This window comes from Bubalus kerabau, chromosome 1 (genome assembly GCF_029407905.1).
Source record: "Bubalus kerabau isolate K-KA32 ecotype Philippines breed swamp buffalo chromosome 1, PCC_UOA_SB_1v2, whole genome shotgun sequence".
In the NCBI taxonomy this organism is placed as follows: Eukaryota; Metazoa; Chordata; class Mammalia; order Artiodactyla; family Bovidae; genus Bubalus; species Bubalus kerabau.
In genome coordinates this window covers 189,272,123-189,342,265 of record NC_073624.1, presented here as the reverse complement: position 1 = coordinate 189,342,265, position 70,143 = coordinate 189,272,123, and the positions used below count along the sequence as shown (strand labels likewise).

The 70,143-nt window shown below is 52.4% G+C and overlaps 2 protein-coding genes across 2 annotated transcripts; both read left to right on the top strand.

Moving 5' to 3' along the window:
* Positions 1-18,231: 18,231 nt before the first annotated feature.
* Positions 18,232-35,710, top strand: GNA11 (G protein subunit alpha 11). The gene is made up of 7 exons (XM_055547341.1): positions 18,232-18,404; positions 27,870-28,054; positions 30,207-30,361; positions 30,915-31,043; positions 32,384-32,513; positions 32,594-32,747; positions 33,480-35,710. Exons 1-7 carry the CDS (start codon positions 18,269-18,271, stop codon positions 33,668-33,670), a joined length of 1,080 nt encoding a protein of 359 aa, XP_055403316.1. The 5' UTR covers positions 18,232-18,268; the 3' UTR covers positions 33,671-35,710.
* A 9,526-nt stretch (positions 35,711-45,236) lies between these two features.
* On the top strand, positions 45,237-65,159 carry GNA15 (G protein subunit alpha 15). Its single transcript, XM_055566663.1, has 7 exons — positions 45,237-45,715; positions 53,916-54,100; positions 55,971-56,125; positions 56,939-57,067; positions 59,712-59,841; positions 61,449-61,602; positions 64,237-65,159. The coding sequence occupies exons 1-7, from the start codon at positions 45,571-45,573 to the stop codon at positions 64,461-64,463; spliced, it is 1,125 nt and encodes a 374-aa protein (XP_055422638.1). The 5' UTR covers positions 45,237-45,570; the 3' UTR covers positions 64,464-65,159.
* The last annotated feature ends 4,984 nt before the right edge of the window (positions 65,160-70,143 follow it).

Genomic DNA, 70,143 nt, shown 5'->3' with positions numbered 1-70,143 from the left:
CTGGGGCTTTTGAAGACCTTACTGTCAGAGTGGCTGCCATCCACACCCCTCAGCTCCTACCCATCCCCAGCTCCTTTCCCTCCCTGGGGTTCTCTGGCCACATCTGGGGCCAAGTTGGGGCGGGGATCTGCTCGTATATCCAACAGCCTGAGACCAGCCTCTCGGCCTGCTTACAAATGAGCACTGGGCCCCGAGGCCTCAGGGCAGAGCCAGGCGCTGGCTGGCCTTTGATGGATGGGGCTGCGGGGCCATTAATCAGAGGCGGGGGAGGAAACAGGTGGCCGCCGGGCAGGCACGGGGGACCTCCCTGTGATAGGCCTGGTGGAGCGGGGGCCTCAGCTGTCCAGCCTAGGCTTGAGACCCTGGCTGCAGTAACCTGGCTAGGTGACCCCGGGACAGTATAACTTTACTGCTCTGTGCCCTAGTCCCCCCTCCCCAAATGGAGCTGTTATTCATTCATTCCCTCGGTCAACATCGATCACACCTCCTGTGTGCCTAGCATGGTTGTGAGTGGAAGTTTACAGCGGTGATTAAGGAGGACGAAAATCCTTTCCCTTGCAGAGCAGACGGGCTTTAAAAACTTGACTCAGGTCCCGCCCCTCCTCTGCCCACAGCCCTCCAGGGCTCCCACCTCCCTTGGGATAAAAGCCAAGACCTCTCTCCAGCCCACAAGGCCCCACTTGACCTGCCCAGTCCCCTCTCGGCCCTCCCCTCCTCCCTCTCTCGTCCTTGCTCACTCTGCTCCAGACACTTGGGCCTCCTCCTCCTCCTCAGTGTTCCTCCAACATGCCAGGCACGGTTCTGCCCAGGGCCTTTACACGGACTGACTGCCCTATCTGAAAAGCTCATCCTCACATCCCACTTTGGCTAATTCCTTTGTCTCCTTCCAATCTTGACTTAAATGTCACCTTCTCAATGGGGCTGTGTTGTGACTTTCCTGTTTAATTCTGGTAGGGCTGGCAGAGGATGTGTAGGGAGACACTTTCTTCAGGCATAAAACTTAAGAAGGCACCAAATCTCAGTCAACAAGAGACGTACTATTTTAATGTGCTTAGTACAGTTTTTAAATTGTGGTAAAACACACATAAGATTAGGGCTTCCCGGGTGGCTCAGGGGTAAAGAATATGCCTGCAATGCAAGAGACCTGAGTTCAACCCCTGGGTTGGGAACATCCCCTGGAGAAGGGAATGGCAACCCACTTTGGTATTTTTGCCTTGCAAATCCCCTGGACAGAGGAGCCTGGAGGGCTACAGTCCACGGGGTGGCAAAGAGTCGGACCCGACTGTGCATGAGCCACCATATGAAGGTATTATTTTATTTCCCTTGGGTGTATACCCAGAAATGTAATTGCTGAATCAGAGGGTAAGCTTATGTTTAATTTTTGAGGAATCGCCAAACTATTTTCTACAGGGGCTGTACCATTTTACATTCCCAATTGCAATGTATAAGGATTCTAGTTTCTCCACATCTTTGCTAATAACTGTTATTGTCCTTTAAAATATATATAAATACATATTTTATACATATATATGTGTTTTATCCACCCATTCTAGGAGATGTGAAGTTATATCTCAATGTGGTTGTGATTTGCATAAGGCAATATTTGAACAAATCAAAAGTAAATGACAATATTTCCATGATGAACAAAATTTCAAAATTTTAAATAAAAACAGGATGCAGGGACTTCCCTGGTGGTCCAGTGACTAAGAGTCTACATTCCTAATGCAGGGGGCCTAGGCTCAATCCCTGGTCAGGGAATTAGAACCCACATGCCACCACTAAAGATCCCGTGTGCTGCAACCAAGACCTGGAGCAGACAAATAAATAAAATATTTTTAAAAATACAAACTGGATCCAGCTCTGCACTTGCCTATCACCCACTTTACTTGATTCCCTCTTCCCAGCCCTGTGGCAGCTGCTGCTTGTCCTTCATCCTTCTAATCCAGTAATGAGTTTAATGTTCCCTCACTCCTCCCCATGCAGCATGCAGGATCTTTGTTCCCCAACCAGGGATCAAACCCATGCCCCCTGCAATGGAAGCTCGGAGTCCTAGCCACTGGACTGCCAGGGAAGTCCTGAGGTCAATGCTTTCTTTACTGCATATGACTTACCACCATTTGATATATAATGTCTTTATGTATTTATTTGTTGGTTTTCTCCACCACTAGAATGTTAGTTTCAGAAGGGAGGGATTTTAAAAATGTAATTATTGTAGTTGATTCCCAACATTGTGTTAATTTCTGTTGTGCCTGCCTGTTAAGTCACTTGAGTCGAGTCCAACTCTTTGCGACCGTATGGACTGTAGCCCACCAGGCTCCTCTGTCCGTGGGATTCTCCAGGCAAAGATACTAGAGTGGGTTGTCATTTCCTTTTCCAGGGGATCTTTCCAGCTCAGAGATGGAACCTGTGTCTCCTCCATCTCCTGCCTTGGCAGGTGGGTTCTCTACCACTAACGCCACCTGGGAAGCTCCAATTTCTATTGTACAGAAAAGTAAATGTTATATATATATATATTTTTTTAATTCTTTTTCATTATGGTTTATCACAGGATGTGAATATAGTTCCCTGTGCTATGCAGTAGGACTTGTTGTTTATCCATCTTATATATGATAATTTGCATCTGCTTATACCAAACTTCCGATCTTTCTCTCAGAAAAAAGAAATTTTTGTCTGCCGCAGATATAGTTGTACCTCCAGCTCATAGAACAGTGACTGGCTCACTGTAAATACTGAAAATATGATGAAGGTGTGTGTTGTTAGGATCCACTGGGTTGTTGGAAAGATTAAATAAGAGGTCCCAGAAAGCATTTAGCACTCATGGCTGATATATGATGTCTGGGACTTAAGGTTTATGGCCTGATAGAATCCTCTGATTGACCAGGCTTGGGTCACATGATTACCATAATTCAATATTTATTGTGTGAATAGATGCTCTGATTGGCCAGATTTACTTCACATGACTTTACCAAATCCATTAAAAGAGGAAATGAGTGATTATTATTACGAATTACCGTTTTCCTTCTCCCACCTTTCTTTGTTTAACAAATATCTCCTATTTGCTGTGAGAAAAGGGTAGGGAATAAACTGACATTAATCAGGCCAACAACAACAAAAAAGATGACTTTATTCTTTATTATATAGCTCCCATGGAACTTGACAGGGAAGGCCTCTCTGAGGAACGGCTGTTCAAGCTGACAAAAAGGATTGAGTCCATGGGAAGATCTCGGGAAGGGCATTCTAGGCCGAGGGGGCAGCAAGTGCAAAGGCTCTGTGGTCAGACCGACCTTCCTTCCGTGTGTATGTGCTTTGCACTGTAATGTTCATGGGTGCGTGCGTGCTCACGTCCGACTCTTTGTTACCCCAGGGACTGCAACCCCGCCAGGCTCCTCTGTCCGTGAAATTCTCCAGGCAAGAGTACTGGAGTTGGCTGCCATTTCCTCCTTCAGATTCTTCAGCTGTCAACATCATTTCCCTCAGTTCTGAGTGCAAGTGACCAAAAAAGAACAAAAAATGAAATGGCTTATTTATTGATTTTATTTTTGGCTGCACTGGGTCTTCACTGTTGCACGTGGGCTTTCTCTAGTTGCAACGCGTTGTGGCTACTCTCTAGTTGCGGTATTTGGGCTTCTCAATGGGACGGCTTCTCTTGGCGTGGAGCACTGGCTCTAGAGTACTCGGGCTCAGAAGCTGTGGCACACGGGTTTAGTCACCTCGTGGCATGTGGGATCTTCCCAGACCAGGGATCGAACCCGTGTCCCCTGCATTTGCAGGCGGATTCTTAACCACTGGACCAGCAGGGAGGTCCCGCATGTAACTTTTGAAGGAGACAAATCCCTCACTCCTGTCTCCCGAGTACAGCCCTGCAGAGAGCATGTTCTGTCCACAACTCATAAAACCCGGGAAAGAAAAACAGACAACAGTACCGATGCTGTGGATGCCACAGGCCTCCTGAAGGCTGGAAACCTATCCAAGTCTTCGCACGTTCGTTTGTTTACTAGTAACCCATTTTGCAAATGGGGACAAGAGAGACTCAGTGAGAGTGCGGCCCATCTGGAGGTCACTCAGCCTGGCAGAGGCTGGGAACCCAGGCCTCTAGGCCTTGACACCGCACCCCCAGGGCCCAGCTTGACAATGAGTGTGTTTTGTTTCTGTGCTTTTCCTTCTCCCTGGAGCTTCTGGTTGCACCCTTGGGAGCCTGGCGTTGGCAGGTCCGGGAGCGGCTGTTGGGGTGTTTAAAGACCTTTAAAAGGTCTTTCGCAGCCTTTCCCTGGGGCTGGGTAGTAATTAGGTGCTGAGATTAGGGGCTGCCCCTGATGGGTGTGTCTCTGGGGACACCTGGGGACATTTGGGGATTATGGAGAGCAGGGAGGTGTGGCTGCCCACCTGGACTGCCCTTCAGAGGGCCCCACAGCCTCTCCTGAGACACCTAATGACTAAGTGCCAGCAGCTGCTTTGCAGCCGGTGGGCTGTGTGACTCTGGGCAACTCTCTATCCCTCTCTGGGCCTCTGCTTTCCCATCTATGTCATGGTTGAGGGTATAGTGCAGACCCCACAGGACCTGTACTGCTGTCCTCGCTCCCTGGTGCCTAGAGCCTTCTACCCTCCCCTTAACAAAATCAATGGCCCCTTCATTGGAAGAGGCCAGGGTCTACCAAGCTCTCAAATAACTCCAGTGCTGTTCTGAGCCCTTGAGGTGGGCAGGATGATCACTCCCACTTGACTGCTGAGGAAAGTGAGGCCCAAAGAATTTGAGAAACGGACCCAGGAGCACACAGCCTGTGAATGGAAGAGCCAGGATTTCAACCTCAGTCACCATCCTAGGCTTCTTTGGTGGCTCAGATGGTAAAGAATCTGCCTGCAATGCAAGAGACCCAGCTTCAATCCCTGGTTTGGGAAGACCCCCTGGAGAAGGGAATGGCAACCCACTCCAGTATTCTTGCCTGGGAAATCCCGTGGACAGAGGAGCCTGGTAGGCTATAGTCCATGGGGACGCAAAGAGTCAGACATGACTGAGTGACTAACACTTTCGCTTCACCATTCTAAGACTACCAGCAAATATTTCCTGACATGCTACTGAATATGGGCAACACTTTTAGTGTTTTGCATGAGTGCTGCGGAATAAATGGTGTCCGCCCACCCCCTGCCACATCACAGGCTTGCGATGAAGCCCTGACCCTCAGTGGGAGAGTATTTGGAGGTGGGGTCTCTGGGAGAGGGTTCAGGTTAGATGAGGTCTTGAAGGTGGGGCCCTCATGGTGGGATTAATGCCCTTCCAAGAAGAGGAGGAGGGGTGAATTCCCTGACAGTCCAGTGGTTAGGAGTCCGTGCTTTCATTCCTGAGGGCCCAGGTTCAATCTTTGGTTGGGGAACTAAGCCTCCCACAAACTGCTCCACCCTCCCCCCCAAAAAAGAGGAGACCAGAGCTCTCTCTCTCTCTGCTGTGAGAACACAGCAAGAGGTGTGTATCCAAGGAGAGAGCTATCACCAGACTCTGACCGTACTGTCACCTTGATCTTAGACTTCCAGTCTCCAGAATGGTGAGAAAATAAATTTCAATTGTTTAAATCACTCAGTCTATGCTATAGTACCCCAAGCAGACTAAGGCAATGAGTTACATAATTTAATCCCCAGAATAATCCCAGGAGGAAATGGTTATAGCCAAGGAGACCCAGAGGCTCAGAGAGAGCAAGACACACCTCTAAGGTCACACAGCCAGGAATCCACTGACACAGATGAGATTACAACTCTAGTCTGGCTAGCTTTCAGTCCCACATATGTCTCTCTAAACTTTCCTGTTGTTCAGTCAATAAGTCGTGTCTGACTCTTTGCAGCCCCATGGACTACAGTATATGCCAGGCTTCTGGTTCCACTGAGCGCTTGATAGATAATATTTTTTTTCTTTGGTATGCAGTGGGTTTTCCTTGTGGGACATGGGCTCCCTGTGTGGGTTTAGCTGCCTGGCGGCATGTGGGATCTTAGTTCCCCAACCAGGGATCAAACTCCATGTCCCTTTCATTGGAAGGTGGATTCTTTTTTTTTTTTTTGGAAGGTGGATTCTTAATCACTGGACCACTAGGGAGGTCCCAATAATTTCTTTTAAAAGTTCATAAATTCAAACACGTTCACCAGTTCACCAATGTGGAGACACACAACACGCACAGACACACATACTCACACACACTGGGACCCCATCTGCTCAGGGATGAGTGGATAAGTAGCTCCTTTCTCTACCAACTGGACTGCCCACCTTGGTCAGCACAGAGCTCCCATGCCTTTTTGCATTAAATGTAAATTAATTGAAAGGAAATTTTAAAATTGAGTCCCTCATTTGCACAGGCCACACCTCAGGTCCTCATCACTGGGGGCTGGTGGCCACCACACTGGGAAGTGCAGGTTGCTGTCATCAATCACCATGGTGGGACATTCTACGGAGAGCATTCAAAAGCAGGATGGAATGTTCAAAAGCAGTGGTTTTCATCTGGGGGTGATTCTGTCCCTAGGGGACACTGGGTGATGTCTGGAGACATTTGTGGTTGTCAAGAATTGAGGGGATCCTGGCATCAAGTGTGAGGGGAGCAGGGAGGCTGCTCCACACCCCACATGGCCCAGGACAGTCCCCAACAGGGAATGACCCAGACCCCGTGTCAGCAGTTCTGGAGGGACCCTGGGATAGGGCAATGAATCTCAAACAGGTCCCCAGACCGGCATCCCCTGGGAGCTTGGAGGAAAGGCAAAAATCTCCATCCCCATCCCCCAGCCAAGACTACTGCTCACACCCTACAATGCAGAGGACAGCTGCCATGGACCAGACCTGGTGTTGAGTGTTGTGCTCAGTCATGTCCGACTCTTTGCATCCCCGTGTACTATAGCCCACTAGGCTTCTCTGTCCATGGAGTTTTCCAGGCAAGAATACTGGAATGGGTTGCCATTTCCTACTCCAGAGGACCTTCCCCACCCGGGGATGGAAACAGCATCTCCTGCTATAAAGTGAAGTGAAGTCACTCAGTCGTGTCCGACCCTTTGCGACCCCATGGACTGTAGCCTGCCAGGCTCCTCCACCCATGGGATTTCCCAGGCAAGAATACTGGAGTGGGTCGCCATTTCCTTCTCCAAGGGATTTTCCTGACCCAGAGATCGAACCCAAGTCTCCCGCATTGCAGGCGGATTCTTTACCATCTGAGCCACCACAAGCCCCTAATCTTACACGGTTATATACTTTTACACTGAAATTGATGGAAATGAGGTGAAAGACGCCATGTCCCCAGTTGCCCTGGTCACATCTCAGGGGCTCAGTGGCCACAGCGACGAGCATGCCGGGCAACACTAAATTTGAATACTGCCATCCTGGACGGAAAGTGCTGGTGGGCAGCGTCGCGTGAGACCCTCCTAAAAGTCAGTCCAGGCTGCCAGCGCGCTCCAGCCCCTGACTCGGGAGCGGAGGCTGCTATTCCATGGCTGTCCACAGGGGGGCAGCGTGTCCCAGGACCCGCGCCCGGGGCGGAGGCAGAGTTGCGCGCTGGCAGCCATCGGCTTGCACATGCTTGGGGAGCGAACACCGTGAGCCAGGCTCTGTGCTGAACACGGCACTGCACACTGCACAACCTAGTCCAGGTTACCCCTCTGCGCTTGGAAACTGGTGCCGAGGCTATCCTGGGCACTATGGGGTGTGGAGTAGCACCCATGACCCCACCCAGGCAATGTCAGGAGCCCCCCAGTAGTAATGACCACAGATGTCCAGTTACTCCCCAGTGTCCCCTGGGGGGCAGAACTGCCCCGAGAGGATCCCCTGGACTAGGGGATTCCATGACCCCCCCAGGAGACTGGGTCCCATGGCCATCTGACCTCTGAGGTCCTAGGATGATGCACACATTTATTTTTATTATTATTTTATTATTTATTTTATTTTATTGGCTGTGCTGGGTTTTCACTGCCATGCTCCCTCTTCTCTCATTGCAGTGGCTTCTCTTGTTGCGGAGCTCAGGCTCTAGGATATATGGGCTTCAGTAGCTGCAGCACACAGGCTCAGTGGTTGTGGCCTGTGGGCTTAATTGCTCTGCTGTGTGGAATCTTCCTGGACTAGGGATCAAACCCAAGTCCTCTGCATTGGAAGGCAGATTCTTATCCACTGCACCACCAGGGACATCCAAGACACTGCTCACATTTAAATACACACCTTAGTAGGAGGGAGGGGAGGTGACTCACACATGCTGGGGGTCACCCTGGTTTACACCATCTGACCATTGGGAATTTATTCTGGTGTCTAAAGTGAGGGAGGGATCAAATTTATTTTTCCATCAAATAATTAACACAGAATCCCTTCCCCCCACCTAGGACACTTGGGTCTAGATAATTCTCTGTGGGGGACCACAGAATCACCCCCAGTTGTGACCATCAGAAATGTCCCTGACATTGCTGGCCATCTCTCAGTGGGGCAAAATTACCCCCCACTGGGAATCACCATTCCAGTGAATGGACTCAGCACACACATGAATACATTTTTTAAATATTTATTTGACTGCACCAGGTCTTAGCTGTGGCTCTCAGGATCTTGTTTTAATCTTTTTTTTTTTTTTAGTTGCAATGTGGGAACTCTTTGTTGCAGCATGTGGGATCTAGTTCCCAAACTGGGATCAAACTGGGGCCCCTGCACTGGGAGTACAGAGTCCTAGCCAGTGGACCACCAAGGATGTCCCACACACATCAATATTTAAATTATGAACTAAGAGTCTAGGGAGTTCTCTGGTAGCCTAATGGTCGGGATTTTAGGCTTTCAGTGTTGCAGCCCAGGTTCAATACCTGCTTGGGGAGCATCCCACAAGCTACATGGTACATCCAAAAAAAAAAAAAAAACAGTAAAATAAGGACATGAACAAAAAAAGATGCAGTCTATAAGGATTGGGGAAGGACTTCGAACTTCTTTTGACCATGACATCTTCACTCAGCAAAACTAAATTAATTAATTAGAAAATATTTATATACATGCTCAGGACAGATATTTTTAAAGTATTAAAGAAAATTATTTATTTGGCTGCACTGGGTCTTAGTTGTGGCATATCTAGTTCTCTGACCAGGAATCGAACCCTGGACCCCTGCACTGGGAGTTGGAGTCTTAGCTACTGGACCACCAGGGAAGTCCCAGGACACATATTTAAATACATACAGCACCCCAATAAAAGTTGTCCAAGATAATACTTCTTGCCCAGCACGATGCATTATACTTCTTATTCTGTATCACTGAAAATAAAAATGTGGGTCATGACCCACTAAATTGATTTCTTGACCTGCAGATGGCCAAAAACAATGATTAGAGTCCAAGCTGGGAAGGACACAAGTCAGGAACCCAGATCGTAAAGCCTGTGGACCTCAAGCAAGATATTCTTATGCTAGGATCACTGCACTGAAAATGGTCAATGGCTACTTTCACAACCTCAACACATCTGGCAGACACAACGTGGCTGGAGGGCAGGCATGAAGAGCTAGTAGCCCAGCTGCACATATATGAAGTTCAAGAGCAGGTCACACTAACTCAGTAAAGACATGGACAAAGGACTTGAGTAGGCTTTTCTACAAAGAAGATACACAAATGGCCAAGAAGCGCATGAAAAGGATGTTTAACATCATTAGTCATCAGGGAAATGCAAATCAAAACCACAAGGAGATACCACTTCACACCCATTAGGATGTCAATGAAAAAAAAAAGCAAAACTTTAAAAAAAAAATCATAAAACCTAGAAAGTAACCAATGTTGGCGAGGATGTGGAGAAATCAGAACCATCATGTTTGGCTGGTAGGAATGGAAAGTGATGCAGCTGCTGTGGAAAAGTCTGTGGAAAAGTCTGGTAGTTCTTCAAACTGTATCTCCCGCGTTGGCAGGCAGATTCTTTACCACTGAGCCATCTGGGAAGCCCTGGATATGACATTGGGTATGTGCCCACTGGTTGTGCCCACTGGTTGTGCCCACTCTCCTGGGATTCTAGGCTTTAAGAAGACGCATCAAAGAATTGTACCCCCTTCCTGTGTAAATGTGTTTAGACATGAAACTGCTAAGCACAGAGCCTGGCAGGAACAGAGTATTCAGAAATGGTTAGCTATTCCTCCCTCCCGGGCACAGGGCAGTCGGCCGGCTCACACTGCCCACGTGTCTGCTGTTATCTGCTCTCGCCCCTGCCTGCTGGGGAGCCTTGACGATTTTTATTACTGGACACAGATAAGGGGCAATAAGGGAATCGAGATGGGAAGAGTTCCAAATAAAACTCAGAACCGAAAGCCTCTGCAGCCGCTTGGGTCAAAGCTCCTTGTGCCATCAGGTTGGCTGGGGCAAGACTCTGGACCAACCTCACCCCCTGAACCTCAAGTTCCATCTCTGAAGTTAAGGGTGGGGACATTTCCTAAAGGCATGCCTCATGGCACTGATTGTTCCACGCTGATGGTTTTGTTGGTGTTTTTGTGTTTGAAGTTTTTTGTTTGTTTTGTTTATTTTGGCTGCGCTGGGTCCTCTAGTTCCTAACCAGGGATCAAACCCGCATCTTCTGCACTGGCAGGCAGATTCTTAACCACTGGACCACCAAGGGAGTCCCTAAAAAGGCAGTTTTGATTTTATTTATTTTGCAGCACCAAAGAGCATATGGGATCCCAGTGCCTTGAGCAGGGATTGAACCCGTGCCCCTGCAGTGGAAGTGTGCAGTCTTAACCACTGAACTGCCAGGGAAATCCCAAGTTTTGATTTTAATGTATATGGTGGTGGAAGCTTATTGAACAGTTGTTTGGGGTTGTGATCTAGACTCTAGATTCTAGAGTGAGGCAGGGTGAATGTAGGGTCCCTGCTTCTTATTCACAGAAGTTCTGTGCTACATCTGCTGCAAACGCTGAATTAGTGAACACTGCATCGCTTCTCCTGGGGATACGCAGGGTTAGGCTTCTGTGAGCCTCTGGTCACTGCACTTTTGTCAACTGATCAACACATAGCCTTCTGCCATGTGTGTTTCTGTTTAGAGACACCTTATTTAATAAAAGCTGTTGATTCATTAACACTGAGCTCACAGCACACAGGGCTGTAACTCACAGCTGAACGAAGCTCATCTGACACACATGTACTTGATCCGTGAGGCCTGTCGCCTCCCTCCTCCGCTTAGGAGACTAGACAACATTTCAGCTCTACCTCCATCCAGGTCCATCCCGCCTCATCGCTCACCTGGACCAGCACAGTTCAGTTCAGTCGCTCAGTCGTGTCTGACTCTTTGCGACCCTATGAATTGCAGCACACCAGGCCTCCCTGTCCATCACCAACTCCCGGAGTTCACCCAAACTCATGTTCATTGAGTCGGTGATGCCATCCAGCCATCTCATCCTCTGTCATCCCCTTCTCCTCTTGCCCCCAATCCCTCCCAGCATCAGGGTCTTTTCCAATGAGTCAGCTCTTCGCATGAGGTGGCCAAAGTATTGGAGTTTCAGCTTCAGCATCAGTCCTTCCAATGAACACCCAGGACTGATCTCCTTTAGGATGGACTGATTGGATCTCCTTGCAGTCCAAGGGACTCTCAAGAGTCTTCTCCAACATCACAATTCAAAAGCATCAATTCTTCTCTGCTCAGCTTTCTTCACCATCCAACTCTCACATCCATACATGACCACTGGAAAAACCATAGCCTTGACTAGACGGACCTTTGTTGGCAAAGTAATGTCTCTGCTTTTCAATATGCTATCTAGGTTGGTCATAACTTTTCTTCCAAGGAGTAAGCGTCTTTTAATTTCATGGCTGCAATCACCATCTGCATTTTTGGGGCCCCCAAAAATAAAGTCTGACACTGTTTCTACTGTTTCCCCAGCTATTTCCCATGAAATGATGAGACCAGATGCCATGATCTTCGTTTTCTGAATGTTGAGCTTTAAGCCAACTTTTTCACTCTCCTCTTTCACTTTCGTCAAGAGGCTTTTTAGTTCCTCTTCACTTTCTGCCATAAGGGTGGTGTCATCTGCATATCTAAGGTTATTGATATTTCTCCCGGCAATCTTGATTCCAGCTTGTGCTTCTTCCAGCCCAGCGTTTCTCATGATGTACTCCGCATATAAGTTAAATAAGTAGGGTGACAATATACAGCCTTGACGTCCTCCTTTTCCTATTTGGAACCAGTCTGTTGTTCCACGTCCAGTTCTAACTGTTGCTTCCTGACCTGCAGCACAGTCACCTGTATTTTGTACCCGACTCCCACCCTTGCCTCCAGTCGGTTCTCCTAGGAGCAGTCAGCAGAGGGCGCCCGTGAGTACCTAAGTCAGACCTCGCTCCTCCACTGCCCATAGTCCTCCAGGTTCCCACCTCCTCTTTGGTAAAAGCCCAGAGTCCTCCCCGAGTCCCACTGTGGTTCTGATTTTCATTTCCCTGGTGACTAATGATATTGAACTTTTTTTAAAAATTCACACAAACCAACAGTCCTTGAGTGTCTATTATGTGCAGAGCATCTTTTCATGTGCTTAGTGGTTACCCGAAAATTCATATCATCACCTTCGTTTTAACAGATGAAGAAATGGAAGCTCAGAGAGGGCTGGCCACTTCTTGAAAGACACATAGCCTGCAGGGGTGTGTGTGTGTGGAGGATGGAGACCAGACAGTCTGATTCTTATCTACTAGCTTAAAATGAGACTGCTGTGATCATCCGTGTACAAATCTTTGTATGCTTTTGTTTCGGTTTGGTAAATACCCAGGGGTGGAATGGCTAGACCCCCTGATAGGTGTATGATTTTAAGAACTTTTTGAGAACCCACCACACTGCTTTCAGCAGAGGTTGCCCCATTTTGCTCTCCCACCAGCCATTGTGGATGAGAATCCCAGTTGCCCTCTTCTCGTCAGCACTTACTATGCTCAGACTTTCCCATCTTAGCCACTCTGGTGGGTGGCATCTCACCGAGGTCTTCCTGGACTTTTTCTTAACATTCTCATTGACCACCTGCATGCATTTTGTTGCTGTTGTTAGAGTAAAAGCTAATATTTATGGAGCTGTGCAATAAACATGCATTGCTAGGCAGGACATGGAAGCAACCTAGATGTCCATCAACAGAGAAATGCATAGATATATACGCATGTACATATATGCAATGGAATGTTGTTGCTGTTGTTTAGTTGTTAAGTCACGTCTGACTCTTTGCAACCTCATGGACTGTAGCATGCTGGGCTTCCCTGTCCTTCACTACCTCCCAGAGTTCGCTCAAATTCATATCCTTTGAGTTGGTTGTGGGTTATTACTCATCCATAAAAAGGAACAAAATGGGGTCATTTGTAGGGACATAGATGGACCTAGAGACGGTCATACAGAATGAAGTTAGAAAAAACAGACACCATATATTAACACATATGTGTGGAATCTGAAAAAATTGGTATAGATGATCTTATCTACAAAGCAGAAATAGAGACACAGATGTAGAGAACACACCTATGGATATGGAGCAGGGAGAGGTGAGTTGGCTGGATTGGGAGGTTGGGACCGACACACGACTGATACTGTGAGCGTGCATGCGTGTGCTCTATTGATATGGTGAGCGTGCGTGTGTGTGCTCGGTCTCGCAGTTGTGTTGTACTCTCTGTGACACCATGGGCTATAGCACAGCAAGCTCCTCTGTCCATGAAATTTTCCAGGTAAGAACACTGGGGTGGGTTGCCATTTCCTCCTCCAGGGCATCTTCCTGACCCAGGGATCGAACCCGCGTTTCCTGCGTTGCAGGTGGATTCTTTACTGCTGAGCCACTGAGGAAGCCCTGATATTATGAGTATCTACTGTAAAACACAGGGTATTCTACCCAATGCTCTGTGTTGACCTAAATGGGAAGTAAATCCAAAAAGAGGGGATATATATGTTCATATAGCTGATTCGTTTTGCTGTACAGCAGAAACTAACACAATATTTTAAAGCAATTATACTCCAATAAAAAATAAAAAAGAGAAGAAAAAAACAACATTCATTGTGTGTTTGCTGTAGGCCAGGCCAGGTCAGACAGACACTGACTCCTCACTCTGACCTTTTTGGGTGGCAAGAAAAAGGAAAAAAGAACAAATAGAGACCCTCTGGGATTGCAGGTTGGGGTGTAAGGCAGGATAATGATGCAACTCCCTTCTGGTTCCTCTGATGCTGAGTGTCCATGAGACATGGGTGATGAACACCCTATTTTCAGCTGTGAGGACTGGAGAAGGGCAGGGACTTGTACAGGTACAGTGGAATCTGCCCCCAATTCCAGGGCTGTGCTCTAGCCTCTGATTCCCCCCCCACCCTGGCCCCCCCTCCTCTGATCCCTGCCCTGTGTGCCCCCAGCCTGGCCATAATCACCTTTGCTCCTGTTCTCAGCTCTGTGCCGAGAAATGGCCTTGCTCCCTGGCCCCTGGACCCCCTCATAAAATTGAACCCCTCGGGGCATGGCAGACCAACTTCCAATGATGGAGGAGCAGAAGAGGCAGTGGGGACAGGAGGATGGGGCCTCTGAGCCATCAAGGCTTGCAGCCCTGGACTTTGTCTCTCTGGGCCTCTGGGTGGAGCAGCCAGAGTTAGTAATTAGCCACCAGCTGGGCCCTGGGACCAGCTAACCATCCCTCCTCCGTGGGCCTCCCTTCCCCATCGTTTCCCCACCTGGTCCCCACCCAGGTCCAGCACAAGGAAGATGCTAAGTGAATGGCTGAGAATGACAAGCCACCCGCTGTGGATTCTGCTCCATTTCAGTATCCTTTAAGACATTTAAGCACTTATTAAGTACCTACTGTGTACTTTACAGGGCTTCCCAGGTGGCACAGTGGTAAAGAATCTGCCTGCCAGTGTAGGAGGTGCAGGAGACATGGGTTTGATCTCTGGGTTAGGAAGATCCCTTGGAGGAGGAAATGGCAACCTACTCCAGTATTCTTGCCTGGAGACTCCCATGGACAGAGGAGCCTGGCAGGCCACAGTCCATAGGGTGCCAAAGAGTTGGACACAACTGAGTGAATGAGCAAGCATACGTGTGTACTTTATGGCTACCACCTCCTTGGACACCTCTTATTTTGGCAGCTTTATGAAGGTGTAATTTACATGCCACGAACCACCTGTGTTTAAAATGTACATCTTGATGAGTTTTGTTATACGTCCACTCCCATATAACCATCGGCACAAGGGGGCATGGGTTCAATTCTTGGTCGGGGAACTAAGATTCCACACGCTGCATGGCACGGTCAAAAAAAAAAGAAAAGAACCCAACTATTCGTCCCTTCAATATTTACTGAGCACCTACTGTGTACCAGGTTTGGGTCTAGAAGCAGCAGTGATCAAAGCAGAGATGCCCTATAGTATGGTGGGAAGAGGAGAGGAAAGGAAGAGAAAAGATGATTTCACCTGGGAGAAGGGCTCTGGGGAGCCCAGCAGGGTGGTGCTGGGGTGGGGGTGTCATTGGAAAGTGTGATCAGGGAAGGCCTGGCCCAACTACCTTTCCTGGAGGAGGGGACAATGGATCCAAGGCGCCTGGAACCAAGTTTTTGTTCGGGTTCTCTGGTTGTTGGGTCTTTGTTCAAGTGGAGCTTTCCTCTCTTGTGGGGGCGGGGGGAGGCCCTGGGGGCCCCTACCCTGGCTGTGTGTCCAGCAGGGGTGCCCCCAAGATGAACATCTCAAAGAATCAACTTTTCCTCAGTCCCAATCAACTAATAAATGGAGACTTTGACCTTTGTCTCTCCCATTATCTCAAGACAGGCGAGCCCAGTGTGTCAAGGTACAGCTTGGAAGGTGTGTGATGGGATCTGGGTAGGGCCAGGTGGGGAGAGAGTTGGGGTTCTGACCAGGTCAGGGCTGGGACAGGTGTCCTCATCAAGGAACCATGCAGAAGGGCACCTCGGGTTCCTCATCTGTGAGATGGGTCTCCACTTCAGACGTCCCCCCCTCCCCTTTTCCATCATTCAAAACACATGGATCAAAAATGTCTAAGATTTTAAATTACATTATGATATGCAATGGGATGGCCCTCCAGGTTCCTGTGTCCATGGGATTTCCCAGGCAAGAATACTGGAGTGGGTAGCTGTTCCCTCCTCCAGGGGATCTTCCCAACCCAGGGATCAAACCTGGGTCTCCTGCATTGCAGGTGAATTCTTTACCATCTGAGCCTCCAGGGAAGCCCAAAGGGGTTACAGGGTGAAACCAAATAAGAACAAAGTTTACAAAAAGGCATATCCTACTATTCATATACGGCAGTGAAAATATGTCCCTTTTTGAAACTAACCTTAAAAACCTCTAGAAGGACTTTCCTGATGCTCAAGTTACTAAGGTTCTGAGCTCCCAATGCAGGGGGTTGTGATTTTGATCCCTGGTCAGGTCAGGTCCATAGACCCCACATGCTACAACTAAGAGTTTGCATGCCTCAACTAAAAAAAAAATAAACAAAAACAAAAAACGGAGAAGATCCTGCACACTGCAACTAAAAAGCCCACATGCTTCGATAAAGACTGGACATCTCACCTGCTGCAACTAAGACCCAGAGCAGCCAAACAAACAAAACCCTACGGGAGGGTCAGACACATTGGCACAGACACCTTAAAGGTAGCGTTTGAGAAGTAGTTGCAGTATAGCACCCAGTCTTGAGGGAGTTCATTTGCATTGATCAGTTAGTAGTCCTAACTGAATGCCAATTGTTTGCTGAATATTGTTAAGAAAAAAAGAAACTCTGTCAGATAAAAACCATGTGAGAGCTGCCAGTGTCTTTATTTATAGTATTTTTATGAATTTTTTTAATGAATTTTTTAAAAACAATTCCAAGAATGAATTTTTCTATCTGATGCTGTAACTATGTCTTTCCCATTTGCGTAATTTCCAGATCCCTGTTGCTGACAGCAATGTCATATTTATTTTGAATTTCATTATTTTATTTTTTGACTTATTCACATCCTTTTTTTCTTTCTAATTACCTATTAGCCTGATATATAGTAGATGTTCAATAAATGAGAATAAATAAGCAAAAAAAAACATGGATTGATCACCTACTGTGTGTTTAGACCCCGTCCTAGGTCTCTTTTCCGAAGATGCCAGATAGTAAATATTTTAGTGACGCTGCAAAAACTCAACTCTGCCCTGGTGCAGGGTGAGAGCGGCCAACCTCCGTAATGAATGGGTGTGGCAATGCACCCATAAAAATCAACCCTGCAGTACTTGGTTTACAGTAGGTGCTTCATTAATGCTTGCTCCCTGCCTGGAATACAGCAGGCAACTCACTAATTCCTGATATACAGCAAGTGTTGCATTAATGCATGGTGTGTGCCTAGCTTACAGTAGGCATCACACTGTTTTCCGCCTGGTAATCCTTAGACAGTTGCTGTTCAGTTGTGTCTGGCTTTTTACGACCCCATGGACTGCAGCTAGCTACACAGTAGACACTACGTGAAAAGCTGGTCCATGCCTGGTATACAGTAGGTACTGCATAAATGGCTGGTAAATGTCTGGTATACAGCGGGTATTCCATTAATGCTCGCTCCATACTTGGCATATTAGCAGGTTCTGTATTAATGTTAAGCCCAAGCCTGGTATACAGGAGGCGTTCCATTAATGCTTGTTCCAAGAACGGATGAGAGGAAGTTTTGTTTCCAGTCAGGCAATGCCAGGGCGCCCCGGGAGGCCCTGAGGGCTGGTATCCGAGAGTCTCACGTGGGGCCTGGGTCGCTCAGCTCTGCGACCGCAGCGACCGGTCGAAGCCCCTGCTCCTGGGCCAAGTGGGCCGCCGGTCGGAGCGGGGCCGAGCGGAGCCGAGCGCAGCCGAGCCGGCCACCCGAGTCGGCCCAGCCGAGTCCGCCACATTCCCAGAATCCCGGGCGGCCCCGCCCAGCTCCCGGCTGCGCGTCCCCCTTCCCACGTCGGCGCAACCTAACCCGCGGGCGCGCCCGCCTCGCCCCGCCCCTCCCCGCCCGCGTGACGCCCCGCCCAGCCCGACCGCTAGTCCCACCCCCGCGGCGGGCGCGCGGGCCGCCGCCCACTCCCATTGGCCGCAGCGGCCGCCCGTCGGCGCTGTCCGCTCGCGGGTTAGGTTGTGAGGCGCTGTCGCTCGGTCGCGGCGGCTGCGGTTGGCGGCGGCGGCGGCGGTAGTGGCGGTGGCGGCGCGGGTGGAGGGCGCCCGGGCGGGACCAGCGGCCGAAGGGGACCGGCGCTCGGAGGCGGCCGAGGCGGACCGCCGGCCCGGGGGCCGAGCGCCGAGGGCCGGGCGGGCGCGGCCGGGCGGCTCGGGACCAGGGCCGGGCCGGCCGGGGGGCGGCGGCGGGGGCGGCCGGCGAGCGGCCGGGGCCGGGACGATGACTCTGGAGTCCATGATGGCGTGTTGCCTGAGCGATGAGGTGAAGGAGTCCAAGCGGATCAACGCCGAGATCGAGAAGCAGCTGCGGCGGGACAAGCGCGACGCCCGGCGCGAGCTCAAGCTGCTGCTGCTCGGTGAGTGGGGCCGGGGCCTGCGGGGTCCCGGCCAGCGATGCGCGTGCCGGCGGGCGGGCGGGCTGGGCGGCCCTGCGTGCTGTCTAGGGCGGGGTCGACCCCCGGGGGGTCAGCGCCTACCCACCTGTGCTGTCCTCTGCAGGGCCAGGGTCTGGGGTCAGCCCCTACCTACCTGTGCTGTCCGCTGCGGGCCCAGGTCTGTGGTCAATGCCTGCCCACCTGTGCTTTTTTCTGCGGGCCCGGGTCTGGGGTCAGCGCCTGGCCACCTGTGCTGTCCGCTGCGATCCCGGATCTGGGGTCAGCGCCTACTCACCTGTGCTGTCTGCTATGGGCCGGGTCTGGGGTCAGTGCCTACCCACCTGTGCTTTCTGCTGCTGGTCCGGGCCTGGCGTCAGCGCCTACCCACCTGTGCAGGGCCCGAGTCTGGGGTCAGACCCTACTTACCTGTGCTGTCCGTCTCTGGGCCAGCCCATCCCTTCCACATGTGCTGTCTAGTTGAGCCCCTGACGTCAGAGGGGCCTGCCTCTGCCTCTCCTGTCCACATCAACGCCCTGGACCCTCTGGGTATGCCTGTGCCAGTGCTGCCCATGGCTGGTCCCCAGTCCCTGCAGGGCCAGCCCCTGCCTCAACTACCCAGCTGGGGTCCTTTGGGCCCTTTGGGATCAGTTTTGTCTTGGCTGTTCACCTCCGATCCCTGCAGGGACAGCTTCTGCTTCCAGGTCTGGCCCCCAGAACCCTCGAGGGTCTGCCCCTTCTCATGAGACCAGCCCCCTCCCTGCACTGGGCTGGCCCCTGTCCCTACCCCGCCAGGTGTGCCCCCTTGCTGACCCTAGCATCTGTTTGGGACCAGACCTTTGGGCTGTAATCCATCAGACGCACCCTTGCTTCCTGGGATCCCTTCTCGACTCTTCCCACCAGGTGGAGCCCTGTTCCCTGCACACAGGGCCTGTCCTCCACACACACACACCACCATCGTCCCCCTTCCCCTCAGGTGGGTCCCCACCTCCCTTCCCTCTGCCGGGAAGACCTGTGTCCCTTCCTTTCCCAGTGGAGTATAGCCCGTAGGGGAGAAGACAGCCTTTCCTCTCTTTTTGGGGCCGGGGTGGGTGGAGCCCCTGAAGGAACCTGGGCAGCTTTTCAGAACTGGCCAACTCCTTGACCCCTCTCCTTAGTCCTAGTGGGAGCCTAGGTCCTCCTCCCCATCCTGAGGGAGACCCCTCTCCCGGTCTCCGTCTCCCTGTGGCACACCTGTTGCAGGGACCTGGTCGGCCTGGTGGTTGACACAGTGTTGTCACCCCAAATAAGGGCTGTTGGAGGACTTACCTCTGCAGTCAAAGGTAAGAAGTGGCGCCTGCGAGGACAGCGTGGTGCAGGCTGGCTTTTGCCAGTAGAGCTAGACTTTATTCCGAGGTGTGTTTGGAAGTTACGGCACGTTAATGTTACCAGGCCGAGGGACTTACTTGGGGGCTGCGTGCGCTTCCGCCTGCCCTGAGTGCACCCAGGCTCTGAACTGACCCGGGGTTCCAGCATGTGGGTTGGCGGCCTATACTCCTGCACCCTCGCTGGACCTGGGCCGAGGAGTCTTGCAGCAGATCAGAGCGTGTCCAGGGTCAGGACGGGGCGTCTGCACCCGCCCAGGAAGCTGTTAAGTCCCAGGCACGGGGGCAGATAGGAGGATGAGCGCCTGCAGGTCCAAGGTGAAGGTTAATGACCCCAGGAGGGCGGCTGTAAATGTGGGGCAGAAGTCCAGGGAACATGCTGCGAGGGTGGGGTGGGGGGGTGGTGATGCTGAACAGCCGCCCCGCCCACTCGACACCAGAAGCACCCCAGGTCCTGACAACCACAGGCGTCCCTGGACGTTGGCCCCGGGTCCCCTGAGAGCAGGGTCACCCCCGTTTGTGTTATTGGAATCAGCTCTGCGCTGTGTCAGTACACAGAGCTCAGTGTGTGTGACAGGGCTGGTGGTGATAGGTGTAGGTTGTTTTGTCATGTGTCTGGATGCTTAAAAAGGGACTGTTCATATTTGTATGGTCCAAAGCCACATATGTGCTTGTACTCAACACAGTATGTCTGCGAATGTGGGTGATGATTCGATTTGGTTGGTCTTGTTACTCCTGGCCGCGTCCTTGTGGACAGTTGTCTGTGGTGGGGAACGGGCGACCCTGAGGTGTGGGGGGGCACTGCAGTGGGTAGACTGAGGTCCCCATGGCTCAGCATCACTCTCCCGCTTTGCAAGAGAGACCCCAGGCCCAGGTAGAAGCTCCTCGTGGGTGTCCCTGGCAGGCTGGCCAGCTTTCACTTCCTGGAACCCTTCTTGGGGCAAGTGCGGAGACCCACAGAGGAGACCCCTTAGGGCAGGTTTCTGCTCCTCAGAGCAGGTTTCCCTAGAGAGCTGAGGCCTGCCGCGGGAAGCGTCGCCCTGGGAGCTGAGCAACAGAGCGGCTCAGGGATTTCTAAATAAAGTAGGGCGGTCAGTTCCACAGGCTTCCTGTCCGGCCCGCGGCGGTGGAAAGGCCCGGAATCCGGCCCGGGGTGTGGTGGCCCCAGCGGGAAGGGTGTGCCTGCCCCGTTTTGAGGCACGAGTGGAACGTGGCCGTGGCTATTGGCAGTGGCCTTGTGTGTCCTCCATGGACCCCGGGAGCTGGATGCCCCTTGGGCCTCTGGGCCACTCCTTGCAGCCACCCCTCTCAACCCACCCCAGAGTGTGTCTTAGGGGCTTAAGAGCTAAGTAGGCGCCATCCCTGGAGGTGCGGGAGCCTGGACCCACTTTCAGGACGCCTCTCTGTGCCCTGTGTGCTGCGTGGGAGGGCGGGACTCTCCCTTCCCAGGGCCCCCAAGCTGTCTCCAGGCTTGTCCCTGGGCCCCGACTCCTGTACACAGATGCGTCCCAGCCTCCAGGAGCCTCGGCTGAGCTGCTGAGAGCCCCGAGGAAGTGCTCCGCTCAGATGTTTAACCACAGGAGGTTTCACTTTCTGATTTTTGTGGTGGAGCCCTGCTCCCTGCTGCTCCCCGTGGTCACTGCTGCTCTGGAGCTGGGGGCTGGGCATTTGGAAGCGGCTGCAGTGGGGACCCCTGGCAGGAGGGAGGGGAGCCCACTTATCCCTCCTCTGCCCAACAGGGTCTTGGGGGCAAAGTCCAGCCCTAGGTGGGCGGGTCTGGTCTGGGCTGAGCCTGGGTGCGCGGAGCCCAGGGCAGTGGCGTCTTTGGTCCCCGCAGGGCTCCTCTCCTATCAGGACAGGGAGCCATGGGCCTGTTGGCCTGGTGTCTGTGGTGGGACACCATGGTGTCCAGGGCGTCTCCGTGGGCTTTGGGGGTGCCCACGTGCAGGGGTATTTTTTTGGTGGAACTCCAGCTTCTCAGCACTGGGACCCCGGCCTCAGGCTTGCAGTTAGTGCCCCATGCCCCAGCCCCTCTGTCTCCTAGGTGGCCGTGGTCTCTCCTCTGCAGGGCACCTGGCCAGTTGCCGCCAAGGTGTCCCCATTGTTCCCCTCACGACATGCCCCCTCTAGGCGCTGCCACCCCTCAGCCAGCACAGAGCCCTGCAGGCCTCTGAGACGTTTGCTGGGTGACTCTGCTCAGTTGAACACAGTTCCTCCCGGCAGGTGGAATGGGGATGCCTGGGTGCCCCGGCTTGGGCGTCCTCACATCTCTTCTGTATGTGAAGCTTCCTGCTCAGAGGCCCGTTGCCACTGCCGGTGGCCCTCTGCTCCGGGGCATGGATAGACGGTGACTCAGGACAGCCCACAGTTCCCACCTGCCCGAGGCCTCCCGCGAGCGGGCGTGGAGGGCCTCCTGCCGTGCCTGTCTGCTGGGGGTTAAGGCGTGGTGCCGCGGGGCGCTTGGCGCACAGTGGTGCTGAGCCAGTGCTAGGCGCTGTCTCCCCCTACCTGAGGCTTTGCCCAGGTGCCCCTGGGAGGGGGTTTTGGTCCCCGGTGCCTCCTGAGCCTTGGTTTCTGTTCTGTGAAAGGACAGTGTCCCACTGATTGCAGGGCTATGGGGGGGTCAGGTGGAGTGATATGTCAGATGGGAAGCACCCTCTGCACCCATTTCCATTCACAGCGTTGCACTGGCCGGTGTCCCGCTGCTGCTGTGCAGGCCTCCCTGTCCCTCAGGGAGGTCTCTGGAGCTTGGCCCTCAGAGCCAGGCCCTGTTCTGATCCCAGCCCCCACCATGGAGGTTTGCTCATGGACCTTGATCAGGCCCAGAGCTGGAAGGTCAGAGCCCTCACGGAGGCCGGAGGCCGAGGAGGGGGAAGTTTGAATGGGAGGTGGGTCGTCCCATCTCTCCTGAGCCTCAGTGGGTAGGCGGGGTGGGGGGACTCACAGCAGGTCTCCTGACTCCTGAGAGTCAGGTTTCAGGGAGGGCTGCACTGGGACCCAGCATGTGGGGACGAGTAGGGCTGGCCCGGAGGGGTCTGGTGTCCTGCACCTGGAGCCACCTGGGCAGGACAAGGCCCTGCCGGCTTAGCAGCCACTGTGTGGAGGTCAGATAAAGGGGTGAGTCCCAAGGCCCATCCCACGTCCTCCCTCTGGCCATTGTCTGCCTCGAACCCACTGCTGTGGTGTCTTCAAGGCCCTGCGACTGTCCCCCTGGCGCTCCTGCACTCTCTCACTTCCCTGGGTGGCTGACACACGGGCCATGGCGAGACAGACTGACATGAAGCCGGAAGCTCTGAGCCTGTTGAGGTCTGACAGTTACCAGCTGTGTGACCTCAGTGAAGCTGCGGGACCTCTCTGTGCCTCAGCCTGCTCACCTGTCCAATGGGAGGTGGGGTGGTAGACCTACCAGTGAATGAATGAATGATGAATGAATGAATGAATAGGCCAGTGGGGACAAGGGGGTGCGTGCAGGCACTATCCTCGACTACATATATGAGGAGTCTGCGCTTTCTTTGTCCTGGCACGAGGTTGGAGTCCTTCTTTGATCTTAGACCTGTTGACACAGGATTTCTGGCTGTGTCTTCAGGAGCCCAGATATCCGGTGGTGTTCTCGCCAGGGCTCCTGGGCTCCTGGGCTTCCTGGCTTCACAGGGGTTAGGGACAGCCAGGCGGCAGCCCTGAACCCCAGCTTCTGACGCTGATGTTCTCTTGCTGGATGGTGGCCACCTGCTGCACACAAGAGGCCCCAGGGATGATGTCAGCCCAGCGCCTCCCTTCTGCCCTCCAAGCCCTGGCCCTGTCCCCAGCTTTCCCATATCAGAGTGGCGGCTGCGGGCTCAGACCCACTTCCTCCTAATCCGAGGTCTTAGATCTTGGCCGACCTGGCAGGCAGGCTGTGGCTTTCTCCCTCCCTCGTAAGACAGGCTGCTCTTCTTCCTCTTGTCCAGGCAGTCTCCACTGGGCAGCTGGTGATGCCGCTGAGTGCCCAGAGGGCGTCCTGCAGGCTCTGGGCCTACTGCGTCAGGCTGACCCTGCCAGGTCCCACAGCCAGGACCTCCCTCGCCTGGGCTGACCTGTTCTTGGGGTAGCCACTGGGGATGCAGAGGGCCCGGGGTTGGGGTGAGGGGGTGGGGGGCGTGTGACAGAGCCGAGACCGCGGGTGGGGCCAAGTTCTTTTGGTTCATTCAGGGAAAATTTGTGTGGTGCCTTCTGTGGGCCAAGCCTGGGCTGGGGTGCAGGGCTTCAGGCAGACCCTCGCCTTCAGGGAGCCAGCTTCAGCTGGTAGGATGTTGGGGGTGCTGGAGTGCTTCTTGGAAAACATGAATAGGGGTTTCTGTGCAGAGATTTGGGTCAGTGTTTGGACGGGGGAGGGCCCGATGGGTGGTCGAGTCCTCATGTAACGTTGGGCCTGTCCTGTTGGCGGGGGCCAGGGACCCACAGATGCAAGCCTGGGTTCTGAGCATGGCCAGGAGGGGAGGGCTGTGGCCGTGGGTGCCCTGTGCGTCCCCTGTGCAGGTGTAGGGCTGGAACGAGGCCAGCACAGGTTCTCCACGGTCTTGCTTGTGAGGCCTCGCTCTTCCCCCTGCAGGCAGCTGTTGAAGGGTTTTGAGCTGAAGGGCACAAGTGACCAGATCTTCTGGAGGGACTGACGAAGAGCTGGGGTGAGCTGGAGCTGCCTGGGACACCTGGGCATCAGCCACAGCAGACGGGTCCAGCTGTGAGGGCCAGGCGGGCCTTGCGCCCAGAGACTTCTCTGTGCAGATAGACGTTGGGTCGGGTGCACTGGGGCCTGGCTGTTGGCAGCATGTGGGCTGAGTTGGCCCAGGAGACGGGCATCTGGAGGGGACGCCCAGACCGTTTCCTCCCTCCCGCTCCCGGGCACAGTTGTGGCCAAGCGCAGGCCTGTGGGCTCCTGCCCGTCGTGCTGCTGCCTTGCTGCGGAGGTTCCACAGGGGCTGGCCCTGAGCACGGCCGACAAAACCCTTAACTGGTGAGGCTGTCCCTGGGGGCCTGGCCTCTGTGGCCACCACCTCCCCCCACCCCCTTGCCTTTCTCTGTTCTTCCTGGCAAAGTGACACTGCCACGTCCCACTCTGGGCCCGCCGTGTCCCTTTTACACCTGGTTAAATTGAGATGCTCCCTGAGCTGTGTAGGACTTGGAACAGGCATTGTGACATGATCGCCAGTCAAGGCCATCTCGCCCTGTCACCTCGCCAGTGCCTTTTGCTCCTGGCCTGGATCATGGCTCTGTCTTCACAGCGGCTTCTCTGCGCTGGCAGGGTTTGGGCCACGTGCCTTGTCCAGGACCCCCGTGTCTCCAGGGTTGATTATATTTCCAGCTTCCTTGGGGTCCATCTTCCGTTTCTCGGTTGGGGCGTGTCCCACTGGCGGTGTCTGGGTGGGCCCTCGGCCATCCCCGTTGTCCTCGGCCGCTCTCTGGCCTACATTCACGGCTCCTTAGTGGTCACTCCCTGCCCACGGTCCCTGGCTGTGGGTGCAGGCCATGTGCTGGTGTGTGTGACCCTTGGTGCTTGGCACTGCCCTTGAGGGGCGCTGTGGGGGCTGCTCACCCCTTTGGTGCCGGTTCTGAAGATGCTGGCTATGTCTGCCTCAGAGGCAGCTTTCTCTGGTCTCCTGGTGCCCTTGCACTCACGTGGCTCACTTGCCTGTCCTGCAGTTGAGGGGGCTCAACACAAGGGGCCGCCCTCTCCTCCTTGGCTGACCTGCGGCCTGCAGGGGCTTGGGCTTGAGTGGCCACCGTCTGGTGTTTCCAGTGAGAAACCCTTCCAGACGACCAGCAGGGCATGGATCTTTTTACAGTAGAATTTTATCAAAACCAGCGATCCTGCCCCCAGAGGACCTTGGGCCCTGTCAGGGAACATCCATGGTTGTTTCACTGAGGATAGGGGCATCAAGAGGGTGGGGACAAGGAGACTGCTCCACAGCCCATAGAACCTGCAATGAGCCCGATAGCAGCAGTGTTGGGAGGACCCTGGTCCAGAGGTGATCGCGCTGGACATGGTACTCCTGTGTGCCACCACCTCCTGCCCACCCCCACCCTACCCCGTGCAATGAGTGTTCGTGGATCTCTCAGGGAGGTGTGGGGTCATCCTCTCCTGCTCCAGAACTGGGGTGCCTTCATGGGAGTGGGCAACTGGCCCTGGTTGGTGCTGTGCAGAGATAGGAAGGGGAGGGGTGGCATAGGGGTAGTCACCACTTGGAGACAGAACCAGAGTTGGGTTTGTTTATTACAAACCCAAGGACTGAGGGCCTTTATGGATATCCTAGAAGGGGCGGCTGCATGAGGCTCCTGCTTTGTCCAGCTTGAGACTTGGGTCTCCCCAGGGGACCACCTGCAGTCAGATGCAGTTGGAGGGCCTACTGCTGCAGGACAACGTGGTCACTGCGGGGCACTCAGAACCTGTCTCTTCTCCAGAAACCCCCCTGAGCAAGGAGGCGGGCAGCAGATACCTGAGAGAGACCCCCGCAGGCATGGTGATAGGTCCCAGTGCAGGGGGGGCTCCTGCCCCCTGCCCATGGCACCGGTGGCCGTGAGCCCCACAGGGTGTGGAGAGCATGCAGCTCAGGCCCCCGAGTCGGGGTGGGGGGCACAGGCCACTCCGGGTGAGGAGGATGAGCCTGGGCAGGTGGGCTGGGGTGAGTCTGGGGGATTCTGAGTCCCCAAAAGGGGGCCCTGGGCCTTCGGTCCATGGGTGAGTGGGACCTGCATTTGTTATCAAGTAGGGATTGAGGCGGAGAAGGCAATGGCACCCCACTCCAATACTCTTGCCTGGAAAATCCCATGGACGGAGGAGCCTGGTGGGCTGCAGTCCATGGGGTCGCTAGGAGTCGGACACAACTGAGCGACTTCACTTTGACTTTTCACTTTCATGCATTGGAGGAGGAAATGGCAACCCACTTCAGTGTTCTTGCCTGGAGAATCCCAGGGATGGGGGAGCCTGGTGGGCTGCCGTCTGTGGGGTCGCACAGAGTCAGACACGACTGAAGCGACTGAGCAGCAGCAGCAGCAGCAGGGATTGAGGCGGTGCATCCTTAGGATGTAGAGTTCTCTCCTGCTGTGCAGTAAAGTCACCCTGTAACTTGGTAGCTGAAAACCATAGGCAGGTTCTGAGGAGAGGGTTCTGGCATGGCCCCTCACATGGCTCCTGTCTATGTGGGCCCCTGTGGAGCTATCCCCTAGCCCCTGAGAGTCCCAGAGAGACCAGGGAGCCCAGTGCCTTCTGGGACTGTCTCGCAGTGCCAGGCTGTCCTTGGTCTGGCTCTCTGGATTGGAAAGGGGGATCAGGCTCCGTTTCTGTGAGGGAGGTGTCACAGAGATTCCTGGACACATTGAAATGTAAAATTGGTGTGGCTATACTTGGGGGTGAATGAAAGTGGGGAGATGGTTTTGCCACTTAGAGGTGACAGGGCAGTGAGGGGCTGAAGCAAGAGAGGCTTGGGGAGCACTGGTGCCCGTGGGGCCAGGTGGGGCTGGCGCCGGCACGCTGTGCACTGGGTAAGGAAGGGGAGGACAAAGAGGCCCCCGGGGTCCCTCTCAGGGGGGTTGCAGCTGACTCTGATCCCCAGCTCTGAGGAGGTAGAGCCTCTGCGCTCCCCTCCCTGAGGTGCACAGATGTCAAACTCATGCCCCGAAGGAAAGCTGTTCTGGTTGGAAGTCATGGAAGAGGAGCAGCTAGGGGTTGGTGGGACGCTGCCACACAAGGGTGCTTGGGACCTGGGAGTGAACCTGCAGCCACCCGCAGTTAAGCAGGTGGTGGCATCTGGGAGACACTTCACTGTTGCAGCCTTTGGTTCCTTGGCTGCGGCCGGAGTTAATTCAGGCCCCAGTCTCTGCAGGTGCAGCTGCCGCTCCCCTCCTGTCCCTGCCCACATCATCGTCCTGACCTCCTAAGAGGCTCGGTTCCCTGGCTCCCCGCGTAGATGTGGGTGTGCAGGGGAGGACGCCTGATTCTAGGGACAGCAGCGGGCCGGGCCAGGCATGTCCCTGCCTCGCCCCCACGTGGGTGGGGCTCCTCATGGGCGGGCACAGGGAACACAGGGCTGGGGTCTCACTGGGCCGTTTGCAGGCACGGGCGAGAGCGGGAAGAGCACGTTCATCAAGCAGATGCGCATCATCCACGGGGCGGGCTACTCAGAGGAGGACAAGCGGGGCTTCACCAAACTGGTGTACCAGAACATCTTCACCGCCATGCAGGCCATGATCCGCGCCATGGAAACGCTGAAGATCCTCTACAAGTACGAGCAGAACAAGGTGAGGCCGGTGCTGCTGCGCATCCTGCAGCAGATCACAGCCTGTCCTGCAGGCCTTCCGCGTGCGGAGTTGGACCTTTGGGACCCTGGAGAGTGGCACTTTTTCTTACTTTCTTTTGTAACAGCTTTATTGAGAACATTTACGTATGAAGTCATCCACTTAAAGTGTGCATTTCACTCATTTTTAACATATTCACGGCATTGTGCAACCATTGTCTCTAATTCCAAAACATTCTTATCATACCAGAAAGAAACCGTGTCCCCATCAGCAGTCACCCATCACCCCCACCCCCTCCTTCCTCCTGCCCCAGCCCTTGACAACCAGGAACCCACCTCTGTGTCTGTGGATTGGCCTGTTCTGGACATTTCCCATCGGTGGAGTCACACCCTGTGTGTCGTTGTGTGTCTGCTTTTCTCACTGAGCGTCATGTTCTCGGGGTCTGTCCACATGGTAGCGAGTGTCAGGGCTTCTCTCTGTGGCTGAGTCATGCTCTGTGTGTGGATGGACCACAGTTGTTTATTCATCATCCGTCGAGGGACATGAGGTTGTCTCTACTTTCTGGCTCTTGAGGACACGCCACTGGGACATTCGTGTGCAAGTTTCTGTTGTGTGCGCGTCCTCGTGCTCCTGGGTGTGTCCACAGCAGTGGAGTGTGGAGTCCAGCATCCCTGTTGGTCTGCCCTCTGGAGCGGCTGCCCCCTGCTGGCCGAGCGGTGTTCTCCTAGTTGTGCATCACAGCGGTCTCTTGCTGGCCGCCTCCCTTGGCTTTCCTTTTGTAGATCTGTTTTCAGGGGCTCCTCATTCAACCCCAGGAGTTGCCCAGGCTGACAGTGGCACCAGAGTCCACATATGTCCCATAGGGTTTATTTACATTAATCCCTTCACTTTGAAGCTTCAGACAGCCAGTTCACCAGATGTTGGCATCTTCATGCCTTGACGCTCGCTGTTATCAGGGACCCTAGAAGCCCAGTGATGAGTTGGGGGCCTGGCCGGCCTGGCTGTGGGGCCAAGTGTGGGGGCCTGCTGGAGCCTCTCGCCCTCTGATTTGTAAGATCACTTCCACTCGAGGCCCCTCCAAGTCCACCTTTGGTCATGAAGTCCAGCAGAGTCTGGAACAGGGATCAGTGGATAGAGGCCTGTCTCTAAATGGCAGATTTCTCGGCACAGGCCACGCCTGCTCGCTTACCTGTCATTCATGGCAGGGACAGTGTGGCTGTAGGAACAGACCTCTGGTCCCTGATCTCCGTGCATCCACAGTCAGGCAGGTTTTCTGGGGCTGGAGTTGCTTCTCCAGGCTTAGGCTGAGAAGTGGGAGGGGCTGAAGGACATGGCTGTAGGGGAAACTGGAGGCTGGGTGCCACAACTGGGAGGGCAAGGGTTTGGGTTCCAGAGCCCAGGCTGGGGCCCCCTCACTCCATTTGGGATCCACCCCACTGTGTCTCCTCCCCAGTCACTCAGCTGAGTGTGACTGGACCACCCTGAGCACAGGGCTGAAGGGGAAGGGGGGGGTCTCCTGAGAGCCCTCTGCCCCATGTTGTGTGTGTGTGCACACCAGTGTGTACATGTGTGTGTGTGTGCGCACATGTGTGGCCCTCTGGGCAGCAGTTCTTGAGGAGCAGGTCTCTAAGCCCTGTACTCCAGGGTCTGTGTGGAGGCTCCATCCTGGAGGCGTGAGTCATTGGGCCGCTCCTATGAACCCAGCCTCCACTCCGTGGTAGGTGGCTCTGGCCCCCAGCCCTGTCCCAGCTGCACACAGAGTACCTAGCCCTTCAGAGACTCTGAGGGTTTCCAGAGCCATATGCCCGGAAACGGGGCGGATTCTTCCCGGGTCAGAGCAGTTGGTCAGAGCAGTTCTCTGTGCCTTGGTTTCCTCTCCTGTGACCTGGGAACACGGGAGCTCTGCGGTGTTTGTTCCTCCGTCCTGTTCAGAGCCTACTGTCCCCTCCTTTGGGGCACCTGGGCACTGAGGCATGTGGCATTCCTGCTTCTGGGAGCCGCTTTCTGTCCTGAGTTTTGCTTCGGGGATCCGGGCCTGGGGAACGGTCACTGCCTGTCACTTTGCTGTGATTTGTGTTCATGGGAAATGGAAGTCGATGGTTCTGAGTCGGCCACTGGCACCGTGTGTCCCCCCTGCCTACCTCTCCCCCTGCAGGCCAACGCACTCCTGATCCGGGAGGTGGATGTGGAAAAGGTGACGACCTTCGAGCACCGGTACGTGAGCGCCATCAAGACCCTGTGGAACGACCCCGGCATCCAAGAGTGCTATGACCGCCGGCGCGAGTACCAGCTCTCTGACTCCGCCAAGTAGTGAGTGGGGCCGGGGCGTGCTGAAGGCTGGGAAAGGGGATGTGGGGGTGTGGATGGGTGGGGGGTGTGAGTACCAGCTCTTGGACCTCACCAAGTAGTGAGTGGGGCTAGGGCAGTGCCTGGGGCCAGCGGAGGGGAGTGGACAAGGTGTTGGGTGACGCTGTCTGCACGCTGCTCTTCAGCTGGGACGTGGACGATTCACCCAGGGAGGAGGGCATCTGCGGGGGTTTCTGTTGTCTCTGCCCCTTTTCTGTGTAGCTAAAACTGTTCCAAAGGAGTAGGCCTGGTTTTGAAAAGCTACCCTACTCCAGCCTACAGTCTCTCTTGGAACTCCTGCTCCATCCCCAGCCCTGATAGCTGGCCCCTAGAGCCGACGGGGCTCATCCCATGCCTTCCCTGCAGCCTCATTTTGTCCCTGTCCGTTCTGTCCCAAGTACTTGGGCTGCTTCGGCCCCTCCCAGCCACTCAGGGGCCCAGGGCAATCGAGGGAGACCCCAGGGGTGGCGGGAGGCCCCTCGCAGCCTGCCTGAGCCCACCCCGCACTGTGTTGCAGCTACCTGACGGACGTGGACCGCATTGCCACCTCAGGCTACCTGCCCACCCAGCAGGACGTGCTGCGGGTGCGCGTGCCCACCACGGGCATCATCGAATACCCCTTTGACCTGGAGAACATCATCTTCAGGTGCCCGGGCCCCAGGGGGGCGCCAGTGAGGGGTTGTCATCTGGGGCTGTCCCCAGGTTTCCCAGGGAGCCAGGGCCTCGTGGCGTTCAGGGGCTGAACGGGGGCGGCCTGGGGAGCATGGCTTCAGACGGAGGAGGATGCGGGTGCCTGCAGGTGGGTGGGGGGTCTGGAGTCCGGGCCAGAGCAGGGGTGCTCTGGGCAGTGGAACGACCTGAAGGCCCCTCAGCAACCCTGTCCTACAGGCTGTGTGGCCAGAGTGGACTCAGGGCTGTCCCCAAGGACAGGCCCTGCCACTCCATGAGATCATAGCTTGTCCAGAGCTGCCAAGTGGCAAAGCCAAGTGTGTCTCCTGGGACATCCATAACAGATGACCACAGATGGGCAACTTAAACCATAGAAATGTGTCCTCTCCCAGCTCTGCAGACCAGCTGTCTGGGGTCAAGGTGGCAGCAGGGCTGGGCCCCCCGAGGGCGTGGGGAGTCATCTGTCCCGCCCCTCCTGGCGCTGGTGGTGCTGGCTGCCTGCGGCATTCCCTGGCTCATAGCCATATCGCTCTGTCTCCCTGTCGTTATCATGTGGCTGCTTCCCATGTCTGTGCCCATATTTCCCTCTTACGGTGACACCACCAGTGTCTGGGTTCAGGGCCCTGCTCTGGGGTGACTGTGTCCTAATGGTGATGCCTGCAGGGACCCCACTCCCAGATGAGGCTGTACAACTGCAACCAGGGCCCAGGCTCCGGGCGAGGGGAGTCTGCTCTGGCTGTGAGCCCTCCCTCCCTGCCATTGCCTCACAGGGTCCCCTCTGCTGGGCGAGCCCACCCCAGGTGGGGGCCCAGAGACAATGCTGCTGGCAGATGCTGCCCTGCACCTGGAAGTGCCAGCCAACTCGGTCAGGTTAACCTTGAGGTGCCCTCTGGCTAGAGACCCAACTCTGCCCCCTGGGACCCTACTGCTCAGGCGAAGGCTCCTGGGACAGAGAGAGAGCCTTGGGTCCCCCTGCCTGCCCCCTTCGCCCTTTTTCACCCATCAGAGCCCCTGATGATTCCCTCAGGCCCTCAGAAGTTGCAGGCATCACCCCACCCATGCCTGAGGGTACATTTTCTGGTGAGAGTTCAGCATTTTGGTCTCTTTCAGATTTTTGATAGAGTCTGGGATGGCAGAGGCCCGCAGGGCACAGACGGGTCTCTGCTGCCTGTGACAGATGACTGAGGGACGGGCTCCGATGCCATCAGGGGGTCCTCGTGGCTCTGGCCAATGCAGCCGTCCTGAGGGAGGCAGGGTTTGCTGCAGGGGCAGTGTCTTCTGCAACCCAGTACTGAACCTGTGTGCCTCGCTGTGCAGGATGGTGGATGTGGGGGGCCAGAGGTCCGAGCGGAGGAAGTGGATTCACTGCTTTGAGAACGTGACGTCCATCATGTTCCTTGTGGCCCTTAGTGAGTACGACCAAGTGCTGGTGGAGTCGGACAACGAGGTGAGGCCCGCGCTGAACCTGGGGATGTGGGCCACAGGCCTTTTGGGGGGCCTGATGCCAACCTACCACCCTCCCCGCAGAACCGCATGGAGGAGAGCAAGGCACTGTTCCGGACCATCGTCACCTACCCCTGGTTCCAGAACTCATCCGTCATCCTCTTCCTCAACAAGAAGGACCTGCTGGAGGACAAGATCCTCCACTCCCACCTGGTGGACTACTTCCCGGAGTTCGACGGTGAGGCGCCCTGCCAGCCATCTCTTACCCTCTCTGGGCCTCGGTGTCCTGGTCTCTGGCGCAGGGCGGGTGCTTCCAGAGGCTGTAGAGAGGCCGCAGCACAGTTAGTGTGGCTAAGCTTCGCGGGTGCCTCCTGGGACCCTAGAGGGTGGGAGACCTTGGTGTCCCCCAGGGGAGTGTCTGTGGGAGGGGGTGCCCTGCGGTCACTGCTCGCTGGTATGTCCCCTGCCTCCCCAGGCTTGGGCACTGGGAGGTGGGGGGCACTGGAGATGCAGGTGGACCCGGGACCATCCCCACCTCCCACCTGGGGATCCCTGGAGGTCTGGGGAGTGGTCAGAGCTCCGCCACTCCCACCTTGGCTGGTGGCAGGGAAGGAAGGAGCATCACAGATGTTCCAGGACATGTCCCCCAAGATGCTGCCTATGGAGCCAGGAGGCTGGGTGGGGCCAGAAGTGTGGGCTCTAGGCTGGGGTGGGTGGTGGGTGAGCACAGGAGGCTCTGGGGGGTGGGGGCCAGGAATGTAGCTGGAGGTGCGTTATTGACACATGCCCTAGCGTGGGGTGTGCTGTGGGCCGAAACCACAGAGGTGAGGCAGGAGTGAGGGAGGTAGGGAGAGGAGGTGGGTGATGAGTGAGGGGTTAGGTGAGGGGGGCTGACCCCAGGCCAGGACAGGGACCTCTTCCCAGAGCCTCCCCCACCCCGGCTCACCCCGCCCTGCCCCGCCCCTCCCAGGCCCCCAGCGGGACGCGCAGGCCGCCCGGGAGTTCATCCTGAAGATGTTCGTGGACCTAAACCCCGACAGCGACAAGATCATCTACTCGCATTTCACCTGCGCCACCGACACAGAGAACATCCGTTTCGTCTTCGCCGCTGTCAAGGACACCATCCTGCAGCTCAACCTGAAGGAGTACAACCTGGTGTGACCGGGACTCCCGCCAGCCGCCTGCCGGTCGCCAGTCACCCCACGAGTCGGGGTTTCATATTTTTAAACAAATGGTTTTTATTTCACAGTTATCAGGGGACGTACACCTCTCTTCCTACACACCTCGTGCACCTTCTCGTCTTTGTCAGTGGCAGAGGCCGCCTTTTTCTGGCCTTGACTTGTGGCTTGCTTTTTTCTAAAAAAAAAAAGAAAAAGAAAAAAAAAGAGAACCCACAGCAGACAGGCAGAGAGGAGACCCGGCACCAGCGGCGCTGGGTCGCAGGACATGGCCGGTTTCCCGTTGATCTCGGAGCCGCGGAGACGCAGTGGCTGGGCTTCTCTTTCTTCCCGTGTTAAGTTATTGACACCCTCACCACAGTCGCCCTGTTTCTGCACCGGACTCCAAGAAGTGGGGGTGGGTGGCGCCCCCCGCTGCCCGCCCTGGGAAGTGCCTAACCATTTTTTTTTCTTTTTTTTTTTGAGGAAACAAAACTGCAGCCCAGGGCCTCTGGCAGTCCTGCCTTTGGTGGGAGCCCGAGGGTGGGAGCCCAGGTGCGTCGGGTTCTCTGGTCAGGGTGGGGGTGGGGGGGCTCCCAGCACCTGTGCTCCCCCTGGGAGCCCTCCTGGGCTCCAGCGCCAATCCCAACACCGAGGGGCCCATAGGGACCCAGAGTCGCTCTTTATTTTGTTGTATTTTGTGGCCATTTCGGAAACAGTGGGGATGCGGTGGGGACTTTTTCAGAATCTTCTCAGGTCTGTCCCCGGGAAGCAGAAAGAGAGTGAGGGTCGCCCTGGCAGGTCCATGGCCATCAGGGCGGTGCCCACTGCCCTGCGTGTTGCCCAGAACCAAGACCTCGGGCTCGTGGCAGCCGGAGGTGGGCCCTCGGCCTGGTCACAGCCGCGGCCATGGCCAGGCACAGAGGCACCTCCCAGAGGGCCTGAGGCTCGGTTTCTGGGGAAGGCGTGGGCCAAGGGCTGCGGTGGTTGGTTTTGTGTGCTTGGCTTCTTGCACCAAGGTGCGGAGAGTGGCCCACTGGTGGGGCTCGCACCTGCCCAGCGCACCTGGGCCCTAAACCTGAGCACTCGGGCGGCCCTGGATCCCTGCAGAGAAATGATGGGAGAAGGCAAACCAGCTCCGCCCAGCCGGGTCCCGGCCCCACCCCCACCGCGGCAGCCCACCCCCACCCCACCCCTGCCCTCGTGATAGGCGGGGCCCGGGGTCGGGTGGGGGGCACACTTCCTGGCCTGTTTTCCCCTGGTGTCTTCACCGGAAGGGCCCTCTTTTGTGCCATGTGTCCACGTGTGGGATTTATACCCTAAGCCTGATGTGTACCGAGGGGGGAGGGGGGGACGGGGGGACAGGTGGTGCCGCTGGCGGTGGGCTCCCGCGGTCCCACATCACACAGGGAACTGGATCGGGCTCTTGAGGGGGAGGCGGGGTGGGCGACGTGCACCCAGAGTATTAACTTCCTGAGAGGTCAGCGTGCCAATATCCCAGGGCAGGCCCGGCCCCGCAGTGCCAAACCTCCCCATCCGGCCTGCTGGGACCCCACCAACTTGGCCCCACCTCCGCGCCGGGAGAATGGGGTGGCAGGTTTCAAGCCCTCCTCGCCCCCAGTATGAACTTCACCTCTGCGGCGCATCCCTGAGTGCCAGCCCCCACCCCCATATCACATCACCCAGCAGAACTGCCCTCCGAGTGCCAACGCCCCAGGGGCGTGAGGAGCCCTGCGGCCGGCGGGGGCGACTTCGCCTGCTTGTATATTAAACAATCCTGATTTCAGACAATTTAAATCTTAATCTATTTAAAAAAGAATATTATATAAAGATGCTGTTTTTAAACCTTTTGTCATTTGAGATGCATGTATCTTCTGTGCGGGCTGAGGGGTGGGTGGTCAGCTCAGTGCCGGCCATGTCCAGGCAGTGCGTCTGCATTGGGGCCCACACCCCTTAATCCAGAGAAAGCTGGTGGAAATTGACTTTTCATACCTTTCTCCTGAAATGAATTCTGTTTTAAATTGGAATAAATTTTGTTCCTAAACACGTGGCCCCACTCTGGCTTATTTTCTGTTGCTGGCTGGGGTGGGGTGGGGGGGAGGTGCAGCAGAGGAACCCTGAGGCCCCCAGGGTGTCACTGGATTCCCATGTGGCTGGAAGGGGTCTTGTCACCTTCAGGTTGGGGTCTCAGCTCGGGAACCACAGCCCGGCTGCCTGGGGTGTGCCTCCTTCCCTGGGCCCAGCTGGCCATTCACTGTCACGGATGCTCTTGGAAATATGTGCCCCTCCCCTAACCCAGTTGTGTAAACCAAGATGTTGGGCCAGTAATCTCCTTCCCATCTCTCAGTCTTTTTTGGTTTAAAAATTTTTTAAATACATATATTGTGGTAAATACACATATAACTTACCATCTTTACAATTTTTAAAATCAGATTTTATTTGTGTTCCAGTGGGTCATTAGCAATAAGTCATGAGATCAGGTCGTGCATGCATGCCTAGTGTGTTTGACTCTGCAACCCTATGGACTGTAGCCCACCAGGCTCCTCTGTCCATGGGATTTTCCGGGCAAGAATACTGGAGTGGGTTGCCATTTCCTCCTAGGGGATCTTCCCAACCCAAGGATTGAACCTGCATCTCCTGTATTGGCAGGCAGATTCTTTACTACCAAGCTACCTGGGAAGCCTCTCTTCACCATTTTTAAATGTGCAATTCAGTGACATTAATTTCATTCATAATGTTGTGCAACCAGCAGCACTAACGGTCTCCAAAACCTTTTCATCACTTCAAACAGAAACTCCGTCCTTGTTAAGCAATAACTCCCAACCTCTTCCCCAGCCCCCGGCCCCTGCCACCGTATTTTCTATGGAGTCTATAGGGATCTCCTGTGAGTGGAATCGGAGTTTGTCCTGTGTGTAGCTTCTCTCACTGCACATCGTGTCCTCCAGGTTCATCCATGGTGTAGCAGGTGTCAGAACCTCCTTCCTCTTTAAGGCTGAATCATTCCAATGGTGTGGATGGGCCACGCCATGTTTGTCCATCATCTGTCTGTCGGTGGACACTAGGCATATTCTGCCTCTGACTGCCATGAATCATGCCTCTGTGAACACCGGTGTGCAGGTGCCTCTTTGAGAGGGCTTTCCATCTTACTGGGTGTAAAGAGAAGTGGAACTGCTGGGTCACACCGTGATGCTACAGTCAACCATTTGAGGAACCACCAGACTGTCTCCACAGCAGCTACCTTATTTTCATGTTCCCACCAGCCATTCACCCGATTCCCACTTCTCCACATCGTCCTCCAGTTTTATTTACTCACTCATCAGCGGGATGGAAATGCCTAGAAGACCTGTGTATGCCAGGCATTGTCCTAGGCACTGCGTATACAGGGAGGAGAACAGTGTTTATCACCACGACTCACTCTGTGAACTAACAGCCAGGAAAAGAGGCATGGGGAGCAACAGGGGCCACTTCAGACAGGCTGTTCAGGAAAGGCCTTTCTGAGAAGGTGGCATATGAATAATATGCTGGGAGATGTGAAGGGATCTGTGCTTGTGCTTAGTTGCTCAGTGTGTCCAACTCTGCGAGTCCATGGACTGTAACCCGCCAGTGTCCTCTGTCCATGGGAATTCTCCAGGCAAGAATACTGGAGTGGGATGCATGTCCTTCTTCAGGGGAACTTCCTGACCCAGGAATCGAACCAGGGTCTCCTGTATCGCAGGCGGATTCTTTACCAGCGGAGCTACCTGGGAAGTCCCAGTGAAGGACTTTCCAGGCAAAGAGCACAGCCCAGTGCAAAGGCCCTGGGGCAGGACTGTGCCTGACTGCTGGAAGAACAGTGAGGAGGCCTGCTTGCAGCAGAGTAAGGAGGGAAAGAGAAGGAGAAAGGGAAGGCAGGGAGGGCACAGGCAGGTCGTGCAGGGGCTCGTGGGCCAAGGGAGGAACTGGGCTCTTACCCAGAGGGAGGTGGGACCCTGGAGGGCAGCGGGCAGAGGAGGGGAGGGGCCTGACTTAGTGCTCAGGTGCGCCCTCTGGTGGCTATTGCGCGGAGGAGAGACTGAGGGGATGAGGGCGGAACCCGGAACTTGGATGGAGGGGACCGCTCTAGACCAGGCAGGACATGATGGAGGCAGAGGAAAGGAGTGGGATTTGGGATGTGGGGGCGGGGAGGGGGCCCACAAACGCTGCCGGCGCACCTGGCTGTCATGCCTTCCTCCGCCGGCAGGTGCCGCTCGCCGGCTTTCCGCGCCTGCCAGCCCGCCACCTACGGGCTCCAACGCGCACCTGCGGGGAATGTCCTCTCCACATCCCCGTTCAAACAGGGAAACTGAGCAGCTGGGCCCTTGCCCTGACGGCAGGCGGTGCCCTCGGGCCTGGGCACTAGCAAAGTGAAAACGCAGGGTCCTTACAAAACCAGGAGGCTTTCAAGACGGAAAACCTTTGGACCACCCACCTACGCAGGTGGCCAGGGAGGGGTTCCGGGTGCTTTCTTCTTTTGGCCGCGGTGGATCCCGCTGCGGTGGACTTGGGTAAGAAGGACCTGGTGCAGACCCTGCTTTGGATACATCGCAGAAGTGGAATCAAATCTGTGATTCATCAGCTAATAAAGGAAGAAGGCGGGCCTTTGTAGCCCAGGCTTGGGATAACCCTGGTGGGGGTGTGTGTGGCCAACGCAATGGCCAGGGAGGGACCCCGCTGTGGTCTCTCATCATCTGAGGAGCGCCAGGTACTTTGAAGCTATGTAAACATCCTCATTAAACAAAAAGGACTTATTTTAAAGATGTTTTTAATAAAGAATCTTCATAGGATTTGTTACAATATTGCTTCTGTTTTTTGTTTTTTGGCCAGGAGGCACATGGGATCTTAGCTCCCTGGCCCAGGATCAAACCTGCACCCCCTCCACTGGAACGCAAAATCTTGACCACTGGACTTCTAAAGGACATTTTTAATATTGAACGAACAGCACTTGAAGGGAGTGGCTTGTTTCTAAAGAAAGGAGAGACTATGCATTTATAGCATTCAGTTCAGTTCAGTTCAGTCACTCAGTCGTGTCCGACTCTTTGAGACCCCATGAATTGCAGCACACCAGGCCTCCCTGTCCATCACCAACTCCCAGAGTTCGCTCAAACTCATGTCCATCGAGTCAGTGATGCCATCCAGCCATCTCATCCTCTGTCGTCCCCTTCTCCTCCTGCCCCCAATCCCTCCCAGCATCAGAGTCTTTTCCAATGAGTCAACTCTTCGCATGAGGTGGCCAAAGTACTGGAGTTGCAGCTTTAGCATCATTCCTTCCAAAAAACACCCAGGGCTGATCTCCTTTAGAATGGACTGCTTGGATCTCCTTGAAGTCCAAGGGACTCTCAAGAGTCTTCTCCAACACCACAGTTCAAAAGCATCAATTCTTCAGCGATCAGCTTTCTTCACAGTCCAACTCTCACATCCATACATGACTACTGGAAAAACTATAGCGTTAACTAGATGGACCTTTGTTGGCAAAGTAATGTCTCTGTTATTAGTACACAGTATTATTAGTATTATTGATTCCCATACATCTACAATTCTTCCATGATACTTAAAGCAAATGGAAACTCTTATTGGTCACTATGATGATTTGAATAAAGATAGCTTTATAAAGACCTAACAATGCTGAGATAAAGTATTCATTTGTCAGAGTACTCTATGGAAATAAAAAGTCACCTAGAAAAAAAAAGAAAGGCGAGACTTTTGGGTGGGATACATTTAGATCTAGAAAAACTCACCAGAGGGAGCGGGGGTGTACATTGGTGCATGCACTTTGGCGAGAGAAGTCATATTTGGGAATGTAAGCCAGGTGTAAGCTGGCAGGTCCACAATTGGGCATTTATTTACAGAGAGTCATACATAGGTCTTCAGAAAGGCACACCCCAATGGCCACAGCCACCCCTCTCATTACAGCCCCAAATGCCCATCGACACGAATAGATGACTAGCCCAGCATGGTGATGACAGTTAATAACACTGTATTGGGACTCCCCTGGGGGTCCAGTGGTTAGGACTCTGAGCTCCCAATGCAGGGAGCATGTGTTCGGTCCCTAGTCTGGGAACTAGATCCCGTGTGCCACACGGCAGGGTGGCCAAAAACCCACACAAAACTGTATTGTACTTTGAAAATGGCTGAGAGAGTCGGTCTTAAAAGTTCTCATCACGGGATTTCCCTGCTGGTCCAGTGGTTAAGACTCTGAGCTCCCAATGCAGGGGCCCAGGTTTGATCCCTGGTCAGGGAACTAGATCCCACATGCTGCAGCTAAGACCTGGTGCAGCCAAATAAATGAATAAATTTTTTTTTTTAAAGTTCTCATCACAAGAAAAATAACCACTCCATGTGCCAATGGATGCTAACTAGAGTTACTGTGGTAACCATTTCACAATATATACAAATGCAGAATAATTATGTTGTACAGCTGAAGTGCATATGTTATATATCAATTATAGCTCGCTTTAAAAAATATATATATATAGAAAATGCTGACTAAAAGGATATATACATGGATGATGGGATGTTCACCCAATGGTATAGTCTATAGAGGTGAGAATTAGTGAATTTCAACCACAGGTAATCATATGATTTATGACACAAACAAAGTGTTGAGTGATAGATAATTTGCAGAATGTTAAAAAATGACAGAAAAAGAACACAATTTTTAGAGTCGCTTAATACGATTGTAAATAAAGAAAGCAAAGAAGTATAGAGGGACATTACAAAAGGGAACCACAAGACAGTCAGCTCAGCAATAGGACATAGTAATCCTAAATGTGTCTGCATGAAACAGATGAAGCAAAATATGATATGGCTGAAAGGATAAGCAGAGAAAGTCACAGTTACACTTCAAAACTTCTGCAGTCATCTCTTGGTGATCGGCAAAATAAACAGACAAGATATTAGCAAGAATAGAGATCTAAACAATACCACCAACCAGACACAAAAATATGGTGAAATGATTTGGGACAAAGATACAAAGGCAGTTCAACAGAGAAAGGACAGTCTTTTCAGCAAATGGTGCTGGAAAAATGGGATATCCTATGCAGAAACAAACAAAACAAATAAAAAAAAAAACCCTCTACCTAAACAAAAAGGAACACAAGATGGATCATAGGTCTAAATGTGAAATGTAAAACAATAAAACTCTAGAAGAAAACAGAGAACTTCTTGGGACTCCCCTGGGGGTCCACTGGCTAAGACTCTGCGCTCCCAGTGCAGGGCGCCCAGGTTCAAGCCCTAGTCAGGGAATTGGATTCCATGTGCTACCACCAAGAGTTCACATGCCACAGCTAAAAACAGATTCAGCGTGCGCAGCTAAGGCCCACCACAGCCGAATACACAAATAAAGGAACACGTGTATACCTGTGGAGGAGTCATGTTGATATATGGCAAAACCAATACAATATTGTAAAGTTAAAAAATAAAATAAAATAAGTTAATAAAAAAAAAGAAATAATAGGGCCCCCAAGTTTCAGACACGACTGAGCGACTAAACACACACACACACAATAGAGAACTTCTCTGTGGCCTTAGGTCTGGCAAAGGGTTCTTCATGACAGCACTGAGAACATGACCTATGAAGGGGGGAAAAACTGATAAATTGAGCATCATCAAAATGAAGCACCAAGGACACAGCTAAGCGAATGAAAAGCCAAACCACAAGCTGAAAAAAAAATTTCAAACCCCATATCCCATAAAATGACTTGTATCCAGAATATATAAAGAATTCTCAAGACATAATAATAGGAAAAAAAGCCCACTAAAAGAAATGGCAAAATATTTGAACAGACGCTTCACCAAAAAAGATTCATGGATGGTACATAAATACATGCAAAGATGTTCAACATTGTTAGCTGATCAGGGAGACACAGATTAAAATCCACAATGAGGTACCATTACATGCATCTTTGCTGTTGTTCAGTTGCTCAGTCGTGTCCGACTCTTCGTGACCCTGTGGCCTTCAGCATGCCAGGCTTCCCTGTTCTTCACGGTCTCCTGGAGCTTCCTCAAACTCATGTTCATTGAATCGGTGATGCCATTCAACCATCTCATCCTCTGTCTTCCCCTTCTCCTCCTGCCTTCAATCTTTCCCAGCATCAAGGTCTTTTCTAATGAGTCGGCTCTTCACCTCAGGTGGCCAAAATATTGGAGCTTCAGTTTCAGCGTCAATACTTCCAATGAATACTCAGGATTGATTTCCTTTAGGATTGACTGGTTTGATCTCCTTGCAGTCCAAGGGACTCTCAAGAGTCTACTCCAACACCACACACAGCTCAAAAGCATCAATTCTTTGGCATTCAGCTTTCTTTATGGTCCAACTCTCACATCCATACGTGACTAGAGGAAAAACCATAGCTTTGACTATATGGACCTTTGTTGGCAAAGTAATGTCTCTGCTTTTTAATATGCTGTGAGGTTGGTCATAGCTTTTCTTCCAAGGAGCAAGAGTCTTTTAATTTTGTGGCTGCAGTCACTATCTGCAGTGATTTTGGAGTCCAAGAAAATAAAGCATCTTAGAATGGCTAAAATTAAAAAAAAAAAAAATAGGACAATACCCAGTGCTGATGAAGATGTGGAAAAACAGGAACTCTCAGGTGTTGGCGGTGGGGATGAAAAACAGCACAGCCACGTTGGAAAACCAGCCATTTCTTAGAAAGTTACACATACAATTACCCTTTAACTCAAGCAGCCTGCTTCTAAGAATTTATCCTAGAGAAATAAACACTGATGATATTTATATAATATGTTTATAGCAACACTGTTCATGATTGCCCCAAACTGGGAGCAACTCAGATGGCCCTCTACAGGTGAACGGATAAAGGGTGATGAGCCCACACAAAGGAAAAGTACTGGACAGTCCAAAGGGAGGGGCTCCTGACACACCCAAAGGCATGGACAGGTCTCAGATGCTAAGTGAAAGAAGCCAATCTCAAAAGCTACACAATGTATGTTTCTGTTTGTATGACATTCTCAAAAAGATTTTTACAAAAATGGGGACTTCCCTGGTGGTCCAATGGCTAAGACGCACTCCCAATGCAGGGGGCCTGGGTTTGATCCCTGGTCAGGGGAGTAGATCCCACATTCTGTAACTATGACCTTGGTACAGCCAAATAAATAAAAATAAATTGAAAGGTTCAAAAAACCATAGCAACAAAAAGGCAGATCCACAGTTTCCAGGGGTGAGGGCTTGGGTGAGGGTCTGGCTACAAAGCAGTATCTGGAGGAGGTTCTTCAGGCAGGAGAACCATGTTCTGTCAACTGTACATTTGTTAAAACTTAGAACCCTGCACCAAAGAAAGTGCCTACCAAGCCACATAAAGTGAAAAAATGAAAAACAAAACAAATCTTGTAACCAAAAGGTACCCCCCAAACACAGAACTACCATAGAAATCGCTGTAGTGCTGATTACCTGGCCAGAAGAGGGGGTGGGAGGTTGTTCATGTTTGAAAGAGCATGTGGGGGCCCTCATGGGGCTGATGACACCCTGAATCTTGGCCGGGGTAGGGATCACATGGGTTTTGGTTTCACAAGAAATAATTAGATTAATATATGTTGATGTTTTCTGTGTTTTCCATGTGTGTTTGAATTTAAAGAATTATTATTTATATTAATATTATTTGGCAGCCCCGTGGTATCTTAGTTCCCTAACCGGGGTCCAAAACCCACCATCCTCTGCTTTGGAAATGTGGAGTCTTAACCACTGAACCACCAGGGAAGTCCGTATTTGTGTGTATGCATAGAGCTCACCCTGTTTTTCCTGCATCAACTAATAGGTGACGGGCGTCCCGGCTGGAAGGGAGGAAACAACCCTTTCCTGTTTGGGGAACTGAGAAGATTTGCTGTGAGGCTAGAGAAATTCAGAGTCTGGGCCCTGGAGCAAAAGGAACCAAGGCACTGCTTGTTTTTTCTCAGGAGGTCAGCGGGAGCCAAGGAAGGTATCAGACCAGTGCCTACCACCCTGGCCCCATATCACATGCTGAAGGCCTGGTATCCTTTGGGAAATAGGCAGCCGGGTGGCCCCAGGGACTCCCTGCCTCACCCCACCATCCGCTCTCCATCCCGTGACTCAGCCTGGCTTCTCAATTTTGCCAAGCTGGTCATCTCTGTTCTCTCCACCCAGCTCTGCACGGCCCAGACTTATTTCTGTTTTTCTTCACCTGCCTGGGAGCGGGAAGTTACCCAGACCTCAGGGCCCCGGGGAGCATCCCCTCCCCATGGCCATCCGGTCTGGGGGCGGGGACAGGGGTGGGCAGGGCAGCGCTTGCCGGGCCCCAGTGACCCAAGGGGGCCCCTATCGAACTTCCCATCTGCCAGTCGTTATGAATCAACAGCAAGAAAACCACACCGGTCGCGGCTAGGGCGTGGTGGAGGGAGACGGTTGCGGCTGTGTGTCCCAAGTGCAACACACACCCTCTCTGGGTCTCACCAGCACCTTTGGGAGGGGCCCGGAGGCTGCAGGATTCTGTGTATCTCTGGGGAGAGGGGTGTTTGGGAACTTTCTAGAAGTGTCTAGAACCTGTCCCAGAGAGTTCTGCTCCCAAACACAGCAAAGTTCTTACTGGATTGGAGGCAGTCAGTGGGGGACCAGCCACAATTCACCCTCTGGTCCCCCTCTACTTCTGGAGACCTGGGCATGGTGACTTCTTGGCTTTTTGGGGGAGCAGCTTCCACTCCTGAGATTCTATGGCCAGGCTCCCTGTCCAGTTTCTCGTCCTGGTCCCAGAGGTCCTCTCATCAGAGTGACCTTCTTTGGCTCCCCCTGCCTCACGTTTCAAGCCACAGATGAGCCCCACTACATCTCCCATCCCCTCCCTGGGCTTTATTTTCCTCTCACACACACTTTATCACCATCTGATAGGCTTGGATATACATATATTTAAGGTATTTCTTTGTCTGTCAAGGGTATCACACAGGGAGGTAGGGGGGCGTTTGACGTTTCAGTCCCATCTTTGCGTAGATTGCCTGCCACATAGGAGGCGCCACATACGAGTTTGCAGGGAGAATGAATGGCCCTGGCTCTAAAGCTGCCGACTCTGCATTGAAACCCTGGGGCCCCACGGGTGGGACAGCCTCCCCCGGGAGTCAGGCCTGGTTGTGCCTCCATGTCCCCATCTGTGCAGGGGGCTGGAATGAACTTGGGGTGCTGTCTGTGTGAAACCCACTTCCCGTAATACACAAAAGTGCTTAAAGCAGTATGTGCCCCTGGGCCTTGGATGTTCTTTTAAAAAAATATCAGGATGGGGGACTTCCCTTAGCAGTCCAGTGGTTAAGATGCCAGGCTTCCAATGCAGGGGGCGCTGGTTTGATCCTTGGTGGGGGAACTAAAATTCCACATGTTTCTCAGGATGGCCAAAAAGTTATAAAAAAAAAAAATATATTAAAGATGGTGACAGGTATTCTGAGGATTGCGTCTAATTGGCCCAGAGGAAGGGAAGAGGGGCGTGGGCCAGGGAGGGCGTCAGAGGCTCAGGGAGGACGGAGAACCGGGTCCACCCCTTCTCCAGAATGAGGAAGGAGGCCCAGCGTGCACCCAGGCGGCTGGCCTTTCCTCCCCGGCCCGCCCTCCCCCGAGGCGCCCACCTCATCTCTGAGCTCTTCTGCCGTCAACCGTCAACCTGTCGGGCCGGGCCAGGCAGGTCTGGGGATGGGCGGGGAGCCCTGAGCCAGCATCTTTTCTCCTCCTCCACCCCGGGGCTGGCACACAGGCCTAGAGAAGCTGGGCCGGCTGGTAACCCAGGCCGGGAAGCCAGGGGGTCCCTGGGGGGGCTACCCCCACGACAAGGGAGGCCCTTCCCGCCGGCTGCCAGGAGCCCTCCCCAGAGCGGCTGGGCTGGGGTTCCTCCCGGGGCGGGGGCGGGGGCGATGCCGCCTCGTGCCCACTGAGGCCCTGCCATGGCTCGCTCGCTCACCTGGCGCTGCTGCCCGTGGTGTCTGACTGAGGACGAGAAGTCAGCGGCCCGGATCGACCAGGAAATCAACAAGATCCTCCTGGAGCAGAAGAAGCGCGACCGAGGGGAGCTGAAACTGCTGCTTCTGGGTGAGTAGGAGGCCACCCAGGGCGGGGCAGCCTGGGAGCCCACTTTCAGGATGAATCAACTGAGGCTCGGTTCCTCCGCCCAGGGAGGGAGCTGTGGGCCCGTTCCCTTGGCCCAGCCACCACCTGGGCATCTGCAGGGGTGGAGGTGGCTCAGTTGGGTGGCCTGACTCTGGCCTGGCTGGCCCAGCCTGCCCTACGGGCTCCTGAGTCATGAGAAGGGAATGAGCTGCCCAGCGCCAGGACCTCCAGCCTAGCCCTGCGACCATGGAGAGTCCAGGATCCTTCCGTCCCTCTGAGGGCTTGACCTAGGTTTGTTCTGGTGGTTTATCAGGACGAGTCCCATGGTCAAAGCATGGCCAAGCACCTTTAATGGATTGATTAATTGATGGATCGGTTCATTCATTCAAGATGTACTGCATAATTCCTAGAGGTGGGGTACAATAGCAGGGGAGATGGAGCGTTGTGTGTCCCTGACTTTAGGGACCTCAGCTTCTGGTGACGGAGCCAAACCGTGAGCCTGTAAACTAACAAGTAGATAAAATAATTTCCGGCAGCAAGAAGAGGAGGTAAACAAAACCCTGTGAGGGAGCTGGGGTGATTCGGGTGTGACGGATTGGAAGGCTCTGAAGTTGTGACCTCTGAGACCTCACGTCTTATGGTCCACATGTGTCCACTCCCCCAGTCACTTTGCCCTGTGTGTGGCCCCACAGGCCTAAGCCCAGGGACCCCAACCTTGGAGGGTCTCCTGGGAATGCCTGAGCCCTGGACGAGGGCTGGGGAAGGCCCTGAGGTCCCAAATTCCCACCTGCCTGCCCTGGGACAAAGGGCAGGGCTTGGTCATCTGCATAGCTGCCCTGTCTCTTCTCCTGTTCAGTGGGAAGGGGCAGCCCTCAGGGGTGGAAAGAGAGGAGAAAGTGGGGCACAGCCCCCTAGTGAAGCCATCTGAGCCTGGAAGGGGTTTTTATTTTGTTTTGGTTTTTTGACCTCGCCCTATATGGCATGTGGGCTCTTAGTTGTCTGGCCAGGGATCAAACCCATGGTCCCTGCTGTGGAATCTCAGAGAATTTCTTTGAGTCTTCCTTTGGAAGTCACAGGAAAGTTTTAATTAAGACTTTAATAGCTATCTCTATTCACTTTCTGAAATAACTAGGCTTTTATATATGATATGGTATTTACTATTTTTTAATAAATAGAGCTACGTTGGCGATTCTTTTGTGAGCTCTGGTTATTGGTATCTTCCAAATAATTTGTCTGTTTCCTTGAAGTTTTCAAGTATACAGGCGTACATTGTTTCTAACACTCCTTTGTCATCCTTTCATGTCTGTAGGATTTGTAGTGATGTCTCTTTTTTCATTCTTTGTCTTCTCTTCCTTTTGGGGAAGCTAGGAGCTCAGTTTGGAGAAGGCAATGGCACCCCACTCCAGTAGTCTTGCCTGGAAAATCCCATGGATGGAGGGGCCTGGTGGGCTGAAATCCATGGGGGTTGCTAGGAGTCGGACACGACTGAGCTACTTCACTTTCACTTTTCACTTTCATGCATTGGAGAAGGAAATGACAACCCACTCCAGAGTTCTTGCCTGGAGAATCCCAGGGACGGGGGACCCTGGTAGGCTGCCGTCTATGGGGTCGCACAGAGTTGGACACGACTGAAGTGACTTAGCAGCAGCAGCAGCAACAGCAGGAGCTCAGTTGGGCTAGGGGTTTGTCAGTGTTAGCGATCCCTCCTTGCACATCTCAGGTTTCTCTAACTGTGCCTCAGGACCTCTGCACTTGCTGTTCTCCCTGCCAAGGGCTCTCAGCATCCCTACAAGCCTTTGCCTGGCCGGTGGGTCTCAGCTCAATTGCCACCTCCTCAGAGACATCTTCCCTGATTTCCCTGGCTTCAAAGTCAGACCCATCCTTCTTCCTCTGCCCAGTTTTTCTTCATAGCACTCACTTCGTGACACTCTCTCTGGTATTTCCCTGTTTCCTTTTTCACCATCTGTCTCTCCAGTGACACAGCAAACAACACAGAGGTAGAGACCATGTCCATCTTATTCACTCCTTTGTCCTCAGCATTTTTCAGGAGTACAGTGGCCTGGTCATGAGGGCATGCTTTATAAATGAGTGAATGAATGAATGAATCCAGTTTTCGGGGTGATTTTTCCCAGAGTTTATACTGTATCTTCCTAGAGCTGGTAGAGTCCTTTGCTCCACTGACTACTGGACAGCCAGCCCCAAATCAGGAAGCCACTTCTGCTCGTGGTCAGGGGAGAGGGGAGAAGGGAGGTTGTTCACATGTCCAAGCACTGATGTAGCCCTGTGGACGGCCTGCTGGACTGTGGTTTCAACCATCCCCATCCAAGCCCCAAGGGCTGCCTCCACACCTGCCCTCCTTCTTAAAAACAGGAATTGAATTTAAAAGTTTTTGATTTTTTTCTGGGAGATAGTTGATCCTTTTGAGGAAGAAGCCCAAGGGACCAGGGGTCTGTCCCTGGCAGGAAGTAGTCACCACATTGAGAAGGGGGAAGAGTCTGAAGCAAACAATTAAAGTAGCCATCTCTGGGACTTCCCTGGTGGTCCAGTGGTTAAGACTCCAAGCTTCCATGGCAGAGCGTGCAGGTTTGATCCCTTTTTGTGGAACTAAGATCTTACATGCCATGCAGTGTGCCCCCTCTAATAATAATAATAATAATAATAATAAAGAAGCCAGCTCTGTCTGTCCTATGTGAGGTGGGAACCATTCCTATCCCCAGATGGGGAAACCAAGGCCCAGAGAGGTGAAGCAACTTGTCCAAAGTCACAGAGCCAGGACTGGAGCCTAGAATTTCAGTTCCAAAGTCCACGCTGTTGACTGCCCTGTCAGATGGGGAAACTGAGGCCCAGGGAGGTGGCAGGATTGGGTCTGGAGTCTGCAGCCGGTTTGGAGGCAGAGCTGGGCATGGAAGCTGAGCTGTGTGGTCTCCAGCTGCCCGGGCCTGACCCCCTTGGCCCCAGGAGCCCCGTCTTCCAGGAGTGGATGGTGGGGTGGGGGCTGCGGTTTCCCATGGAAGGAGCCACCCGGTGTCTTGTGATGCCTGGGACTTGGCGCAGCTCCTGGCCTCTGCATTTCCACTTCCTCCCCCGTGCCCAGGAGGAAGCGGCCACTTCCCGTCTGGGCTGCAAGGCTGTGCCAGGTGGAGACAGCTCTCCTACGTCTTTCAGCATCATTTGGGGAGCTTCCTGAACCATACCACGAGAGGCTCCTGAATCCTCAGTGATTCTAGGAGTAATGGCTGCAAAGGTGAAGTGTTTCAGACTTCAGGTTGGGACTCACATGTGAGTCATGAAACCCAAGTTCTGGGTGGCAACCAGGCTTTTTATTTTTTGTTTTCTTTAACGAAACAGTGCATCCCAACAAAATTAACTGTTGCTTGGTGAGATCTCTGTTTGTGCTCCCAGAGTAGCAGCCCAGAGGAAGGTCAAAGAATGTAGTCCCCTGCCGTAGGTCTCACTGCCATTTTGGCAGCACCCAGAGGAGCCGATGAGCTTCGGAGTGTGTGAAGAAAAATCCTATTAACTGATATTTTGATGATGCCTGACTCAGCCTGCCATCCACATCCTATTTTGTTGGTGAAGGATCCACAAGGGTTTGTTTTTACTCCTCTGCTTCTCCATTAGCTGTGTGACCTTGGGAAAGTCACTGCACCTCTCTGAGCCCCCATGTCTCCACTGTGAATGGGAACACAGCAGGAATGTTTGTGAGGATCCACCAAGGTCAGTCAGAGAGGACCTGGGCTCAGGGCTTGGCAGATACTAAGACTTAAATCTTTGTTGCTGGGAAGACACGAATGATGACAATGATTCATGCAGCACCTGGGGAATTTCCCAGAATGATCATGAAAGAGCCCAAGAACTCTGGACTCAAAACTGGGTTTTAGTCCCAATCTGGCCACTCACCAACTGCAGGACCCCACCAATCTGGGACTCAGTTTTTCCACCTGAAAAGTGGAGCCAAGGGCCATTCCTCTTGTGGGCTTGGGGGAGCTGGGGCATGGACCCCCCACCAGACTACCCAGGTAGTACAGTGGTTAGGACTCCTTGCTTCCATTGCAGGGGAGGTAGTGTCAATGCCTGGTTGGAGAACTAAGGTCCCACATGCCACGTGATATGCCAAATAAATAAATAAATAGAGCTGTTAAAAAGCAGAAACCAGCCCATCTGTCCAGGTTTCCCAGTGGGAGGTGAGGTTGTGGGTTTATCTCACCGACTGTGATAGTCAGATATCCCACTGCAGGAATATTTAGTGAGTTTGATGTATCTCTGTCCTGAAACCCAAGGAATTTCAGAATCTGAGACAGGTGGCTCCTGACTGAAGGGGTGGTATCTCTTTGTTGTTAATTTGTTTATAGTAAACATTTAACTTATTTAATTGTTGGCCATGCTGCATGGCATGCGGGATCTTAGTTCTTCATCCAGGGATCGAACTCATGCCCCCTGCATTGGAAGCACAGAATCTTAACTACTGGACCACCAGGAAAGTCCTGGAAACTTTTTATTTTGGAATCACTTTCAATGGACAAAAACGTGGCAAAGACTGCACAGAGAATTCCCAACTTCTGAACAGCTTCCTCTATGATGACTTCTTACATAAGTGCCCTGGGCTGTCATAGCTGAGATATTAACGTGGGAACTGTACCCTTAAGTTTCTGTGAACTCAACTCCAAAGTTTAGATTCCACTGGTTTTTCCACAAATACCCTTTTCTCATTTCAGCCTCCAATGCAGTATCTCACCTGGCATTTGAGGGGTTTTCCTCCTACTTTCTTAACTTTACATTTTGAAATGCTTTCAGAGTTTCAGAAAAGTTGTACTGGATTCTTCTGAAAATGTTAATATTTTATCTCATGCCCTTTATTCCCTCTCCATACACATACACATATATATATGTGTGTGTATATATTTATAATTTACATGATGTATGTCTATAGCTTACTTGCTATATATTTACTTTTTTAAATGCAATTACATTTAAAAATATTTATTTATTTGGCTGCTCTGGGTCTTAGTTGCAGCATATAGAATCTTTAGTTGCAGTATCAGATTATTTAGTTTTGGCATGTGGGATTGAACCCAGGACCCCTGCATTATGAGTGCAGAGTCTTAGCCACTGGACCACCAGAGAAGTCCCACTTTGCTATACATTTATATATTTAGTACGGATATATTCATTGTTTTTTGATCCATTTGTGAGTACAGTTACAGCCCTGATCTTTTTTTAAAATTTTATTTATTTTTAATTGGAGGATAATTACTTTTCACCTTTTTATCCTCCAAATACTTCTGTGGGTTTGGGTCCCACTAAAAAGCAAAGATCCCCAGGACGATGATGAGCGGCTGATGCATGTGATACAGTCTTGTCTCCATCACGTCCCACCAGTGTTTCCAGTTTCCCCATGAATGTCCTTTAGGGTAACAGAAAAGTGACTCTTCTTCTTGGATCTCAAGTGCGGTAGTGTCAGCAGCCCACCCCTCACTGCACTCAAATGTGCTGGGGGCAGGGAGGGACTGGAGCCCCGCCATGGGTGATATGGGAGATCACTCTCTCTTCCGCCACTTCCCACACTCCCTGCCTCCTCCCCACTATGTTCCCACTGCTCCCGGTTCCTCTTTCTGGCTCCAGCCAGGCTACCCCTTCCCTTTCTGCAGCTGGTCTCAGTTCCTCCTGCACGAGTGTCCCCTGCCCTTGGAGGGACCCCACGCCAGGGTCCCCCAGGGGCTGGCAGGGTGATGGAGGTGTGGGAGGAGGCCTCCTGGCCATGTATCTCTCACCTGGCTGTCAAGCCCATTTCACAGATGAGAAAACAGAGGCTCCAAGAGGGAGATACTGGGGCTCAGAGAGCATCGAGCCAGGCCTTTCTCTTTGAGCTCCTGGTCCTGGGCTCTGGAAGGTTCTAGTGTTAATATCACAGACCCACTCCTGGCTTTTGGGCCATGCAACCCTGCACTCAGAAGGGCCCTGAGGGTTCATCCTGCACTTGGCCCTGGAAATTCTGTAGATGAGCCTGCAAGGAGCCTCATCCCACTCTGTTTCACTGTGAGGTTGTGTGGGTTCTGTCTCCCAAGTATCTCATGTGAATGTCCCCTTCGGTCTCACTCCACTTGGCCACCTGGGTCAGCCTGAACCATCTGGCTGGTGGGAAGCCCTCCCTGCAGTAACCAGAGAGCACCTGTGAGCACCTGCGTCAGGCCCTGCCCCTCCTCTGCCCACAGCCTTCCAGGCTTCCACCTCCCTGAGGGTAAAAGCCCAAGTTCTCCTGTAGCCCACAAGCCTCTGCATGACCAGCCCCATCCCCTCCCTGCCCTCCCCTCCTCCCTCCCCCTTGCTCACTCTGCTCCAGCCACACGGGTCTCCCATCTGTTTGTCAAACACATCAGGTACAGTCCTGCCCCAGGGTCTTTGCACATGCTCTGTCTGCTGCCTGGTGCTCCCTTTCCCCACACCTTGACACGGGAGCAACCTTCTCAGCCTTCAGATCTCAACCCCAATGTTACCTCCACTGAGAAGTGTTCCATGCACTTAGCAGTAGTCACTTAATCACTCTGTTTATCCTATTGTATTTCCTTCATAAAACTTTCTCTACCTGAAATAATTATAGCAAATAATGATAACAGTAATTATAATTATGGTAAAGACTACTACTGCTAATAGTAGTGAACAGGAATGTAACTCTTACTATATCAAAGTGCATTCTAAGCCAGGGGTCCACAGACTTTTTCTGTAAAGGGCCAGATATAAAATCATTTTGGGCTTCCCAGGTGGCTCAGTGGTAAAGAATCTTCCTGCCATGTGGGAGACTTGACTTCAATCCCTGGGTCAGGAGGATCCTCTAGAGAAGGAAATGGCAACCGACTCCAGTATTCTTGCTGGGAGAATCCCATGGACAGAGGAACCTGGTGAGCCACAGTCCATGGGGTCTCTAAAGAGACAAGACTTAGCGACTAAACAGCACGGTACAGTAAATCTTTCCAGCTTTGCAAGCTGAAGGGTCTCTGACTGCTCAACTGTGCTGCTGTCCCAAGAAACCAGCTCTAGATAATTTATATACAACCAGGTGTGGCCATGTGCCAATTAAAACTTTATTTGCTGTGCTTAGTCGTGTCCAACTCTTAGAGATCCCACGGACCGTAACGCACCAGGCTTCTCTGTCCATGGGGATTCTCCAGGCAAGAATACTGGAGTGGGTTGCCATGCCCTTCTCCGGGGGAATCTTCCTGACCCAGGGATCAAACCCAGGTCTCCCGCTTTGCCGGAGGATTCTTTACCATCTGAGCTACCAGGATAGCTCATGAATACTGGAATGGGTAGCCTATCCCTTCTCCAGGGGATCTTCCCTACCCAGAAGTCAAACCGGGGTCTCCTGAATTTCAGATGGATTCTTTACCAGCTGAGCTACCAGGGAAGCCCAGAACTTTATTTACTGACCCTGAAACCTGAATTTCATGTAATTTTTAGGTGTCATCAAACAGCGTCTAGATTCCTCTCAGCCATGTAAAAAATGCAAAAACTAACCATTTAAAAACTGTAAAAATTGTAATCGTGAAAATAATTAGAAATGTAAAAACCATGCACACTGTAAAAATTTGCTGGCCATGCAAAAACAGGTGGCTGTCAGGAATTCCCTGGAGGTCCACTGGTTAGAACTCCACACTTTGACTGCCGAGGGCCTGGTTCAATCCTTGGTTGGGGAACTGAGATCCCACAAGCCATGCAGCTCAGCCAAAAACAAAATGCAAACAAAACAAAAAACAGGGACTTCCCCAGGGGAGTCTAGTGGGTAAGACATCAACCTCACAATGTAGGGGACCTCGGTTTGACTTCTGGTTGGGGAACTAGATCCACCATGCTGCCAAGAAGACCCAGCATAGCCAAATAAATAATAATAATGAAACAGAAAATCAAATCAAATCAAACAAAAACGAAACAAAATCAGGCACTGACAAGCTTTGTCTGAGGGCCAGTGGTTTGTCAACCCTCCAGGACGACGTTTTCCTGAACCAGTTTAACCCTCAGGCCACCCAGCAAACCACGTTTTACAGGTGGAGACACAAACACCAGGGCCGTGAAGGCGCTCGCCCAGGGTCATGGAGCCGGGATTTGAGCCCCATTGCCCAGGGGTGGCGGGTGCCAGGTGGCAGGAGCCCCCCGAGGGCTGAGCTGACCATGGTGGCCGTTTCCCCAGGTCCCGGCGAGAGTGGAAAGAGCACGTTTATCAAGCAGATGCGTATCATCCATGGGGCGGGCTACTCAGAAGAAGACCGCAAGAACTTCCGGCCCCTAGTCTACCAGAACATCTTCATATCCATGAGGAGCATGATTGAAGCTATGGAACGGCTACAGATCCCCTTCAGCTGGCCCGAGAGCAAGGTGAGCCCCGTGGGGAGGGGGCTCCCTTAGGGCTTCCAGGTGGGACCGCATCCCCTCAGATCGCCTAAGTTCTTAAGAACCGCCCCCTCCAAGGTTTCTTGGGATCCTGGTGTGCATGTAAGGCAGCTTAGCACTAGCTGGTGGCTCAGTAGGTAAAGAATCCGCCTGCAATGAGGGAGACCCGGGTTCGATCCCTTGGTCACGAAGATTCCCTCGGAGAAGGGCATGGCAACCCACTCCAGTATTCTTGCCTGGGAAATCCCACAGACAAAGGCAACTGGTGAGTTACAGTCCATGGTGTTGCAAAGAGCTGGACAGGGCTGAGAGGCTAAACAGTTTCACTTTCAGCACCAGCATGTGCCCCCACCTCAAGGGTTCCCCCGTGGACTCCCAAGGCTCAATCATCTCTCCCTCGGACCTTATGATGCCTGGTAGGAGTCCTGAGTGGGCATATGTTTTGTTCTAGAAGTATTATTATGGTGGACTGGTTCCTGAGCCCTGCCCCACCCTGCTGAGGGAACAGTGCTAAGCAGACCATGTGTCACATCACCCTTCTTTTTATATTTCTTTATTTTATTTTATTTTTGGCTGCACCAGACCGCATGTGGGATCTTAGTTCCCTGACCAGGGATCAAACTTGCACCTCCTGCATTGGAAGCAGGGAGTCTTAACCACTGGAACACCAGGGAAGTCTCCACCCTTCTTTTTAAAGATTTTATTGTATGAAGAACATTCCACATGAAATCTACTCTCTTAGCAAATTTTAAGTGCACAATACAGTATCAGTAACTGCAGATACAATGTCATAAAGAAAGAATTCTAGAAGGCGTTCCCCTTGACTAAGAGGAACTTTATTCATATCAACCCCCAACCCGTCCCCTCAGCCCATTCCATTCCCTGTGTCCGTGCACTTGCTGCTTCCAGATTCTTTGTGTAAGTAGAATCAGGCAGGATCTGTCTTATGACTGGCTTATCTCACTTAAAATAATGTTCTCAAGGTTTATCCGCCTTGTCCTCTATTGCAGAATTTACTTCTCTTTAAAGGCTGCATAGTAGTCCCTATATCTACATCCTTATTCATTCATCCATCGATGGGCATTTAGATTCTTTCCACATCTTGGCTACTGTCAATAACGCTGGGTTGAACCTGAAAGTGCAGATATCTTTTCAAGATCCTGATTTCATACCCACGAGTGGAATTGCTGGATCATATGGTAGCTCTATGTTTAAAAAACAAATTATTTGCTTATTTATTTTTTTGGCTGCTGCACACAGCCTGTGAGATCTTAGTTCCCTGACCAGAAATTGAATCTGGACCCTCGGCAGTAAAAGTGTGGAATACTAACCACTGGGCTGCCAGGGAATTCCTGGTGGCTCTATTTTTAATTTGGGGGGAACTTCCAAAGGGTTTTCCACAGTGGCTGTACCAGTTTACGTTCTCCCCAGCAGTGTATACAGGTCCTGACCCCTAAGACCTCAGGGTTGGTTCACTATGAGTCTTCTTTCCTTAGCTTGCAGACGGCTGTCCTCTGTATCCTCGCATGGCCATCCTTCGGTTGTGTTTGTGTCCCAATCTCTTCTTATAAGGGCACTCCGGACTAGGGCCACCTTCATGACCTCCTGGTAGCTTAATTACCTCTATAAAAAGATAATTCAAACATAAACAAGAGCGCCTGCTTCCGGTGCAAAGAAAAGCGGACAGATGGAGCAGAGGTTGCTGCCCCGCGCAGGGTCACCCTAACTGGCGCTCCTTGCTGCCCCTGCGGCCTGCAGACACGTGCGCCAAGGGGGCAGAGACGGCAGGAGGGCAGCCCCGCCCCCCGCCCTCCCTGTCCTGCTGCTCTGACCCGCCCCGTCCATCCCTTCCCAGCACCACGCCAGTGTGATCATGAGCCAGGACCCCTACAAGGTGACCAAATTCGAGAAGCGCCACGCTGTGGCCATGCAGTGGCTGTGGGAGGACACCGGCATCCGCGCCTGCTATGAGCGCCGGCGAGAGTTCCACCTGCTTGACTCGGCTGTGTAGTGAGTCTGGGGTCCGCGGGCCGGGTAAGGGACCAAAGTCTGGGGCGGGAGGCTGTGCCTGGACAGTCTGAGGAGACCCATTCCCAGGGATCCAAGCAGGCAGAGCGATCCCAAGGCTGGTCGGCTTCCTCTGCGGGGGTGCTGTGGGTGGTCTTGACTCCCAGGTGAGGGTGTTTCTGGGGTGACGTTGCTCACAGGTGACTCAGTTCCTGGGGTGCACTGTTACCAGGGTGACACAGCTCCTGGGGTGATGCTGCTCCTGGGGTGACAGAGCTCCTGGGGTGATGCTGTTTCTGGAGTGACATAGCTCTCAGGGTGATGTTTCTGGGGGGACACAGCTCCTGGGGTGATGCTGTTTCTGGGATGTCATAGCTCTTGGGGTGATGTTTCTGGGGGGACACAGCTCCTGGGATGACACTGTTTCTGGGGTGATGGCACCTCGAAGGTGACTATTCTAGGATGACATTGCCCTGGGGTGACACCATTTCTGGCATGAGACCATTTCTGGGGTGATGGTGTCCTGGGCTCAACGCTGGCTTCTAGTCCTCAAGGGTATCACTGCTCTTGTGGCAGTGATACACCTGGGGTGACACCCTCCCCAGAGAGACACACTGCCCTGAGGGTGAAGCTGCTTCTCCCTGAGGCTCCTGTGGCCTCAGGCTGTGCTCCTCAGCCACCTGGGACCCACAGAAATGCTGGCCTCTCTGGGGGCTCTCCTCCCCCAGCAGGGTCCTCATGGGGCCCTGGGTCAGGGGAAATCTGAGAAGCAAAGGGAGGTTGCAAGGCCAGCACTCAGGTCTTCCGGCTCCACAGCTACTTGTCGAATCTGGACCGTATCACGGAAGAGGGCTACATCCCTACCGCACAGGACGTGCTCCGCAGCCGCATGCCTACCACCGGGATCAACGAGTACTGCTTCTCAGTGCAGAAAACCAACCTGAGGTGAGCACAGAGCTTGGAAGCTCTTGTAGGAAGGCCAAAGGAGCTGCAGCGCTGAGGGCTGAGTAGGAGTTGTCTGTCCCAGCCCACAAAGGGCCTGTCAGGCTGGAGGAGGCAAAGCTGGGTATAGACATCTCCATCCCCCCATGGAGTCAGGACTGGGACCTGGAAGGGCCCACACATAGCCCCCAGAATTCTGGGAGGGGAAGTCTTTCTGGAGGAGGAGGCATTGGTCTTAGCACATTGAAGAATGATTAGGAGTTCACTAGAGCTATGGGGTGATGGGAAGGAGGAGACAGAGACTGTGCAGTCAGGGCTAGATCAGAGGGATTGATTTGGGGCTGGGGAAGCTCAGAGGGTGATCCCTCTAGTGATCAATGAGGGGTTCAGGCTGGGCATCAGGAGACCCAGGAGGAGGCAGGAGCCATGGTTCAGGCAGACAGGGTTGGGAAAGGTCTGGGCAGTGGCCACGAGCATGGAAATGATGGAATGGTGCAAGAAGTGTTTCTGATGTAGAATGGGTGAGTGTGGGAATTAGAGCAGGCAGTCAAAAATGATTTGCTGTGAGTTTCCCATCAAGATGATGGTGTAGATGGTAAAAACCACTGTGGTGGTGGTAGAGAGGGAGGTGTTAGAAAAGCTGATGGAGTTATTTAGGGGCAGGTTGGGTCTGAGGAGTCTGGGACATCTGGGAGATGGCTGGGCACAAACAGGCCTGAGCTGGAAGACAGAGAGGTGTGGGGGTCCTGTGCAGCCAAGAATGGTCCATGCAGAGCCATGACCAGTGTCAAAGACCAAGAAAAGGTCAGAGAGACAAGCAACTTCTGGAATTGGCCTTTAGAGAATCTTCAATGACCTTAGCAAGATGGTGACAGAGAGCTGTGCAGGTGTGCCTGAAAACCTCCAGTGTTCAACCCACTCATGTTGACCTCTTGTTTCCTTGAATGGCCCTCCCTCTTGGCTCCATGCTTTTGAAACAAGAAGGTTCATAATTTACTGTTTGCGTTTGGGTCTCCTCCACTAGATGGAGAACCCCTTGAAGTTACAGCTTGAGACTGATTCTACTGCTTCTTTGATTGATATATTATGTGATATTGAGTGAGTGTGTGTGCTCAGTCACTTCAGTCGTGTCCAATTCTTTGTGACTCCCTGAACTGTAGCCCTCCAGGCTCCTCTGTCCATGGGATTTTTCTGACAAGAATACAGGAGTGTGTTGCCATGCCCTCCTCTAGGTGATCTTTCCAATCCAGGGATTCAATCCACGTCTCCTTTGTCTCCTGCATTGCAGGTGTATTCTTGACTATTGAGCCATCGGGGAAGCCATCGCTCCTCTAGTGATAATCAACTGAATGTCAGAGTGCAAGTTTGTGTATATGAGTGTATGGTTGGAAAGATAGAAGAATGGATGGGTGGATGGATGGGTAGATAGATGGGTGGATAGATGGATGGAAGGCTGGATGGATGAAGGAATGAGTGAATGGATGAGTGGATTGTTGGGTTGGTGAATGGATAGATGGATAGGTAGGTGGATAGATGGATCAAAGGGTGGCTGTATGAGTGGATAGATGGATAGATAGATGGATGAATGCATGAATGGTTGGGTGAATATGTGGACAGATGGGTGACTAGATGGGTGGGTGGAAAGATGGATAAACGAGGAGGTGGGTGGATGGATGAACAGGTGGATGGGTGAGTTGGTGAAAGTTTAGGAGTAGAAGTAGTGGTTGGGGAAGTTCAGAGGAAAGACTGGGTAGAGGAGAGGAATTTTCAGAAGGGGAAACTTAAGTCCATTCTCAAGGCAAAGGTGAGGGCTCAGAGGAAAGGGAGACTCTGAGCTGGGAGGCTGGACAGTAAGTGAACCCCACAGCTGTCTCAGCCTCTGGAGCCCCATTCGAAGCCACTGCCTCCCCCATATGACCCTGGACACAGGGTCTGAGGCAATCTGGGGATCACCAGAAAGGCCGGTTTTGGGACTCAGGAGCCTCAGGCACCAGTCTGGATTTTCCTCCTGTACATCAGGGCAAGTCTTTTCTTGCTCTGAGGCTTCTGGCATTTCCTGCCTGCTGCCTGAGTAATGGTCGCATCCCCGGGTAAATGACGCAGGGTTTGTTATCAGCGACCCATATTTCTTAGAAGAGACAACAGGAAGGCGGGAGGGCTCAGGTTTTTGTTGTGGTGTGTCTGGGGGTGGAGGCGAACACTCGTCCTGGGACGCAAACAAAGGGGATGGCTCTTGTCCATCAGTGTGGCTGCTGGACGCTCCCGTGGTCACCCAGAACACAGCCAATGGAAAACTGAGTTCTGGAGACATTTTGCAACTTCCCCTGGGTCATCAGTCAACAGGGCAGGCTGAGGATGTGTCCAATCAGCTGTCCTCTACTGTGGGGTAGAAGGCAGCCCAGTGCAACAGAAGTTCAGGATAGTCCCCTCTCCTCTCTGTACTTACAGTTTTCTCATCTGTAAAATGGGTATAATAGTGATGCCTACCCCATGGGGTGAAAGGCAGTCACACACAGGTGGCTAGCATCTATTCTTGCTGCTATTAATGTTGATTGTGGCATGTCCCAGCCATGACTGGGGTCTGGGGTGCCATGTCTCAGGGTCCTTGATTGGGTCTGAGCTCTGACAGGAGATGGTTTCCCCGCAGGATCGTGGACGTCGGGGGCCAGAAGTCAGAACGCAAGAAGTGGATCCACTGCTTTGAGAACGTGATTGCCCTCATCTACCTGGCCTCACTGAGTGAATATGACCAGTGTTTGGAGGAAAACAACCAAGAGGTGAGGTGCCACTGGGGATGTGGGGGTGCTGTCTCCCCTACCCTTCTTACTCACTCCTTGGCCCAGGGACCCTCAACTGAGCAGGAAAGCCTACCGCCACTCTTGAGGGAGTCTTTGTGTGTCTGGCGTGGCTTTGAGCTTCACCGTCCACTCTTTTGTGGCCTGACCATTGAACCCCAATGCACAGATCCACAAGTATTTGTGAGACAAGGACCCTGGGGACACACACACACACACACACACACACACACAGTTGGATACTCAAGCTTCAAGGCACACCACCCTATTCCCACACCCTGAAGCACAGTGTGTGTGTCCTGGGAGTATGGGTCATGCTGTGGGAATGGGGCTATGTCCTGTTTTTATTCAGGATTCTTCTCCTTTTCATGAATTCTTCTCCTAATTCAGCTTCCCTAGTGGCTCAGCGGTAAAGAATCCACCTGCAATGCAAGAGATGCAGGAGATGCGGGTTGAATTCCTGGTTCGGGAAGATCCCCTGGAGGAGGAAATGGCAACCCACTCCAGTATCCTTGCCTGGGAGATCCCATGGACAGAAGAGCCCAGTGGGCTACAGTCCATGGGGTCACAAAGAGTCAGACACGACCAAAGCGACTGAGCACGGTGAAGGTTGGGCACACTATTATCTCTGACATGTGCACTTTTCAGAGTTAAAGTTTCACATAGACAGTTTCAGGATCCAAGGGTCAGGTGTTATAATTTGTACTTTCGGGCTGAGTCAGATAGAATCAAACTGAGTCAGATAGAATCAATTTGAGGTCATTCTGACACAGATCTTGCTTGAACCGAGCCACACACGATGTCCCACTTTGCTTGGGCTGCTGTGATGAAGTCCCACAAACTGGGAGGTAGGGCTGGTCGTGGGGAGTGGGTGGTAGAGCTGAAACAACAGAAATTTATTGTCTCATGGTCCTGGAGGCCAGAAATCTGAGGTCAAGGTGTCAGTGGGGCTGTTTCCTTCTGACCCTGTGAAAGAGAATCTGTCCCAGGCTCTCCCAACTTCTGGTATGCTGACAATCTTTGGGGTTCCTTGACTGGAGAAGACACCACACCATTTATGCCTCCATCTTCACATGGCCATCTCCCTGAGTCCTATTTTTAAAAATAATTTTTAAACTTTTTTGGCTATGCTGCATGGCATGTGAGATCTTAGTTCCCCAACCAGGGATGGAACCCTTGCCCCCTGCATTGTAAACACAGAGTCTTAACCACTGGGCCACCAGGGAAGTCCTTTGATTTCCCCTTTTTATAAGGACATTGGAGTCAGAGCCCACCCTACTCCAGTGTGACCAATTCTTAACTAATTACATCTTCAAAGACCCTATTTCCAAATCAGGTCTCATTCTGAATTTCCAGGTGGACATGAGTTTGGGGGTGGGGTACACTAGCCCAACCAGTACAGGCACAAAACAATCTTGGGCATACACAGGCAGCCGGCCCCACTGCCCTGAGTCCCAGCCTGGCGGGAACTGGGGAGCCTCAAGCTGCTGGATGGTGGGCTGCCAGCCCCATCTCCACCTGCGGGTAGGGCTCCTGTTCAGGCCGAGCATCCATCTGGATCCATGACCAGCCTGTGCCTCCCAACCCAGAACCGAATGAAGGAGAGTCTGGCCCTGTTTGGGACCATCCTGGAACTGCCCTGGTTCAAAAGCACTTCCGTCATCCTCTTCCTCAACAAAACCGACATCCTGGAGGAGAAGATCCCCACATCCCACCTGGCTACCTACTTCCCCAGTTTCCGGGGTGAGTGGTTCTAGAACTTTCTATACCCTTCACTTTCCAAAAGCAGCTCCCAAGAGAGACAGTGGTTCAGGCCACACCTCAGCCTGGAGTCACTGGGGTTCCAAGTGCAGTCAGACAGACCTGAGTTCCAGACCCATCTCTGATCTCTGCCGGAGACCTCTGAGTCTCAGCTTCCCCCTCCGTTGAATGGGGAGACAGTAACAGAAGCCTAAACACTGGGTGCTGAAAGCAGCAGAAATTTCTCCCTCATCGTTTAGGAGGCCAGAAATCTGAATCAGGCCTCCCTCCTAATTTCTGGCAGTCACCTGTAATCCTTAGCATTCCGTGACTTGTAGTTGCGTGTCTCCAATCTCTACCTCTGTTACCCGTGACTCTCTGTCTCTGGTTGTCTCTTCTCTTCTTTTTTTGTTCTTGGCTGTGCTGGGTCTTTGTTGCTGCATGTGGGCTTTCTCTTGTTGTGGGGAGTGGGGGCTATTCTTCGTTGTGGTGCACAGGCTTCTTATTGTGGGGGCTTCTCTTGTTGTGGAGCATAGGCTATAGGTGCATGGGCTTCAGTAGTTGTGGCTTATGGGCCCTAGAGCTCAGGCTTAGATGCCCTGCGGCACGTGGAATCTTCCCAGACCAGGGATTGAACCCATGTCCCCCTGCGCTGGCAGGTGGATTCTTGTTCACTGTGCCACCAAGGAAGTCCCCATTTCTTCTCTTCTTACAAGGACACCAGTCATTGGGTTTAGGACATGACCTAACCTCGTGTGATCTCATTTTAGCTTAAAATGCACGTCCAAAACCCACAATTTGTAAATAAGGTCATATTCTGAGATTCTGAGTGGACATGGATTTGGTGTATCACCAAATTGTGAGTTTTGTGTATTCATCCTAATACACAATCAACCACAGTAAGTGAAACCCTTAGCATGAGCTTGGTGTGTAAGTCTTGATGATGTCACCACAGGTGTGCAGAGAAGGCAATGGCACCCCACTCCAGTACTCTTGCCTGGAAAATCCCATGGATGGAGGAACCTGGTAGGCTGCAGTCCATGGGGTGGCTAAGAGTCGAACACGACTTCACTTTCACTTTTCACTTTTATGCATTGGAGAAGGAAATGGCAACCCACTCCAGTGTTCTTGCCTGGAGAATCCCAGGGACAGGGGAGCCTGGTGGGCTTCCGTCTGTGGGGTCGCACAGAGTCGGACACGACTGAAGCGTCTTAGCAGCAGCTGCAGCAGCAGCCACAGGTGTGACCACTGGTCTGTCAGAGCCTGTGTGGCCAGTCTCACCCAATCTTACCCACAAGACTTGAGGTCTGGGTGACAGATGTCAGCTTGTTCCAGGAAGGTGGCCTGGACACTCTTCTCCCTCTTCCCCGAGCATCCCCTGGGCAGTTCAGAAGTGGGACCATGGCTTGGAGAGTTGGAAACAGGGATAAAGTAGATCGTTTTGAGGATGGTTTGTTTTCCTTCATGTCGCAGGGAACCCCCATAACTCATCCTTTTCTCCCAGCCCCAGAGGCTGGAGCACCCTTTGCTAACTTCTGACTCACGGTCTTCTCTCCTCTCTACTAAATAATATTCATGACAATAATAATAAGCCAATAACAGCTAATACATCTAACACTGATGGAAGCACCCTCGTGTACTGACTTGTTAAAAATGCTCATTAAAAAATCGCTGTTCAGTAGCACTCATGTCTCTCACCACTATAGAGATGGGGAAACTGAAGCACACAGAGAGGCATAGTTATTTGCCAAAAGTCACACAGCTAGTGACTGGCAGAGGCAGGATTCCCTCCCAAGTTTCCTGGATCCAAAGCTGGCAGGTCGTAAGCACTATGGGAACCTGCCTTTATGACAGAATGATGATAGTACAGACTCCTGAAAGCTTCTCTGATTGAACACTGAGCCCTCGACATGATTGTGTGGAGTCTTCACAACACTTTAGGGAGGCCTAGGATGGTTATGATCCCTGTTTTAAACAAATGAGGAAACAGACTCTCAGAGGTTAGGTGGATTAACAGATAAGGTAACCCATCTTGTAAGTAGTGGAGGCGGGTCTTGGGTTCCAGAAGCCCTTGACTCACTCTCTCTCTCTCTCTATATATATATTTCATATATACATGTGTCCGTGTGTATATGTATATATGTATACACACACACACAGAGTCCGACACGACTGAAGCCTCTTAGCAGCTTCATACACATACTTATACGTATATTCATACACATACGTATATGAATGAGAGATGGGGAGGGGGTGGAAATCCCATGTGTGCCTCACCAGGGCAGCCATCCCTGCCCTTCTCTTTCATCTCCCCAGGATGTCTTTCTCTGGACCTCCAGGCTCCAAGTCCAGCTAAGAGAGAGGGTCTTTAACACGGTTCTGTGCAGTCTCAGAGACCAGCCTCATTGGTCCATTCCAGGCCGTGTGACCCAAATGAGCCTACCCCTGAGGCTCCTACTGGCTGGGCCTCAGTCTTGTGAATGGCTAGAAACACAAAAGATGGTGGAGGCTGGCAGGCACCCTGCCGGATGGTTCCTGCAGCCCCGATGTTGTCCAGAGTCTACCTTGGTCCCAGGAGGGAGGGACGCTCACCTGCCACACGAGCCGCGTACTCTGACTGCCCACCCCTGTCCCCAGGCCCCAAGCAGGACGCGGAGGCAGCCAAGAAGTTCATTCTGGACATGTACACCCGTATGTATGCCGGCTGCGTGGACGGTGCCGACGGGGGAAGGAAGGGCCCGCGCTCCCGCCGCCTCTTCAGCCACTACACATGCGCCACGGACACACAGAACATCCGCAAGGTTTTCAAGGACGTACGGGACTCGGTCCTGGCCCGCTACCTGGACGAGATCAACCTGCTCTGACCCAGGCCTGCCGTTCCGAACTCGGACCCGCGAGGGGCAGGTGGAACCTGCGGGCAGTGGGCGCGGGGTGGGCCAGCGCTCAGCTAGCCCAGATGCCCCATGTCGCTCCAGCCCCAGACCCAGGTAGAGGAAGGACCGCGAGTGAGCCGGCGTGGAAGGCCGGCCGCTATCCCCTTCCTTCTCCGCCCCTCGTCAGGACAGCCTCTGGATCCCCTTTCCCTCGACTCAGTTTACCTCCTCGGAGAGAAAACACAGTGGCCGTTTAGGAGGCCAAGGTGCAGGAAAGGGTGAAAAGAGCAAGGGATCCAGGACTTGGGTGGGTGGGGCTCTCTCAGGACCCTATAGGCATGTCCTCTCAGGCAGAGACCCTTTGGGGCTTCTGTGCCAGTGCCGGGATGGGGGGAGTGGTCCTTCATGCCGGGGACGCGGGATCTGGCGCCCCCTAGCGGACAGGAATCGACATCCCAGCCTGAGGTCTGGGGAACTCAGGGACTTCCGTTTTCTTAGGAGAAAGAGACGCCTTTTCAGAGCCTCTTTGGCTCAAAGTGTGTCTTGCCCCGGTTTGCAGATGAAAGAAACCGAGGTCCACAGGCATCCGCCTTCCTTCCCAGGCTGGAAGCCGGAAGCACTGCATCTTACAACCTTCTGTATTTATTCCCTCACCTTCTGCATGGCCCCTTGCAGGGTGGACATTAAAGAAATGACATTCTGGAGAACTTTGGTTTCTTAGGGGCGTCCTGTTTAACACCCCACCCCCCATCCCTGGCCCCCGCTGTCCTGCCACAAGTCTCCTGCCCTGGACAGGGTAGCAACATGGCAAAGGAAGGAAAAAGTTCTACTTGTCCATCCGCTGTGCAGGGCACGGAACACAGAGCTGTGCGGGACTGTGTGCACTTTAAGCCAGGAAGTGAAGTCCAGCCTCTCTCTGTGATCATGGGGTCGTATTAGCGGGCCCTCTGCTGCTACTCACCCAAAATCCCAGCAGCAGCCACCAGCCATCTCTGATGGAGACAATGATGACTCTACTCACCATATCCTGGTCTCAGGGCAGCCCCATGTGGCACAAATTCCATTGCCCCCATTTTACAGATGAGGAAACTGAGGCACATGAGAAACTGAATAATTTGACTAAGGCTACACAATGAGAAGGCAATGGCAACCCACTCCAGTACTCTTGCCTGGAAAATCCCAGGGACGAAGGAGCCTGGTGGGCTGCAGTCCATGGGGTTGCTAAGAGTCGGACAAGACTCAGCTACTTCACTCTCACTTTTCACTTTCCTGCACTGGAGAAGGAAATGGCAACCCACTCCAGTGTTCTTGCCTGGAGAATCCCAGGGACGGGGGAGCCTCGTGGGCTGACGTGTATGGGGTCACACAGAGTCGGACACGACTGAAGTGACTTAGCAGCACACACCTGAAGATGGCTGAGCCAAGACTGTTATTCATTCAACAGTTTTTTGGTTTCTTTTAAAAAATTTTTTCCTGCATCGTGCAGTGTGGGTGATCTTAGGTCCCCAACCAGGGATTGAACCCGTGCTCCCTGCAGTGAATGCCCAGAATCTTAACCAATGGACCACCAAGGAAGTCTGTTGTTTTTTAATTTTTTTTTAATTAACTATTTTTTAAAATAGTCTTAGGTTTATAGAAAAATTGTGACTACAGAGTTGCCTTATAAAACCACATCTGATTTCCCATATTATTAATATATTAATATGGTATGGTGGCTCAGATGGTAAAGAATCTACCTGCAATGTCGGAGACATGGGTTCAATCTCCCGGTCAGGAAGATCCCCTAGAGAAGAGAATGGCAAGCCACTCCAGTATTCTTACCTGGAGAATCCCATGGACAGAGGAGCCTGGCAGGGTTCTGGCAGGAGCCTGGCAGAGTCCATGGGGTCACGAGTGATTAACACACAAAAACATTGAAACATTTATTAACTGAAGTCTACTCTATATTCTGATTTCCTGTTTTCCCCTAATGCCCTTTTTCTGTCCTGGGACACCACCCAGGATCCCTCATGACATTTTGTCATTGCATCTCTTTAAGGTCCTCTGTGCTGGGATGGCTTCTCAGACTCTCCTTGTCTTTGATGACCTTGACCATTTTGAAGAGTGCTGGTCAGCTCTGTGGCTTGTCCAGGGTTCCAGTAATGAAGTACCCCAGACAGAGGGACTTAAAACCACAGAAATGTAATCTCTCAGAGTTCTGGAGGCAGCGTCTGAGACTGAGGCTCCAGGGGAAGGTCCTTCCTGTCTCTTCCCGCTTCTGGTGGCTCTGTGTGTCCCTTGGCTTGTGGCAGTATCCCTCCAGTCTCTGCCTCTGTCCTTACATGGCCGTTTCCTCTTGTGTGTGTCTGTGTCCAATTTTGCTCTTCTTACAGGGACATCCGGAGAAGGAAATGGCAACCCAATGCAGTATTCTTGCCTGGAGAATTCCATGGACAGAGGAGCCTGGTGGGCTACAGTCCATGGGGTCACAAAGAGTCAGACACAACTGAGTGACTGAACAACAACAGAGACACCAGTCATACTGAATTAGATGAACCTGACCTCATTCTAACTTGATTGTATCTGCAATGGTCCTATTTCCAAAGAAGGTCGTATTCCCAGATACCATACCTGGGTTAGGACCTCAGCTGTCTCCCAGCAGGTGTTTGGCCAGACGTCCTTTAGTTGTTTCGTCTGATGTTTTTTCTTGTGATTAGACTGAAGTTTAATTTTTTGACCAGGAGAGCAGAGAGGTGAAGAAAATGTTGGCCCATTATAGCAAGAGTGCAGGCATGTGTGCTAAGTCACTGCTGTTGTGTCTGACTCTTTGTAGACTGCAGGCTTCTCTGTCCATGGGATTTTCCAGGCAAGAATACTGGAGTGGGCTGCCATGCCCTCCTCCAGGAGATGTTCCTGACCCAGGGATTGAACCCTCATCTCTTACATCTCCTGCGTTGGCAGGCAGGTTATTTACCACTAACGCCACCTGGGAAGCCCTATAGTGAGAGTACCTGCTGTCAGCATGACCTTGGTTCCCTGTCTGAGTCCGGCACCCAACTCTTTTTAGAACCTAAGTTGGAGGGACTTCTCAGTGGTTGACTCTGCATTCCAATGCATGGGGCCTGGGTTCAATCCCTGGTCAGGGAACTAAATCCCACATGTCACAACTAAGACCTGGTCCAGCCAAATAAGTAAACAAGTAAGTAAATAAATTTTTTAAAAGTAAAATAAAACCTTTGTAAGATGGAAAATATCAAACCTCCCAAAGCAGGGAGACTAGCCATTAAGACTCTCATGAGTCTGAGGCACTTTTGTTTTCATAGGCTTCTTCCTTGATAAAACAATATTTAAAATTATTTTTTACAACCCTGTTGGTAGAAAGAAGGATGAAATCCAGACTGGGTTTGTTGTTATGTATTCATGATTAGGCTATTAATTTTCCTCTTTAGATCTTAAAAGGGAATGAAAATTAACACATTCCACGGACCCCTGAAAGTGCTGTGAGCCCTAAGCCTGAAGGCTAAGTTGACCTTGAACCTAGTACACAAACCCCGTCATCCCACGAGTGACAGTTCTTCACGCCTGTTCCACGCATATCTCTCCATCCTCCCTCCCTGCCCCTTCTGCCTCTTGAAAGTGAAAGTCAGAGTGGGTTGCCATTCCATTCTCCAAGAGATCTTCCTGACCCAGGGATCGAACCCTCATGTCCTGCATCTCCTGCATTGCAGGCAAATTCTTTACTGTCTGAGTCCCCAGAGAAATCTGCCTCTTGGTTACTTTCATTTTCCCTGATATAGTACCATTTCATTCACATCTTTCTAGAATATAAAGACTTTTCTAGGGACTCCCTGCTTCCAATGCAGAGGGCTTGGGTTCCAGCCCCTGCAGGGGAAGTAAGATCGCACATGCCTCTCATGGCACTGCCAAAAACAAGCAAAAAGACAATACCAATAAAGCTTAAAAGCACATCAGAATTGTAAAAAGCAAAAGACAAAACTCACTTCTAAAAAGAAAAAGTATAATGCAACGTGAACACGTCTAAAAAAGTTAGCAATGATCCCTGTGTATTTAATATCCACTAGGTACTCACATTTCCCCATGTGTCTTGTAAATATCTTTTCTAAAGGTTTGTTTGTTTGTTTGTTTTGGCCCCACTGTATGGCTTGTGGGATCTTAGTTTCCCCACCAGGGATTGAATGAGGGCCCTTGGTAGTGAAGGCTCGGAGTTCTAACCACTGGACAACCAAGGGATTCCCTAAAGCTTTTCATTTTGTAATCATTTTAGTTTTACAGAAAAGTTGCAGCAATAGTGCAGAGTTCCAGAACACCCTTCACCCAGCTTCCTCTGACGTGAACGTCTTAGGTAACATGCTACAAACCAGGTTATAGAAGCCGGGGAATTCACATCAACCATCCTGCTAACCTCTAGACTTGCTAGAATTTGGCCAGTTTTTCCCTCTTCTGTCCTCTGTCTGGGCCAGGATTCCACACTGCACCTCCTGATCTTCGTCTCCTTCCTGGCTGATGGTTCCTTAGCCTTTGTCATGGCCTGTTTAAAGAATTCTGCCTGGTTATTTTGTAGAACAGTCCCACAATTTGGGTTTGTCTGAGGTTTGCTCACAATGTGATTAACGCCATGCATTTTGGGCAAGAGTCCCGCAGGGTTCCTCTCAGACGGGTGGGTCCCTGGTGGGGAAATGCCTCATCACAGATGATGAAATGCTACCTGTGTTTTTTTTCACAGTTGGTTCATTTGAGTCACGACCCAAACAAAGCCCACATGTGGCATTTGGTTGCTGTTCAGTTCAGTCACTCAGACTCATTGGGACCCCACGGACTGTAGCCTGCCAGGCTCCTCTGTCCTTGAAATTTTCTAGGCAAGAACACTGGAGTGGGTTGCCATTTCCTTCTTCAGGGGATCTTCCTGACTCAGGGATCAAGCCCATGTCTCTTGCATCTCCTGCACTGGCAGGTGGATTCTTTACCACTGCACCACCTGGGAAGCCCCTTGGTTTTTCTATCTCTTAAGAAGCTTTTCACCAATAACTATCACCCAACCTTTTTTGTGTGTGCCATTTATTTGTTGAATAAATGAGATCACTTGTCTGGTAGAGTTTCTCAGCTTCCTAACTGGTAGATTGCTTTCCAGCTGTGGCTCAATGGGCTCCTCTGTGCCCTGTAACCCCTGTGAATGATCTGCCTAGATACATGAACAGACTTTCTAGGTGGTGTGAGCTCCAGCAGATGACACATAACATCCAGTTGGTTCTCTCTCTGTGTATCTGTGTGTCTCTCTCCATGAAACATGTAACAACACAACAGCCAGTTGGTTCTCTGTGTGTGTGTGTATGTCTCTCTCTCTTCTCATTAAAATGGACCAGTGGGTTCAGGGGGCGTCGGTCTGACTCATCCATTGTGAACTTCCCAATGAGAAATTTCTCTCTACTAATAATCTTAGTGGCCACTGATGATCATCACTTACATACATCAATCAGGGTTGCAAAAATGGTGAATTTGAATACTTGCATTCCTTCCGCATTTATTGCCTGGAATTTTTCAACAACCCAGCTCACTCAAAAGAACTTAAAGCAGGGTCTTGAAGAGATATTTGTACACCCATGTTCACAGCAGCATTTCTAATAGCCACGAGGAGGAAGCAATCCAAATGTCCCTTGAGAGACGGATGGTTAAA

Bases quoted from the DNA above. Each gene is read 5' to 3' on its own strand.
- GNA11 (XM_055547341.1), top strand. From the start codon at position 18,269: ATGACTCTGGAGTCCATGATGGCGTGTTGCCTGAGCGATGAGGTGAAG. The intron at 18,405-27,869 runs GTGAGTGGGGCC...GGCCGTTTGCAG, and splicing joins GCTCAAGCTGCTGCTGCTCG to GCACGGGCGAGAGCGGGAAG. The intron at 31,044-32,383 runs GTGCCCGGGCCC...CTCGCTGTGCAG, and splicing joins CTGGAGAACATCATCTTCAG to GATGGTGGATGTGGGGGGCC.
- GNA15 (XM_055566663.1), top strand. From the start codon at position 45,571: ATGGCTCGCTCGCTCACCTGGCGCTGCTGCCCGTGGTGTCTGACTGAG. The intron at 54,101-55,970 runs GTGAGCCCCGTG...ATCCCTTCCCAG, and splicing joins TCAGCTGGCCCGAGAGCAAG to CACCACGCCAGTGTGATCAT. The intron at 57,068-59,711 runs GTGAGCACAGAG...GTTTCCCCGCAG, and splicing joins GTGCAGAAAACCAACCTGAG to GATCGTGGACGTCGGGGGCC.